The sequence below is a fragment of the Limanda limanda genome, chromosome 9 (genome assembly GCF_963576545.1).
Source record: "Limanda limanda chromosome 9, fLimLim1.1, whole genome shotgun sequence".
Classification (NCBI taxonomy): Eukaryota; Metazoa; Chordata; class Actinopteri; order Pleuronectiformes; family Pleuronectidae; genus Limanda; species Limanda limanda.
This window is the reverse complement of record NC_083644.1, coordinates 17,790,154-17,849,637: the sequence shown is the minus strand read 5'-3', so window position 1 is coordinate 17,849,637 and position 59,484 is coordinate 17,790,154. Positions and strand designations below refer to the sequence as shown.

General features: G+C 39.7%; 2 protein-coding genes across 2 annotated transcripts; one reads left to right on the top strand and one right to left on the bottom strand.

Annotated features, from left to right (window-relative positions):
- Window positions 1-8,364: 8,364 nt before the first annotated feature.
- LOC133010888 (LIM/homeobox protein Lhx8) lies at window positions 8,365-15,308 on the top strand. The gene is made up of 9 exons (XM_061078540.1): window positions 8,365-8,425; window positions 9,030-9,124; window positions 9,747-9,872; window positions 10,080-10,201; window positions 10,872-11,092; window positions 11,872-11,975; window positions 13,122-13,217; window positions 13,987-14,176; window positions 15,232-15,308. The coding sequence occupies exons 1-9, from the start codon at window positions 8,365-8,367 to the stop codon at window positions 15,306-15,308; spliced, it is 1,092 nt and encodes a 363-aa protein (XP_060934523.1).
- Window positions 15,309-20,403: 5,095 nt separating this feature from the next.
- On the bottom strand, window positions 20,404-53,533 carry slc44a5b (solute carrier family 44 member 5b). Its single transcript, XM_061078309.1, has 22 exons — window positions 53,493-53,533; window positions 39,181-39,229; window positions 33,017-33,090; window positions 31,458-31,542; window positions 30,672-30,756; window positions 30,431-30,544; window positions 29,519-29,579; window positions 29,308-29,431; window positions 26,498-26,581; window positions 25,577-25,689; window positions 25,288-25,419; window positions 24,802-24,901; window positions 24,624-24,716; window positions 24,366-24,453; window positions 23,591-23,853; window positions 23,320-23,414; window positions 23,119-23,222; window positions 22,894-22,967; window positions 22,184-22,254; window positions 21,733-21,821; window positions 20,813-20,897; window positions 20,404-20,519 (listed from the first exon to the last, which is right to left on the bottom strand). Exons 1-22 carry the CDS (start codon window positions 53,527-53,529, stop codon window positions 20,404-20,406), a joined length of 2,136 nt encoding a protein of 711 aa, XP_060934292.1. The 5' UTR covers window positions 53,530-53,533.
- Window positions 53,534-59,484: the final 5,951 nt, after the last annotated feature.

Here is a 59,484-nt window from a genome sequence, read left to right as displayed (position 1 = left end):
TTAAATTTAATTTAAAAACAAAACAAGAAACTGCACATCCTGCGCAGAAGCCCATTGCGCACATCCTGCGCAGAAGCCCACTGCCCATTAAATTAAATTAAATCCTTAATTAAATTTAATTAATTAATTATTTTTTAAATTTTAATTTAATATTTTTAATTAATTAATTAATTTTAGTTTTTAAATTTGAATAGTGTAAAATATTGTCCAATTAATGGGTGGTTGAAGTCCTGCCAATTTTAGGGGTTCAGTATCTTGCCAGAGTGGGGATTGAACCCCCAGCCTTCTTGATGGAGAAAATAATTAATTTAAAATAACCCTTATGATGTTTTCACAAGTGTGTTTTATCTATATTGTACAAATTGTTGTTTTCTTTAACCTAGAATGGGCCCTTTATATTTATATCGAGAGTGGGTGATCTTTACGGAGGCCGCCAGATTTTTTACAGTAGCACAAACTAGACAAACTATCACCTTGACAGTTTTATGACAACTGAAGGCTGCCACAGGTTATCCTTCATGTTTGGAAGTGGAGGGTGAGGTGAGGGGTGTTCAGCTGCAACATGCACCTTCACCACTGATGTCACTCTGCTCGGCTCTGATCTGTCAAATTAAATTAGGCCACAGCATTTTAAATGACACTTCTCCATTAAAAAATACATGAATATGCATTGTTAACATAACAAGTTAAGAGTAATGGACAAAAGATGTCTGATACTTCAACTGACTGTACTTGTAAATGTTTGATATTGGACCACGATTGACTTCCAAACGACTTCTGATGTCTGGAAGCTATGCACATTTTACAATCACATCACTGATTTCTCTTCTGTTTTTATACATATATAAAAGACGTGAGTCTTGGTTCATCCAGCACAATCAAAGTATCCGTGATGAAGAGGTTTTACTCTCAGCTTCCTCCGTGTACAGTCTGTGCTTCCTCCTCCTCCTCCTCCTCCTCCTCCTTACAACACACATTTACAGCTTGAGTCGAGGCTGCAGGTCCTCTGTTGCCCTCTTGTGGGCAAAAATTTAACCACATTGTTTTTGCCTGGACATTTTGTTTTACATCTAGGACACTATTACACAAGCCACCTCTTATGTCAAACTACCTGGAGCCATGTTAACACCATCATATAATTTTTTTATTCTATATTTATGATACATATAATGGGGTAGTAATGCAGACAGTTGAATCCCTTCCAGTGTCTCATTGCTTTGATGCCATGTTGAGGTTTCACACAATGTGTCAGTCATGATTCCTTTGAATTTGAATCCATTGATTTGGCTTTCTCAGAACCCTGTATCAGTGTTGACCAGTGGGGAGCGATGTTTCCCTCTCAACATGAGACAGCATTTTTTTTTGCGAGGGTAAAAACATGAAGATTAAATATTTGTTATGTGTTTTTTGTTTTGTAAACCAACAGACAGAGAGAAAAACAACAGGGAAACTAATTATAAATTTCAAATGATACATATTGTGCACTACTAAGTGTTCGACCTAGATACGCATAATATATTCATACATGATCCTGGTGGGCAGGCAGTGTTTTTTTAAAGACATAAACCCACAATATTGAACCCAGGGTTTAAATGTAACCTTTAACATTGACCTTTAATGTTTCGGGGCTCAATCTGGGACTTACAGTTAATTTCTACAAAACGTGGAGCCCACCTCCACAATTAAATACACTTACTTTTCGTGTTCACAAATCAAATGCCCTTAAAGCGGATCGTTTACATAAATACAAGTGAGATTTATTACCGCTCTCCAAAGTGGTGAATATCTGTACAACATAAATGATGTGTGTACAATAAAGATTACATCACAGATAAAAAAGCTCCTTGAAAAAATACCTTTCAATAAGAAAGCATCAAATATGAATAATAATAAGTGCAACAATCAAATAAATTGCAGTGTTTGTGTGTAACATTTTGATAGATTTATGCATTTGTTTAAAAAAGTTTTAGCCCTGAGGCTTTGGTCCTCCCACTTGGGAAAGTATCTTAAACATGTTGTCATTATGTAGGAATTTATCTTTTAAGTGATGACAAGCAGTAACTGAACAGATCCTCGGAAATCAACTTAAACCTTCTTTCACTCAAAACACAAGAGACGACAGATTAGTTGCAGTTCACTCTGAACTAATGAAGTGACATTCAACCTGAATAAATCGTTGTTAAATCCTGATTGTCCCAAAGGAGAAAAAGTCAAATTCATTTTTATCGTGACAATTAACGTTGATTTTTCATGGACAACCAGCAGAGCTGATCAAACAATAACACATCAAAGCTTAGATTACAACCAAGTTCAGTTTTTACCTCGCAAATCTGAAAGAACAATCAAATATAAAAAGTTAAAGTTAGATAAGGTAAGAGACCTTAATCGATTGTATCATGTCTTTGTTCTCTTTGTGTTTTAGACGATGGACTCACCCACCAGGAGCCAACACACACCTGTGGACGTTTGAGACAACAAGGCTGAACAACTCTGAAGAAAGGTAATGAAAAGGGGGAAGGTGAAGGAGAGATGATCAGACAGCAGAAAATAAATTTATTTTACCAATATCCATATCTTTTTATTATGTTTCTATGTTCTAGTAGTAATACTGAGGCTGCCAGTAACCCCCTGTTCATTCATTGTCTTCCTGGACGTGAGTTCAATAAATATCTGAGTCAATCTTAATGTTGTACACAATAAGTAACAAAGGTCAAGTATAAAATGGGAAGTAGGAAAAATATATATAAAACTTTATCCAGAAACAGACTAAATGATAAATATCCTTAATATTGCTGTGTGATAAATGATCTTAGTATTAATGGGGAAAAGCAGCGTCACAGCAGGTTGATTATAGTAATGTTTTTGTCAAATCAAGATGACACTTTTTTTTATCCTATGGAAAAGTGTCCGTTAGGCCTCTTATTAGGCAGAGACTGATTATCAGTGCATGTCATTAATAATCAGGGCTGCGGAGTTTCATTTAAAACCTTGAAATGTGGACCTATGCACTGCATTTTTCTGCATTCTTATTCAAAAAGATATGAATTCTTGAATAGTCCATCATAATGGTTATTTTTATTATTGTTATTACTATTAATAGCATTGTTGATGTTATGATGTGTTGTTGGATATGGCAACAGTTTCTTTTTTTTGTTTGATTATGAGAAGCTCTGTAGCTTTGCATACTTCAAGATTCAAAGCTAAAAACTGGAATACTGTTCTTTTTTCCTGCCTTATTAATATTCTAATAAATGGAACCTGAAACCTGCAGCAGGTGTCCGACGTGGATGAAATCCAGAGATACCTGTTCAAACATCCATCTCCTGTCAAAGCTGCTGAGCCGAGGCAGATATGTCTTCGATAAACACAGTAATCAAGGCAGACTAAACGCTTAACACACAATGAAAGTCTTAAAATAACAATTAGCATAGAAATAGATGATGGCTGATTATAAATTCCATTCAGGAAAGGGTCTTGGCTGTAAGCTGGGAGGTGGTGGGGAGATCTCTGGTGGAGTCATGCAGTTCTGAGTTGGGGAAGGGGAGGCGGTGGTGGGGCGACAGTTTTTGCAATCAGCGTTAAATAGAGCAGTTTTGTGCCTGTGTGATTGTCAAGTGGGCCATTACTAGCTGATAAGAGCACTCTTTCCCTTATGTGGCTCTGATTGGGCTGAGCATGCTGCTCCCTCTCGCACGCCGTCCCAATGCAATCAGGCCCCTCTTTCACCGCACTGCCATTTCCACTGCTGTGATTTCCAACCGACCCCCCCACCCCCCACCCCATCGGCCCCCAGCCAACGCAACCCACCTTCACTCCCTCCCAGCCTCTCACCCCACCATCCCTCCTCCGTGCACCCCACCTCTCCCCTTCAGTTTCAACGAGTACCCATTTGCAGCAAGGAGAAAAGGTCACGCCAAACTCGTTGAGTCAATTGTAAACCACCCGGACTCGGGCTGATTTCAATGAAAGAAATGAGCAGTTGCAGCCCCAAAGAAAAGCAAAGGTCCGAGTGGAAAAAGCAAATTAGGAGGTTTTTCTCTCAGAGGTTAACAGAGGCCAAACGGTTGTCGCTGCCCAGAAGTCTCCCACATTCTTTCTTTCAAATGTATCTTTTATGTGTATTTGTTCTGTGTGTATTCATAAAGAAACGTGTGCAGGACGTAAAAGATGATGGAAGATATCAAATTCCTTATGGAATCGTTTGATAGTCTAAGAACTAAGAGTTTCAATATTAGTTTGATTATATATAGACATTGAAATAGAGGCTTTATGAGATAGTGAGGGAGTTTTTGTTTGTGTGTATGACACTGAACAAACACTTTTTAAATATGATTGTGTAGTTTTATTCATCTCTGTCTTAATCTTGTTTAAGCAGTTGTGTAGCTATGTTAACATTAATACACATGAACACAATAGCAGATGTTTTACCTTGATATATATTTTTTTCTAAAAAGTAGACACCTTTAAAAGTGATGTAAATACAATAAATTAGGAAAAGACATGTTTAGAATTGTGCAGGTACTTATCCTTCACAATGGTTCTACTCGTGTTTGGGATGAATTTGATTTACAAGAGTCGCACTCCATGTTTGACCTTTGATTAACAAGCTAACATGCATATCATGAATCTAAGTGGAGCCAGAATTCTACATTAGAAATTCAGTTTCAATCAAGATACAGAGCATATTAAAACAACTTCAATTTGTTTTACAGCTGTATGCTAAAAAGTATTGAGACATATCCTGTCACAGAATCTGTGACAGGATATGTCTCAATACTGTCACAGATTTCTGTGACAGGATATTTGCAATTCAACATAAAAATAGGAAAAGTAGTACAAGTATCAAACTGATCAGACAATGGCAAGTTTTTTAACCTGCCTGGATTGAATTTTAGATTTTATTCGAAAAGACGAAATTCTCGAATCACAATTTGCCTCACAGGACTTAACAAGGAGCAACATCCTCTCCCCCTCAACCCTCAAGTAGAGTGAGGCAAATAAGAAACTCTTCAACAAATGAACAACAACAACAAAAATCCCTCATCCAGGACAGACATTAGTGCAGAAGTGCATTGGATGTCACGAGTAACACAGCATGTCAACAAAATAACTATATTAACTACATTCATGAGAAAAGACAGGGTCTAACATAAATGGACTTATAGGGCAATATTTGCATTTCCATATTATTATTATTATTACATTGACTAATATATCTTAAGGGGGTTTTCCATATTCAAAATAAAAGGTGCATAAATGGCAATAAGGGAATATTACTGATCAATTTTACACTTAATGACACTTAAACGTAAAATTTAAGATACTTTAAGTGTCTTAAATTCTTTATAAACTCTGCACACGCATCAGTGCAGCTTTTCAAAAAGAGAGATATTGTTTTCATAAGGCTCAGGAGCTGTGTGAACTAATTCTAACCAATAACCCACTTTGTCTTTCAAGGTGTCATTATTACAGACCTACTTTCTCGCTCTGGCATGTAACGAGGAAGTATTCCTACACTGTAAACACCACAGCAGCGGCAGAGCAGCAGAACGAGTCTGTGAGTGTGATGACAGATGAGACTTTGTTTTTGTCTGGTCCACATCAGCAGAAAAACATTTTGGAACTCAGCCGTGCAGCTCAAACTGTTACACACTCAGATACAGATCTTTCCCAACATGTGAGCTCACATCACAGACTCCACAGATGGAGAAGAAGCCGTTTGTCTTTTGATGATAAAATTCTCGACACGTTCCCTCTCGTGACTTCAGATCCGTATTTGTTTGTTTTTATTTTATATCACAAACCGTCTTCCTGCCTGGTGTGGTGTCAAGGTTCTCCTCTGACCTCTGACCTCCTCCACGTGAAATCATCACTGGGAGCACAGCCAAGCCGTTTTTCAGGACTCCCCCCCCCCCCCCCTACCAGTGTTCAGAGACCCCACCAGTCTTTAAACACTGGTGGTCATATCCAAACAGAATCCCACGCTGCAGCAGTGAAACGTCTGTGCCGCAGTGGGCTATGTAAGAGATGTGTTATCTGATAAAGGGCATTCATGTCCACCAGGTGGAACAGGACACATCTCGATGGAGGCACGCTAACTCCTTTATCCCTCTGCGATGGTGCGATATGGACACAGACTCATGCCAGTGCAGGTCGGACTGTTATCTCTCAGCTCAGGACAGAAAATAGTCTTTCTGCAATGTGTGTGTGTGTGTGTGTTAGAGTGTGTGGGGGTTAAGGTGATGGGTGGGATTGCCAGATCGCCTGGGTGCAACGAGTCGGTGAAAGAATAAAATAACAAAAGAAAATACAGATTTGGTTCTTTAAGTGGACCGAGCAGTTTGTTTACGGAACTCCTGTCATCTGGTCCTTGTAATCCCTCTGAATCACCACTTCACAGAACAGAGTCTCCGCCTGTCGCTGCCTGGATGCAGAGTGGAAGCTGACAGGATTCACATCCAGCAGGCAGGTGGTCTGCTGAGTGAGACACTGAGACGCAGCTCAAGGTGCAAAAACCATGGAAGAAATAGATTTACTTAAGGGCTGTACTGACGTCTCACTTTATGCCACTACACAATTCTATTACCTTTATACAGGGAGGCACTGATGTATCTGAGTGACAGGTACATTCATTTGTCAGCTTCAGGTGGAACAGAGGGAGAAATTATTTTGTCTCCACTGTCATCAAACTATTAAGGATGAGTCAACGGATGATTAGTGTTTGATGATGTGATCTTGTTTTTACCACAGACATGAATGTACTCGAGGTTTTTTGTTACAAAAGCACAAAACATCCAGGCTCAGGGAGTAGAGCAGGTTTTCCTCTAACTAGAATGTCGGCGGTTCTATCCCAGTCCGACCCATATACAATTAGCCAAGATAATGTGAGGGTGAATGGCAAACTGTATTGTAAAAAGCTTTGAGAGGTCATCAAGACTAGAATATATAGATAAACAGTATATATTAATATAAATACAGACCATTTCACTGGCTGCAAGTCAATAAAGTTCACCACTTTACCAGTGGTTGTTTACCTAACATCCATTCAAAAAAACATTGTGTCAGATTGAAGCTGTATGTAAATCAGCAGTCACACAAAACAAAAGTAATGACAATATTACAATGACAATAAAAGAAAACATTATTACATGTTAGGGTTGCTGATAGAAATGTATAACTAAATTCATTATGCGGGAAATCTGTCTTAAACTATATATGTGTACAGCATAGTATACATTAACAGTAAATTAATATTATAAGCACTAAAATAAGGCTGATACCAAGATGACATTGTTAATTTTATTCCCTGCAACTTTATAGGGTGTTATTCAAGTGATGCATAATCCTAAACAATGTTTGAATTATCACACAGTCTGGTTTATGTCTATTAATTTAAAAGGACAATACACATTGGTTTTCAAGCGTTCACTTCAATACACAACATGTAAAGGCAGGCTACAGTTGAATTTACAGGTTGAATTTAATGGGAGCTTGGAGGCAACAGGGTGCAGAGACAATGCACAGAAGGTATCAGTCGGCGCTCAAATAATTGCTCATAGACCCACTAAGAGTCAAACGAAAAATAAAAAAATACTTGTAGAGCACGTTACTTATATTTATATAATTTATGTTTACTTATTTATTTTGATCTCTTCATGACTCTAAAATGGAACCAGTTTGGATAAACAAGGAAATAAAATCCCTTGAACCAGTCACAGCCACTGGACACTTCTGCCCTGAAGGTTTAACGTTTACCCAAATCACACACTGCTGTTATTGCTATTCATAAAAATCCTTAAATGCAACTAAATATCCCGCTGGCTGAGGTTATTTTTAAAGCTTCTGTTATGTATTTCAATCTGTTCATTAGATATGTGTATGCTCTTGATGTGAAAAACTTCACCTTTATCAGACTAATGTAGGGGAGTGAACAGTGCAGTATTGCCCTGAGAAAGGTAAGTATTGGGTTAAGTGAATAGGTTTACAGTATACTGCCTATCAAGGTATGCCATCGCCCATTAAAATGCATGCTGATGTTTGTGACTCACATTATTTTAAGTAGTTGCATGATGTGTAAGAATATCTTTTGTTTTCCCCTCTCAGATCTCACACGAAATACCACACAGCGGTGTTATGGTAGGCGCGGCCACAGAGGAGAGCAAAATATGAATTATGATCCGCCCTCTAACACAGCTCACACACACACGCACGTACACACACACACACACACACACACACACACACACACACACACACACACACACACACACACACACACACACACACACACACTGAGGCAGACTTTTTCTGTGAAACCCTGCAGCTCCAGCTCTCTCTCCTCTCTCTCTGCTCCGGGACTCAGACATGCGCTGGAAAAGTGAGGTGCAGGTGGAGTGTTGCGCGGTGGGACGAAGCGATGAGGTGAGTGATGGACGACATGACGACGCACAGACGCGTGGTGTTGTTTTTTTTTGAGGTGCACAGGAGTCGGACGAGATATCAGATATTGGTCGAAGTTGCTTTGCCAATTAAACAAGAGTGTGGCGGCTGACAGCTCACTATTTTCACATTCTGCCGAGATGTGGGGGGAGATTATCCCTCCCTGAAAGTCTGCAATTAAAACTCAAGCAGTTAATGAGACCTCTTCACCTTTTGGTTACCCAGGGCAGACGTTTGTGGTGAACTTAGCCTTTTTTAATTACTGTTATTAAATAAATCAGTCCCCCTTTTCCCCTCGGAGACCTGCTTCTTTTTGATTGACGTGCGTAATTGGTGCGCTTGGGGTGGTCTCTGCGTGGCGAGTGCGCACGCATCACCATCGCAGATCTCAAGCACATAATGCACATAAGGATTAGTGCTGTGGGTATTAGTTCAAGTGTTGTCTGTTTTTCTAAGTGATGACTATCCCTCTCTCTTAAAAAATGTCACTTCGGTTAATCGGCGGCGTTGTCATGGCGAACAGGCGACAGGCGTGATGATATTTATGGGGAAGGGGCCTCGGGGGGCATTTAATGCTGCTGCGGTGTGAGGGAGCGACCACCACAGTCTGTGCGTCATGTGTGAGGACTGCAAGGGAGACGAGGAGCTGCTGGGCAGATGCTCTGAGGACAGGAGGGACATCATGGTAGGAGGCGAGCGCTGAGGATGAAACTTTCTTTATCTCCACGAACTGGCTGGGAATGAAACAGAGGTCAATTCCCGGGATGAAGCTTTCAATAGTTATTATTGAGGAAAGAAAATTGGTTAAAAATTGGGCATAAATATCACGAATCGTCTCGTCAAATTAACTTTTAAAAATACATCCAGCCTGGAGACAACTCTTCAACCTTAACTTTTGCTGAAAGGTTTTGTGGAATTTGCAAGAAAAAAAATCTAATGTTTAAAAGAAAATCTAATGTTTAAAAGATATATAGAAGATATATATATATATATATATATATATATATATATATATATATATATATTATTCTGTTACTAACAACGGCTGCAAATTGTATGATGTGAACGGATTTTAGTGTCATGTTTTAGATATTGACGCAATAAAAACCTCAGCGCAAGAGAAGCCAAGTTAAGAGCCAGAGAGTTCAGTATTTATTATGAATTTATTGTTTACGCGTCACCCTTATGGCTGATGGTGTTGACAGGTGCCTGCTCAGGTATTTACAGCCCTGCTCGGTTTGTTCTATCGGTGCGGGATGGATTTGCTCCCCTGTGTAACCTTCTAACCGCAGGTCTGATCCCTCCAGGGCGCGCCGGTGGAGGCTTTGGATGAAGACGCGTCGCCGCTGCAGGCGATGGCCTCCGCGCCGCTGCTGGGCAGAACCGTGTGTGCGAGCTGCAACGAGGAAATCGTGGATAAATATTTATTAAAGGTAAAAAAAAAAAAAAGGAATGAAAGCACCGCCGAGTCTTTTCACTTCTCCCCCTGTCTTCCATTCAGCTTTGGATCGGGCGGTGTTTTTGTTTTTCTCTTTTCGCGTGCTGCATTTCTGTGGTTTCGAAGGCTGAGCGCATCCGTCAGGCCTCTTGTCTCCCAACCTGAGTGACTCTACGTAATTTATCCTCTGTCTCTGCTTCAGGTGAACGACCTGTGCTGGCATGTGCGCTGTCTGTCGTGCAGCGTGTGCCAGACTTCACTTGGCAGCCACAGCAGCTGTTACATCAAAGAGAAGGAGGTTTTCTGTAAAGTGGATTACTTTCGGTATGTGCAGCGATTTTGTTTTATTAGTGCTGATGCAAATTGCTAACGAAAATCTAAAGCTACAGAAACGAAAGGCAGGAACAAAACAAAATCTGTAAATTGAGGAATTACAATGATTAATAAGAGTAATGATTCTAGTTATAATAGCTAATATGGCGACAGGGTTTAACACCTGTCACTGCTTTTGCTTTTAGTCATTTATGTATTTAAATGTGAATTATTTACTGGCCAATAAATCCTTTAATAATCAATCCAAACAAAAGCGGTTTTGCCCTCAACACAAAGTATTCGCTGCATTTCTCAGGTCTCCATTGTCACAATTAAAACACAGACCGATGGATAAATGGATCCGCAGCTAGTGTTTTCGAAATATTTGGTAAAGTATTGTACAAGGGAAAAACTGGGAGTCGTAGATTAGGCTCTCATTTATTTAATATAAAAGGACCTATTGCAATATATAAAGTCAGCTACATATCTGAGGGTTTTTCTGTTTTGGTAAAAGCTAAATTGTTTCATTTTGGGCCTTAAAAAAAATCAGTCAAAAAGAAAGAGGAGGTGAGTTGAAACCCTTTAAAACGCAGAGAAGCCTTCACAGTGATGCGTTAGAAGCGCTGGTATGGATGTGCAGGTTGTGGATGCGTGATGTGCTCACCCTGACCTCCACCTGCAGGAGGTACGGGAGCTGGTGTGCGTGCTGCGGGAGGAACATCCACTCCACAGACTGGGTCCGCCGGGCCAAGGGGAACGTGTACCACCTGGCCTGCTTCGCCTGCTTCTCCTGCAAGAGACAGCTGTCCACCGGGGAGGAGTTCGCCCTGGTGGAGGAGAAGGTGCTCTGCAGGGTGCACTACGACTGCATGCTGGACAACCTCAAGCGGGCCGTGGAGAAAGGTGCGTGATCCCGTGACCAGTGCTGTCAGAAATATCATTAAACCGTTTTATTTTATTCTTTAAACAGGTTACTAAATGAACGAATGCTTCAAATGTTTCCCACAGCTTTGTTACATTTTTACATAGAAATCACAATATGTGCTTTTTTATCAAATTGATTGATTTTTTTCTTCACTTCAAACTACTGAAAGAAAGGTGAAATTAGCTGTTTGCCGTCATTATTTATTACATAGTTAGCTCAAAAGAATGGAAAAAACCTGAATACCTACAAAATAAAACATCCATGAAATGTCCTGAGAATAACAATTTAAATTTCAAGCCTAATATTCACATATTCCCTTTAAAAAAAGAAGAAGAAATAGTTTTATTTATTGATTTTAATATGTTTATTAAATTGTGTTTAAATTACCACAAGTACAAAATATATAAATATGTATTTCAGCAAGTGTGGTTTATGTTTATTTATCTCAAAGGACAAGGCACATTGATAATTTTCCGTACCTCACTTCACTCTAAAACATGTTAATGCAGGTTATAGTTGAACTTAATGGGAACTCTGAGGCAACAGGGTACAGACCCCACTAAGAGTCAAACAATAAAGACAAATTATTATTTAAAAAAAGAGCATGCATGTTCCTAATAACATTCTTTTGCTGTTCTATTATACTGTTTAAAATGTGCAGTGTATTTTGAAATGATGTATAACATCTGTTGTGTTCCTGATACAATGTGATATTACACCAGGAGGTTTTAATAAGAGGACTTGCTCTTTGTTGCAGGAAGCAGTGTTAACATGGAGGGGGCCGTGCCCACCGAGCAGGAGATTAACCAGCCCAAACCCTCCAAGAGAGCTCGGACCAGCTTCACTGCCGACCAGCTGCAGGTTAATCCCCATCATCGCAAATTACACAGGCTATTGCATCATAAATGGGATAAATACAGGGTGAACATATGTGGTCGGTAGAAAGGCAAATAGTAAACCTCATAATTTACTTTAATCATAAATATGCAATAAAAAAGGCAAGTGATAAATAAACAACTGCAGATAATTCCCACAATGGTCTTGCTTGATCTGCAAGGAACCAAACTCTGCTTGGTAAACAATATTTATCTTGTGGAAGAAGGAAATTGAAATGCAAAGATTTTGGACCAGTGGCCTCTGCCTTTAAAATTATACTAGAACACAAACTATGGAATTAAAAATTAGGGCAGGTTGAAACAGCAACACGAGAGAAAAGACAGAAAAATAAAATAACGCTTAAGAGCTGCAGCCAAGAGAACTATTCTTAAAAAAAAATAAAAAAATTTTTTACTGGGAGCTAAATTATCATACTTCATCTAAAGAAAAGTAAAATCAATTGTTGAATTTTAGTTAGTAAGTAAGTTTAGTGCCACATTTATTTGAATGAAACAGATGTTATGCAGGTAACAGGGATGCTCGTTCCCAAATAATATGATTTTACTCTTCCCTCCGTCATTTCTGTGGATCATGATCGTGGACTATGATTGACTGCATGTTAAACAATACGTCTACTCACATATTACTGGCAATATTTCTTCATTTTCTATTGTCATTGCATTAACACACCTTCCATTAGGATAAAATCAGTTTTTTCGAATCAATGTTGTAAATACTGTAATTTTGTTGATGTATTCAGTTACACTATTACACTTCTCTTCCTCCTTTTTCTGGTAGTTTTTCCTTACTCTTCTCGAGGGTTAAGAACAGAGAATGTCACACCCTGTTAAGTCCTATGAGACAAATTGTGATTTCTGTATATGGGCTATACAATTAAAATTGGATTGATTGATGATTCATAATCACTTTTTCCTAAACATATTGATTCTTATTGTTAACACCTACATTATCCAAAAAGACGTTTTGTTGACAGCAATGAATTTGCCACAGTAAAAACCTGTCCACGTCACCTCACAGCAGGGTTCTTAAGATAATCCTTTAAATCCTCACAGGACGACAAAGGAAATCTTCCGATACTGAACAGATTTTCTTTTACCTGTGTACATGCAGGTGATGCAGGGCCAGTTTGCTCAGGACAACAACCCAGACGCACAAACGCTGCAGAAGCTGGCGGAGCAGACGGGTCTCAGTCGAAGAGTCATACAGGTCAGTGAGGGACCAGTGCATGAGAGAAATACACATGTTCACATAACTCCATAGACTTACTGAGAGAGAAGCAAGAGATAACTCACAACCTACTAACAAGGTATATTTGCCCAGTTAAATATACAAGTTTAATTTATAAGCATGTATTTATAAGCATGTATTGTATCATATTAGCTGATAATTTTGACTGGATCTCAAATATCATTATGTAATAACTAAAAGGAGTACAAAGTAAAGTATTTTTCTGTATATAAAAACAATGTACCATAGTATGAAAATACAGTAAATACAAACACCGCCAAATGATATGTTCTATTAATGCCAGTCTTAAATAGGTTGCGTATAATTCAACCACAAAGAAGAAGTGTGTTGAAAGCAATAAGCATTAATGTATAGTTAAATATATTGAGTTATCTAAATTTCCTGAGCAGTGGTTATAGTCACAGATTTAATGGTCGTGAGATTAAAACTAAACTTTTCCACTGCTAACGTCAAGCACACTGAGTTCTTGTATTACTCTAATAATAAAGGCATCACTAAATGAACATGGACCGGGAACACTGAGTTGTAAGATTAATACAAATCACAGGGCTGTAACAACATAATAATGGTTACACTCACCAGGAAATATGACTCTGTACCTCCATTCAAATTGAAATTAGAGTTTTGTGTTTTTGACTCAAAAAAACTGCAATAACTATTGATATTTTTTGGACACTGTTCCTTCATTGCATGTTCCTTTCAAAGGCTGTTTGTCCTGTTAACTCAGGTCTGGTTCCAGAACTGTCGAGCTCGCCACAAGAAGCACGTGAGCCCCAACCACGGCTCCAGCACCCCCATGACCTCACTGCAGCCGAGCCGCCTGTCGCAGCCCACCCCGACGCCCGAGGAGCTGCAGTACACAGTCTACGGAGGCCCCGAGGGGTCAATGCTCTCTGCACTACACTCCTTCATAGACAGTGAGAACCAGACTTTTTATGATTTTTTACACGAGGGATTTTCATAGATTTCCTTCTGTGTTCAGCAAATTTTACAACCTTGTGTCAGAAGACAATTGATTATGTTAACAGGGATTACCACAATAATTAGAGGAATAATATTTTCACATTTTGAAGATTGTTTCTTTTTTACATGTCAATGATGGAAAACCTACATATGTGCGCAATTTATCACAGAAGAAATGTTGTTATGTGTGTTATACGAAAGAAAATGAACAAAAGAAGCGCAGGTTAATGGATGTCTTACATTGTGCTGACTTACATTTGACATGTGAATTATCTGAAGAGCAAATTTATCCTGTGACATGTGTTCCAATGATTAATTGCTGCTGAGAAATTATACTCAACACTGACTCAAAACTCAATATATCTAGCTGGAATTATCTGAAACAATATTCACTATGATAAACATCACTTGTTTATTTAAATAGAATGTTATCTTAAGGATTCAAACTAACAAGGGGCATTAAGAAAGGTTGCTCATTTCTCCTAATTTATGGCTCAGAAAAAGTGAGAAAAGTACAAGTTAGTTTATATGCAGATGTATCATCAAGTCATCTGCATATAAACTAACTTATATTGTATAAAAAAACATACTGAGGGCCTCATTGAGGGATTCTCTGAAATATTTTCTGAACAAATAAATGGACAGACTTGCCCACAATCTTAATTGGGAGAAAACTCTAATACAATTTATATGGTTATCCACATAGTTTTGATAGCAAATAGAAGTTTTTCAACGATACATTTCTTCTGTAGTTCTCGTATTAATTTCTAATGAAGTAATGTTTTAGAAATATAACATTTCATACTTTGTTTCTTCATGGAAAGTCGTAGATACTATTGGAGAAAAATAATCTGGATTTTCACATTGTTGAGGATGATCTATATTAATATTTACCAAAGACTAAAGGAGTTAAAAATATAAGAAAGTTTTACAAATCAAAGTGTGAGTTGATTTATGAGTTAATGTTTGAATCAGTTTAATGACTCTGGTGCTCTGTGTGTGCCCGCAGTACACCCCCCTCCATCCATGTTTCAGCCGCTGCTGCCAGCCCATGCCATGACCTCCCTGCCTGTGTCGCACGCCTGAGCAGCTGACACACACACACACACACACAAACACACACACAAACACAGACACACACTCCACCAGCGATCATTCGTCATTAGCAGCCGCAGTATTCAAACCTCTATGGTAAATATTATTTCAGTTTCAGGGTCATGAAGCCCTCTTTTATGAAACTACCAGCAGCTCATCTCATTTTTATATTAAATGAAAACACTTCAGTCACTGCTGTGCATCATCATGGACGAGTGTACTCCACCGTTTTAATGTATAATATGGAGATGGGAAGGTTTCAGTGTACCTCATGGGACTATGGCACATGACATTATGGATTCATATCTGTTTGTGTAGTTGATGACATAGTTTAACCGTGCTACTCATGAGTGAAAGCCACCGGATCACAAATGTCAACTCATTACCAAGAGGAACTTGAAATTGTTTGTTTAGCAGTGTTTTAAATATTGCAATTTAATTTATTTATTGTATGTGAAGTCTGTTTTGAGAATAAATGTCTAATTTCACAAAACCTGTGAGATGTGTGAGTGACTGGAAACACATTTGACACACGAGCAGCTCAGTGAGTGAATGAAGAAATTAGAAGGAGTAGTAGAAAAACAGTTTATTGATAAAAACACAAAGTAACAAAACAGATATATATATCATGATTAATATGGCCACATGCAATATATTCTTAAAAAAAAAAAAAAGAATCGCACATTTCACTGTATAAATAAATACACAACAGAGGGCATAATAAATAAAACAGTTTGGCGTGAGGCTGTTAGAGAGCTGCATCTTTTAAGAGTTTGCAGTTAGAAAACTGACGCCCATTCTAACAAAGAGAGACGCTTTACTTGTGTGTACTTGTTGACTGTGGTTGACCAAAGAATCTAATTTTCCAGACATGGGAGGGAGGGGGAAGCATATAAAAACTGTTTTTACTTCACTTATCAGATCTTAGGTATTCACCTTCGTGGGAGGGAAACAACACCTGAGCTGCGCACACACACACACACACACACAAACAGTTAGTTAATTCACCTGGTAGGAAAGTCGTTATCCAGTATGTATGAAAGGCATGACGACGTGTTATGTGTCAGATGCCAAACTGAGCATTACATGCATCGTTTCTCTGCTTTCAGTTACACAAGTTGTTTTGCTTTCACTGAATGGTTAACGTCGTACCTGTTTCAGCTTGTTCGGCACCAACGGGGGAGGAAGGTGTGCACGTATGGCGGTGCTGTCACTCGGAGGCACCATGAGGGCAGGAGGTCTGACACGATAAACCCTCACAAACAGGGGTCACATCTCAAAGATCTAGTGCTCAGTGTCATACAGAGGGATGCTGGAATCCCCAAAATAGTCTAATATTATAATAATAATAATTAAATCTTATTCCGATCTTCACCATCAGCTGTGTCACAAAGCATATATGCATATAAACTGAATCCGGACATGAGCATATATTTCAAGGAGCAACCAATGCAATGTTTACAGTAAGTTTTTTTTAAACCTTTTAAATGAGTTCGATAAATAAGTTATGCTGTACGATTTAGGTGAAATGGGTCTATTGGCAAAAATTGAATATAAAATAATCCTAGTGATGTTTTCACTCATGTATTTACATCTGGAGCAGGTCCTCTCTATGGAGGACACCATGGTTTTTAAAGTAGCTCAGACTGGACATACAAAATCTTTTGAGTTTTTATGACATCTGAAGGTTACCACAGGTTCTCCTTCATGTTTGGAAGTGGAGGGTGAGGGGAGGGCTATTCAGCTGCAACACGCAACTTTACCACTAGATGTCACTAGATTCTAAACATTGAACCTTTAATAAGAGGAGACAGAGAAACATTTCAACTAATAGGAAGCAACTCTAAAACTTATGTGATCAATTTATGGAGAGTACCTCTTTAAGAGCAGCCAATCAACCCATGTATGACCCTCTGAGTTGCACACAGATTCGCCCATAGGGTGAAAAGATAAGAAACAGAACGTGTCACAGGTTCAGGTTCTGTGTTTTTTTTGCTGCTTGGACTCACACTAGAGGCGTCTGAATCAAGCCTATGATTTTCACAGCCGCGTTATGTGATAGCAGACTGGTGTTTTTGTAATCAGTGGTGTCTGTCTGCCTGTTCATGTCTGCAGGGATAACTGCAGTTTATGTCGAATTTGGTAAATTGGCTAGTGGTTGGGTCATGACCTGCTGTTTATATTTCAAATCTGTCAAAAGGTTAAGTCTTAGTGTAAAGCTAACACCAAGATGAATAAAACCTTTTGGATTTGGACCAAATTGGGTAAACAGCCTTTGGGGCCTGTGATACACGTTTCTGTTAGAAATGAGCAGGATCGGTCACAAAACATAGCGGCTGTCATCTCTGCAAAGAGAGGGGCTCAGCCAATCTTGGCTCCAAAAGCATGTTAAATCCAACCATTAGGGGGCACCAGATATGACAAATATATGTGCCTGAAAACCAGGTCAACAAAGTCGAACTAAATTAGCTGTGCATGGTCTGGAGGCCAGTGGGCGTAGCCTATAACATTGCTCTCTTATTTGATATATGCTGACTGAGCTGCTTCTTTAAGCAACTATTTGCTATTTTTTGTGCATAGGGTTTTAATCAAGCTGCCAGCACAGGCATTGTAAAGTTGGATCTTATAGTTAACTTCCTCCTGCCTGTTTCCAGACGAGGGTGGGATGGTCTGGGTTGGCTCCTGCTGATGGAAGAGGCTGTATAAGCAGTTGCCTTTTAACTTTCAGGGAAGTTTTTGTTGAAATTGATGGGGTTAGGACGCGCGTATTGCTGTATGTGATAATAATTAACACGGCAGTATTGATATTGATTGTTGCACTTAGTACTCCAAGGGCATTTCTATTTGGTTATGTGTTGTTTCTCAAAACTGGGTAAGACAATTCCACCTGACTTCTCATTATTACTACAATTATCTGGAAAAGACAAAAACCTCCACAGTTGGCAACTGACTGTCCCTTTAAAATAATTCTGTGAGAAAAACATCTGCGAGTATAAAAAACATGTATCTGCAAGATGCAATTAGACAATAAATGCACATAGGAATTAAAAACTGAACTTATATACCATCCTTGACAGTTGAAAATAAAATCAGTGGACGTTTTTTCTCAATGTGAGACATTTTAGGTCAGAGACTGTGATAACAATCCACAGATAAGTTCAGCAAACAATAGACCATCATGGACTAAAAAGTGAGGTCTGGTGATAACTGGCACAACCAAGTGGTGAAAACTGGTAATTACAAGAGATCAAGAACAAAGAGCTGAGGTTCAACCACAACCTCAATAAACAAAGACATTACTTGTTCCAATAGGAACTTACTATGCACTGTGACTGTGGCTGTGTATAGACTTAAGTGACTGTAAGAATTATGCCACAAACCAAATTTTAGTTATAACATTATAAAAACAGCGTACACCATCAATACAAAGATTCCTGGAGTGAGCTATAAGTACAGACGACCTATCCAATAAATAAATTATGATTGTGTATGTGACTGAAATTTTGAAAGGAGCATAACTACACTTAGTCCATTATAATGAACAAGTGGAATTTATGCAAACTTAAAATACATTTGGTAAAAATGCTTATTTCCACAGAGACGTGTCCCATGCTCTGGTAAATGACCTCCAGTCCTTTTCCTTCCCTCACCTCTCTTCTTATTTCTATTTCCTGACGTTCTTCTTGTTCAGGATGCTCTTCAAGGATTTGTTCATGTAGAAGGGCCGAGCAGCAGAGCCGTCATTCACCTCCAGGTCCCACACTATGAGGCAGCAGCAGCAAAATGTTAAAACACACAGTTTTGAAACTCACTTTGTGAATCAAAGTTAAACCCTGAACCTTCAAAACGTCTCCCACTGTTAAAATAAAACTAAAATCAAGGTTCTAGAAAATGCACTGGACGAAACTTCAACCATTTATGTTTATTCAAAAAAATGATTCACATTTTCATTGGATTTCATTGATAAAAAAAATTGTCCTGTACAAAAAGAACACTGAATAACCTCCAGACAGATGCGTGTATTATACTTAGTATTAAAACAGCACTATATCGGAACCATCCAATAAAAAATTTACCAAAAATGGCTTTGACATCCTTTTATAAACAGTATCACAAAAAGTTCCTGGTGTTAGGTCTAAAACCACAGAGTAAGAGGAACGTTTTTTCTTTTTTTTTCTTCACAACTAGGCACATAAACTAGTGGCTGCATTCAGTAGTTTTCCTGAAATCTGTCAGGTTCAGTTCCAATTTTAAGCAAAGACCATAAAATGTCGTTTGAAGTCTTGACCTCCCACAAAGTCTCTGTCTGGTTTACAGTACATCTATGAGCATGATGGAATCTTTGAAATGATTGTAAGACAGGAAGAGAAAAAAAAGAGAAACCTGTTTTTCCAAGTGCAGTATACACACCATTTTTTGGATTTGTGTGTGTTGTGTTAGTATAAATACAGGGAATCAGAGAAACCTATAAAACCAATGGTAAACATCAACAGCCAGCAAAAGAATCATGCCCGGCAGAAGAAATAACTCACATGGTGCTTTTCCCATATGTGAAAGTGCATACAAAACATGATTTTACACTAGAAGACCAAAGTGCGACAAGAGGGTGCCCAATAGTCCACCACTTTTTTTGTTTTTGTTTAAATGGTGATTTTGTTTGCCGTAGTCCGTCAGTGGCATCTGTACATTATAAGGTCCTCATGTTTGTTTGGATAAAAATGCTTTTATTTCAGTCTGTGCATCCGTCCTGCGAGTTGACAATTACCCTCTCAGTAAGGCAGAGGTCAGCAGAAAATACAGAAAGGAAAAAGTAAAAGCGTGAAGGAAAAAAAGGCAAGTGTCTGAGTTGGCTCAAGAGAGGAAGTGAACAGAGGTCTCTCTCTAGTCCCCTGTGCCTTTTTTCCTGGGAGGGACTGAAGTAAAATCATGTCTTTTCATGTCCAGGTCATCCAGGACCAGGCATCAAGGATGCATCCAGTTAATGTTTAGCCCTACAAATACTTGCTCTCAGACATCCAGACGCATAAAGTAGATATGGAGAAGTGAGCGAGAGAGTCAGCGGATTAGTGACGTGGCTGCAGGTCGCTCAGGAGGCAGTGCGGGATTTGGCACCCTCCTCTCCTTTGCGCAGGATCTTGTGCAGGCCAGGAGACATGTAGTAGGGCCTGGAGGAAGAACCATCGTTCCTCTCCAGGTCTTCACCTGAGACCAGGTCCCAGCACAGGAGAGGAGGAGCAGGAAAAGCAGGCAGAATGATAGGAGGAGAGAGAAGGCAAAGGCTTAGCAAAGATAGATAAACACAGACATGCAGGAATTACAGAGAGGAGAATCTGTGAGACAGTAGGAATCAGTTAAGATTTACAGCCAGATCTAAAGAGGGATATTATTATATTCAACTTAGAGACTGGACATCTCATCTTTAACCACCCGAACAGTACAACAGACTGTATCCTCACACTGTGTCATGTCACGTACTGATTAATGGGTATACTTACAAAAGCACAGGAACAATGTGTCCACGCACATGGCGTAGACATTAAAAAAGCCGTGTGCAATCATGTAGGATCCAAATATCACCGTCTGAAAGAATCAACAGTTCAAGGTGAGTAAGCAGCATAATGTCAGAATCTGTCTTACCTTTACTGTTTTATTATCAGTCAACAAAAATCTGCATTCACCCCAACACAAAAGGATCAGAAAGAATAAAAGCCACTGAGTCATAAATCCATCGACAAAACTAATGAGTGTGTTCAACGCTGTTAAAACTGATTTAACAACTTTCCACAACTGAAATATGATATTTTGGTGTGAACTTGACAAATATTAAGATAATAAAATGAGAAAACAGCTGACAGCTTGACGGATGGCATCTGGATAGAAGACTTTTTCTAAATACTCAAAACAATTGCTCAATGTTGGTGGGTGAGAATTGTCCCCCTTTTCAGCACCATAACCCATAAAATTTATTAAAACAACCTTATTTGTTTGTTTCAATCATATCACCTTTAAGTTGCAGTAGGTAAACACACACTATCCTGGGTTTGTTTTTTGTTTTGTATAATGTTCGGGAACAATTCACATACATATCATAATTTAATAAAAACGGACAAGAATAGTTTTATTTCGTTGCTGTGAATTGTTCAGTTTTCCATTAGTTTATCTGAATTTCTCTGATACCCTTTCCCATCAGCAGGAACAAAAGAACGGGATGTCTCAACACTTCCTTTATTTATACCTTTGGGCACAGCGTGCAACCATGTGTGAGGGGAGGTGTAAAAGTTTTGTAATTATTATTTGCTACTTTTTATGCATAGGGTTTTAATGCCAAATGGAAGCTTGGTGACAAGTGCCAGCAAAGTCATTTATTAAGTTAGAAACAATTACCTATTAAATACTACATATTTTCATTTCTTACCAGAACAGGAACCCAGTAGTAATTTAAGGATGGCACCTCTTCTTGAATAGCTGGTATCTTATGTGTGAAGAAGAAAAATGCGAGAACACCTGGAAAACATGATAAAACCACTAAATAACAAGCAGATATACGTATATAAATACGTTTACTGTAAAAACATACAGGGATTTTTAAAGAAATCAAGTATGAGGGGCTCAGTTGACAAAACACATTTAATTCTCCTGATTCTTTTTAATTTGTTGAAACTCATAATTACTTTTAATTTAACAAATGCAACAATAAACCTCAACTTCAGTGACACAAACTGAGTGGAAATGTTGTCAAAACAACTGGGAGTGAAATGATTTATCATCCACTTTATATTCAGAGATATCACATCCTGTCTCTTCTGCAGTTTTTCCATCCGTGTCACTGTTTATATCACTTCAGCTGCAGGTGACAAGAAACTCACCAACACCTCCTGTAATGAGCAGCTTTCCCAAGAAGAGCAAGAAGTCTGTCACCTTATCCAGGACAGCCACCCTGCAGAGGAGAGAGAGACGAACCGGAGATGGGGAGAGACACAGTCAAGGTCAGTGGAAGTGCAAACTAAGTTTAAAACATGATGGGGAATTAGGAAAAATGTGCAACTGCTTTAAAAACACATTTCTGAATGGTGTCACCAATACTAAATTCTGAACCATTTTCAATGGCTCACCAACATTGTATTTGTTACTTGGGCATCATCCTGAAAATTGGGTCTGAGATTTAGTTTGTATTGAAGATAGTATCAGGAAAATGTTCTTAACATTTTGGTGGCTATCACCATATGCATTTGAATTGTGTTATTTTCTAGGTTGACTTCCTCAGCATCTTTTACATGTGTTGCTCCTTATTTTCATCCCGAGATATTTATTTTCTTTTTGTGTCCGCCAAGTCTTCGAAAAGATCCCTCGGTCGCTATGAATTGTCTGGATATTTTCCAGCTGTATTCTCATGTGGATTCACTCTCATATTTTCAGAATACTTTACATGGGGGCTGGCAGGAAACGTTGTGGAAAATGTTCATTTGCTTCCTCACAACCAGCCCCTCTGGAAAACTTCAGGAAAATACCTCAGCCTGAAATCATCTGCACTCAGAAGCATTTGTGGAGCTGACAGAGATATAACAAATGCTCTTACCGAATAACATTCCTCATCAAAAGGAAGAAAGCGTCCTTGGACGAGGTGCAGAAGTTCTTTCCATATATTGCCATCTGTTGGGGAAAAAAACACAGGGAGACAGGGCTTAGTCGAGGGTTATTAGGCACTGAGGTACGAGCCAAGCAAATTAAAAACTGAACTGCTAAATGATACATGCAACACATCAGTGCAAACTACTGGCCAAGCAGATGCTCCACAACTCACCATAATGTACGCGTTTCTGTTTATAAACTTTATGAAATGTTCCAGGCACCAGAAGCAGCATTTGAGGCAGCAGAGCAGGTAACGAGCGCAGGCGTTTTGAGAACCTGGGAAAATCATCATGAATCACAAACATTGCTCTAAAAATATCCATTACATTGTGTACGAGTGGGAATATCAGGGCCTTCAAGAGTCACAGCATACCTTTCAGTTTGTTATCCAGATACTCGAGGACCACTCGGATCATCTGCACCACGGCAACAATCAGGGAACCAAAAGCGAGGGAACCTGTGTGATAACTGTGACACGAGATGGAATAATGTAGATGGGAACATTTGGAGGAGAGTGTATTTAACTCAACTTGATTTTTAAAAAATAATACAAGCAATAGTTAAAATAATCATAATTCTAAAAAAAACATAAATGTAAATCTGGCACATTGTAAAGTACAACATCTGTCTCTGCTGCTCGGTACCGTATGGCTCTGCTAAATGAGGAGTAGAGGGGGCAGGCAGGGATGTCATTAGGCTTCTTCAGGGCCCAGTAATAGGAAGCGAAGGCCCCAGCCAGGGTGCACTGTCCCAGGGCGATGGTAAAGTTGACGAGCCAGAGGAAAACAAACAGGTTGCACAGATGGAGAACTAAGATGTAGCGGTGGTACACGCTCTCCCCACCATAGAAGGCGAACATGCACTGTGACCCGGGGCAAACTTTGGTGATGTTGGTCTGATCGAAGGTCTGAAAGAAAAGCAAGAACGTTAATCTCTACGTGTTGTAGGATGATGAGCAGAGCACACTGACACATATACCTGACCATTCATTTCTATAAACAGATTTTGAACGTCAATATTTAGATTCTGTAGACGATGGATATGATTTTGGAACCAGAAGCCCTCTGGTTTCCATTTCTAGTTTGTGATCACGTGAGCAGGCTTTGGTTAATCACAGATAAACAGCAAAAGAGTCGGAATACAACATTGACACCGATATGCATCATCAATCAGCTTTTTAGTTCATCTGCATTGACATACAGATAGGCGTAAATAGAGATGATCCAAAATGTCGTCTGGACAAAAAGCACCTTTTAAATATTTATTACAAACAAAAATGAGCCAAAATTGAATTCTCAGTTTCGTCAAAATTGAACACAGAATCAGTGACACTTTTTCTGAAAACAAAACAAACACGCAGACAGGAAAAGTATTTGTTCAGCAAAAGATCTTCAGCGTGTAGGAGAGTGTGGGGCTAACCTTTGGACTGCACGTGAGGTTGGCATACATGCATTTATCGTCAGCAGGTGCAACCTTATAGACGGCATGACCAGATGATGACAAGAAGCTGAGGGCAGATGAGTTAAGGGAAACACAAAGGGAAACTTCCTACACACAACTTCAGTCTATGATTCACTGAGCTTTTAGAGTCAAAGCATCATAAGCAACAATAAAGTAGCAGAACTCCTTTACTTCTTCAGATAAAACAGTTGGCTCGTGTCTCAGTCAGAAGGATACACTGCTGTGACGGCCCAGTACGCGATGCAGATGGCCAGAAGGAAAAAGGTGATAATAGGGTAGAAGAGAGTGGACATGATGTAGCCAATCGCCCTGGAAACAGTAAAGATCAATTACTGTGTGTACGTAAAAAGAGTTAAACTCAGTACACTCATTATAAGGAGTGAGCTGAACTTACTTGCTGCCCTCCTTTAGCAGTGCAACAGCGATCCGCAGCCTCGTCCTCAGAAATATCAGCATAATCACAACGATGGCCTCAATCACTGCCAGAGCGATCACTACAAAGCAAAGGTTAAATATTATACTATAACTTATGCAATTATGAAATAGTAAGTATAAGTAGCAATGGGAACACAACAAATTTGGTATGTTCTTCGCTTCAGAATTTATAAAGTTAATACGTTTTTACCTGAATTAGTAAAAAAATTATAGTTTAATAATACCATTTGCCTAATAGCACAAAGTTAAAGTATACATATCTTTTTCTAACTGGTTTCCTGCAAAGTGGGACAGTCATTTGGGTTTGGAGATTAATTGCTGATAGAATAACCAATGCTTTTCATTTTTGGAGTGGAAGCAACCAAATGTAAAATGTATTTTGTCACTTGAATCTCACATAATATCACAGAATCACAAGGTAAAGGTGTGGTGGCAGACAACGTACTGAAGACGAGCCACGTCTGGCTGAGATGAAGGTAAACGCTGAAGTCTGTGTGAAAGCCGATGTCAGAGATGGTGACGTTAGCTCCCGGCTTCCCACTCAGAAAACTGTACTCCCAGTAGCAGTGCCAGATACCTGATCAACAGAGAGAAAGACAATTTGTCATGACAACAGCAGTACTCACATCAAGAGAAGTCAAGTGTAAAAAAAAAGTGGGCAACATCTCCAACATGTGTGCTAAGTTTAGAATAGCCACTGGCAATGTGGGTGACCATCTATGGTGCATACTCACCGTAGCCGACAGCAGTGATGACACCTAACACAATGAGCCACAGGAGCACACAAGCAGTGTAGCGCAGCAGCAGGATAAAGAGCAGACTGACTGCCATGGTTATCACCAGACCACTGCAACAACACAAACACATTCAAACACATGCATAATGCAAAATGACCAGTGTTCTTCAAATAACTGCACGATTAAGATAATATAACATGAGTGGGGTTTTTCCATAAATGGATTCAGGCAGACTTTAATAATCTGTTAAATTAGATGTTCTGTAAATGGCTATTTATTTAGTGATATATGAATTTCCCACTTGAGCCATAAATTGTATATAAAGATGGACGATGCATCTCCACTTCCTCCCACGATCCAGAAATGAAGCCAAAATATACAGCTATGGAATCGAGGTCCCGTTGATACACGCACAGGATACAATAATCGTGAGTCAGTCTCAGCTGTCAATCATAACGTTTCATCTTGTTTTATATTATTAAAGCATTTAACTATTTAATTCAAACTAATAACTATCAAAACTTGGACGTAAACCAATGTAATACAAACTCTAATCTAAAATGACAGGAACTATCTTTGCGAAGAACGTATAGTTTGACTTATTAATTTGGTTCATGACTCATCTGCTAACAGGAGGTGGGATATAAGACCTATACTGCAGCCAGCCACCAGGGGGGCGATTGAGTTGCTGTGGCTTCACTTTTGAGAAGCAGTCATGTCATCCATCTTTGTATACAATCTTTGATTTGAGCGGGTTATACAATAGGAAATATTTGCATTTAAAAGTTTCTAAAAGGGTTCATCATTACTCTTACGGATGGATCAGGGTCTGAGATATTTCTTTACCCAGAAAGGAACAAGTAACCCATACAGAGAAAAGAAAAGATGAGAATCAGCAGAAGACAGAGCTTTTCTTACATGAGGATCCAGTACCAGGAATTTGCATAATCCTCAACGATCTTCATGCCAACTTCTTTGGCACTGAGCAGATTGGCGATACCTCTGTGACACAGTCACAAGGTGAGATGGAGGGAAAAGAGAGAAAGAAAAGGGATTTATTAAAACAGAGAGAGGGATGGTGACAGGTTTGTGTTACTGCCCCTCAGAGTCTGGTTTACGATAGGTATCTCAAAAACATTTTGACGTTTGCTTTATCTTTAAAAGCTCTCACTGCAAAAAACAAAGATGAAAGCGGTTTCAAAATGCTTTTGAAAATCTTAGTTCTATGAGCCCATTATTAGGTTGTTATCATATCAAAGAGGCACATAACGGTGTTAGTGTTGTTGGAGTACTTTTGAGCAGTAGTTCCTATAGTATGGTTGAAAATGGTGTTACAATACAGCTGCTTCCAGACATGCACTGAACTACGGACATTTTCCAGAACCTTTCCTAACAGGCCCTAGTAAAATGTCCAGAAAAGCTTAGCAGGAAAATGTCAGAAAAGTTGATGAACACATTTCTAACACATTACGGATGAAAAAGTAAAGTAATATTTAAAATATCTCAGGATGTAAAAAAAGGTGCCATACATGTAGAAGACACTCAGATGAACAAATGGAAAGACAAATAGATTCAAAAGCTTTTGGTTTTAAGGTCCATCGCCAGAATCATTATGCTTTAAATAAAAACATGTGAATTCTGCTGTCGAATTTATACGTCATCTCCTTCCTTCAGCACGCTCTACCTACAGGCCATCTCTGGAGAATGTCCAGACCTAGTTTTCATGACATTTTCCAGAGTTCATGTCTGAAAACAGCTTTTGTGATACAGGGTAGTGCCAAGTGGAGAAGCACAGTAGTGGTTTTAATATTAGATCTTTAATTCCTGTTCACAGTACAGGTAAGTGTACAAAAGATCTTAGGATCACTCAGTCTATCTATAAATCTTAACTTGTATTTTCCCTGGTGGTGAGCAAAGACTACATTTCAACCAAAGACAAATGATTCTGCATTAACCAAAACATATCTCCTGCCATATTCTATCAGACTAAAGAGTTCTAGCAAAATATATTGTAAAAAGCCTCTGATGCAGAGATCTCTAAGAAATCACAAACTATAAACTTGTGTGGAATAAACTGTGAGTCAATGAGGTCCCATTAAGTTCAAGTGCAGCTTCTCACCTCAGCATAAAAAGCTTTATTTTCTCAACACCAATAGAAGGGAAACTACACGACAGGTAACAGAGTCAGTACGTGACCACAGCGAGGTTTGACAGCAGACACACTGGTGTATGACTCAGAGGGTTAGAGGACACGCTCACATTTCTATGGGCCTGACACAGCACAGACAGGAGCACTGAAAACTACCTTATGATGAAGAGCTCTAATTCAGCTAAAGCTAAAGGTCACTGATGCCCTGTCCATATCCAAGAGCCTGGTTCATGTCCAGCACTGTTATGCAAACTTGCTATAGCAATGACCACCAGGAGGCACTGCACTCTTCTGTTTTATTCAACAAAGGCTGTGCAGGCATTCAGTAAGTGACTTCTTGTTGTTACCAGGTAGATTTATGTCACAAACAGTTTGATTAATCTGTCCTGATTCCTCTGTGCTGCTGCAGGAGGAGGGATGCAGGAGCAGATTTATCATAATGAACAGAACATGTGGAGGTGTTAGTCTACTTGCTGATACCGTCTGCGGCCTAAGCAAAGTTAAGAAGCTAGAATAAAGGATTTTTGAGACCTTTCCTCTCCTTGCTGCATGGCGGTTACTTGGCTACAAAAGGAAAAGCATTAAAGCACATTATATATCCAGGTCATGGAGAGCAAAGACAGAATCATGTATATTTATGTTCCCAGTTCACTTGTTCAGATACATGATTGCTCTGCTAAACCTTTGTCATCTCAGCCCATTAACATGTTAACACAGCTGCTATAAGAAGCGCGGAGGTACTGCTGAGGTTCTACTGGTGAACTTGTATTTATGCTGCAGTTTCATGCAGTAAACATGCAAATCCCTTTGAATGTGGCTGGACACATTCCTAGGCATCAGCGACATGCCCACTCATCCTACCCTGTAATATTTGTCCCAAACTCTTTTGGTGCAGAGTCGGCAGCCCTATTGACAGTGTAACAGTTATAAAACACTTCATTTTACAGCATTAATTATTTTGCACAGTTTTTTTCAAAAGCAAATGTGGCAATTCTCAATGGAATATACAGTGCGTGTCTTTTCTACTTGTTTTAAGTTAAAGCAACACTATGTAACTCTTATGGTAAAACAGCGCCCTCTGCAGACACACATTTTTATTAATTCGGGTGAGCTCAGTGCTTGAACAATTAAGTAGTTTTCATTTAATAAAAATAACAAACAATGAAATAAAGATGGAACTGAACTTAACCATTATTAAACATTGGCTTTTTTCATGATCCCAGCAGATCAGCAGCTGTGACATATACACTCAACTCTGATTAGAAATTTGATATTTAAAAGTTTCCACACCAAACATGTCGGAGATGAATGCTGGCTTTTAACGACTAAAGCATTTTTAACTGATCTACCATTCTGCTTTACTCTTGAACTTGCTGTACCTGATTCCAACAGTTGAAGTTCCACAGGAGATTGCACCTGCTCACCAAAGTTACATAGAGCAAGAACAGGCGCTGAGTGTGAGGAGTGTGAATAAAAGCAGAACCATGCTGCTATTTTGAGGTAAAAAAGTTGTATCGTGTTGCTTTAAATGGTACAAGTACAAGCACAGAAATCCATGTTTCAGGGAAGAGGAACTTACTTGGCAGCATCTTTGAGGTCATTGACACTTCTCTTGTTATTGTCGCCGTCTTTGAAGATGGTCTGGTTGGCTACAGTTAAAATTCCATTTCTTGTAATGAAATCTGGGAAGCACCGCTGAAGGACTGAAATAAGAGAAAAAGAAGGTCTTATCTTCTTGAGAAGGACCTATAGTGTGTTACTGTGTTTACAGGGTCATCAGATTCACTTACAAGGTCTGCTTGGCACAATCATAGATGGACAGTCTTCATCTCGTATGACCTGTATAGTGGACTGAAAGGGAAATAAAGGTAAAAATGACTCCAACAAATGAAAACAAATTATTAATCACTAACCATTTTTATCATAGTCAGATTGGAGGGTCTTTTCCATCAGTTAACTGATTTTAACCTTCACCAGCATGTTTAAGAACAATAGTGAAAGCTGTGATTATAATGATAATAGTCCTTCTTCAGCAACATTACATTTTTTGGTGATTATAGTTTTGTTATTACTTAAAAGACTGCTTCCTGAACAAGACTCAGAAATCAGATGTGACCGAGTTGGACTTCATCCTGTCTGATGTAACACTGCCATACATGAGTTGTTGTGGGAAGGGGAATTGATGATTCAGTTTTAACAGTATGACTGAGCTGTTTGGTGCTCCCACGCACCACCTCAATTTCTGATCATTACAGACCGTCATGTTAACGTCACCGTCACTGAAACGCTGCCAAACGGCACAACAGGTCTCTGATGTGCATCAGTGGCTGCTCGCTCATATCCGCCATTATCTCAGAGCACATTCAAATGAGCTCTTCATTATTAAAAGTGTGCAGATAAAAGAGATCTGAGGATTGGATAATTTTTTGTTTGTTTTTTTGATAAAATGATGTTGAATCCCAAAAAAATTCTATGACAGATGAAAAGGACCTAAGTGCTGTCTCTCAAATTCTGGGGACAATTATGCAAAAAATGTAAAGTCCCTTGATATAATGTATGTTGTGATTTGGTGCTATACAATTAAAAGGGAGCGAAAATGGAAAAATAAGTACCTGTCATGCAGTTTGTGAGTGCTCGAAGGAAGAGACAAACTGGAACACATGAAAAAAAGACAAAATGGACCACTAACCACTGTCTCTCACCTTACTGCCAATCTTGAAGCCCGGCTTGCAGAATTGCTTGTAATATTCCCAGTTTTTGGTATTCCACGCATCCAGGAGAGTGGCAAATCTGTCAGGGCACTTGGAGACACAGAGCTGGAGGAGACAACACATCATCTTAATGAGAAAGCCCATCAATCTTGCATAATCAAGCGTGGAGGAAAAAGGCAGAGAGCAGCATTATTCAGAGAGCTGCTCGAAGGAGCTCAATTCAGTGTCTTACCTGGGTTGTAGGGCACTGGAGGTTAATTAAAACTGCAGGATTGGCACATCTTAACATGTTGAAGTAGAATAATATGGCTTTGTTTCTGTGGAGAAGAGGCAGAATAGAGCAATGAGAAATATCAATTAATTGAAGCACACACATTCACACACACTGAGGATATTGACATAATGCATTCCCCCAGCCCCAACCATCACAACTTAATGTCTAACGCTATTACTTAAGCCTTATTTTAACCACTGGTGCAGTGCCTGTTTAGAATCGGCAATGAAGCTTGACTAAGTACATGCCCGTCATCATGAACACACCCGTCCTCATGAATGCCGTGTTGCTGTGATCAACAATGTCCGTGACTGTTACAAAGCTGTTAATGCAAAGTTTACTAATATTGAACATAATTGGAATCCAAATCACACCAAAATTGTCACCGCTCTTCATTGGGCCCTTAATATCACACCTGAAAAATGTGAAGGTGATAGGATGAATGGTTCTCGAGATATGCAAGCTACATACATACAGACGTAGATTAGATTCTCGGATAGATGAGCGTTAAACCAAGTATAAACCAAGAGTGAGACAATGAGGACTGCCCAACATGTGCAAACACACAAGCACACACACTCGCACACTGGGCAAAAAAGCCATAATTAATCACAAATCATCTCCCTGTATTGTTGTGGCCAAAGCCTTTTCCAGAGCAGAGATAAGGATGGAAAGCTTGGCAATTTAAAGAACATAATTACTCGTCTGTACAATCATTCAGGAAGCAGACATTTTTCCACTTACGTATTGGGTGAGTTCTTCTGGCCACAGAACTGACCGTGGCTGTCAGTTGGATAGACGACCTTCCTGGGGTCCCCATGGATCCAGGCTGAAAATAAAAAACAGGCTTCTTTTAATTGCATAGACTATAACATTTGAAGCCATACGAGACACATGTGTCCTAACTACTGAAATACATTCGGCCACAGGTCAACTGATTATCCTCCTTCTCAGACTCTCCCTTGTTCTAAATTACCCATGCTATGAGTCTTGAAGTATGTTAATCAGACAGGTTGTCTAGTTTTTTTCATGTTATATATAGAAAATGACCTGCTACCTAAGGAAAGGCAGGGCAATAGTATTAAAGAAGATCTGGGTCAAAGAGGGTTCTGTTTAAGTCAGTCACTTTCCAAGACGCAATTTGCACGACAACAAGGGGAAATTATTTGGACTATTGCATGAATGGATGTTAATTGACAAGACAAATTTGCACAGAACAAAACAAGCAAAAAACAAAACAAAAAAATCCTGTTGAAATTGTTCTGAGCCGTTCCTCTAGATAGGAGCAGCAGTAACCCTGAAATTGTACAAGTCACTGACACGACTAATATGGTAAAACTGAAAAACTACACAGAAAACCCCCACCAAGTTCTTCAACTGATTGCAGACATGTCAGGGTTTATTTGAAGCCCAATCCATTGTCATAGCTCCAGCTCTTTTTAAATGATTGCAAAAAAGTCTTTCGCTTGCTTGGATTGAGACGTGACTCCAATGACAACAAGCTGGCAAGGGACAGCACTTTGAGGACAGTGCTGCGCCCTTATTTCACCCTTATTTGTGATGTGTGCAATACATATATATATGTATATATGGGGGAGATTGAAAAAAGAGATGTGCGGTCAGGCTTGCTGGATATAAATAAGGTTTTGTGTTTTATGAGGAAGAGGTCAAGAAAAGAGCAAAATAAAAAAACCAAGAGAAGAATGAGAAACAGGAAAAAAAAAAAAAACAAGGAAGAAAGGAAAGGAGAGCTGAGGGGGGAGAACCTAACAACTGCATGGCCTCAGTGAGTTGCAGACAAAGAGGAGTCTCAGTGACAGTTTAACAAACTAAATCGCTTTGGGATATGTTGAATTAAACAAGAGTTGGAAGGAATCACTATTAATCAAGTCAAAAGCTCGACTGGGACGCAAAACAGCTCGGACAACACAATCACCTCGAGTCAAGGAGACTAGAGTGAGCCTCCTCGCCTGTGTTCTGGAGAGAGCTGCAATTCTCAACTCCCCCACGCTTTTAACAATCGTCCATTTTGTTGAATAACCCACAATGAAATAATGTCCAATTTAATAGTGTTGAATAAACATGTTCAAAAATGCAGAGAAATTCAGAGCACAAACTTTCCATTCATTCCACACACTAGATTGTTTCTTTGAATCGCACACCAAGGCCGAACATGGTATGTGAGCAATTCACACTTCCACACCATGAACATGTCATCACAGTTGCGCATGTCCACGTTTGTGTGTGTGTGTGGTCGTGTGTGTCATTATGAAACTTAGCATGAGCAACGTGCCAAAACTCACCCACGGTACCCAGAGCCATGTAGCCGAGGATGACAATGACGAAGATAACACAGCAAACCACATCAGTGCAGCTCCTGTGGAAAAAAAAGTAATGATGAGAAGTGTGGGGGAAATCAAGATTACAAGAGACGACCAGAATTACCTTCCTGCGGTTGTATGCTTCTGCCAATCAGTTCACTTTCAGTCTCCATACATTTTATTCCAGATTCATCTGAGGTCAGCATGACCTTTGACCACTGAAGTCTCATCAGTTCATCTTTGAGACCAAGTGACCACTCGAAGATTTTGAGATATAATGTTCAAGAGGCCTAAACATGTTTTGTGAGGCAACTGTGACCAAATTTGGAGGCGTACTTAAGAAAACACATTCAAGAGGTAAAAAAAAGGGTTAAGTGAGGTACAGTGACCTTGACCTTTGATCTCCCAAGTTCATCCTTGAATCCAAGTAAATGTTTGTATGAAATTTGAAGATATACCCTCTCGACTTTCTTGAGATACCATGGGACAGACGGACAACCTGAAAACACAATTCTTCTGGCCACCAAAATATGCTTTTAGATTAATTTGTCCAAATCTGAATCATGAGCAAGTTCATTTTGCAAAGCATCCACAGTGAGAATTGGGAATTTGCTTCAGATGAATGAGGAAAAAATATTGTGATTCTTGTGTTCAACCGTTTCATTGTTGGTAATTATGACATAGCTGCTGTATGATAAGTAAGTCTAAGATCTATATCTGGGTGCAGTGCTTGCCACCAGCCATGACATGTTGTCATCTGGATACAGTTTTTCAGCGACTGTTGAAGAGCTCTGGTGACTTTCTAATGAGACTCTGAATCCCCCCCCCCCCCCAAGAATAAACTGTCCCACAGGCACAGTGACAGCTTTTTGAACATTGCCTCCCTCTCAACAGTAGCCCCAGTCTGCTAGTTTAAAGCACTCTCTCAGATTCTCTCTCTCTCTCTGGGCGCTTCTTCACTTTCTCTCCCATAACAAGCTTTCTTCCCCTCCTCTCCACACTGAGAGAGGCTGTCAGTCCAGCCCCCTCTTAGCCCTCTTTCCAAACTATTCAGACTGTGAGTACGGAGCCCAGTCTTGAATAAAGCAAAGTTCAATCCACTGCACAATGTGTATGAGGGACGCACGTAGCCTCCTCCTAACACAATATGCTACACAAATGCACTTGACACCTTTGGTTCCTTCCGCTTTCAACCTCTCTCCTCTTTCATCCACAGGAGCAAAGCCAAGGTCAAGAGGAGACCTGAGCTCAGAGATGTGACAGTGTTTCCTTTGTGTCGTTCTTTGAGGAGATGCTTGTACTTGTTTTTTATGCAGCATGGTTGACACATGGTTTTTAAGGACCCTTCATATGTGAGCAGCTCTTCTGCATCAGAACGCGTTCTCATGATAAACCAGCAGACAATCATTAGAGCACTGATGCACACATACATTCAAGAGGTAGAAAAGGGTTTTGGTATCAGGGTACTGTCGAGCCCGGTCCCATCCGGACCAGACAGCGTGTTCGCTGATTCGAGGTTCAAGTGGAAAAGGTTAATAATTAGACAAGTTCAATGTTCAAAAGTTTCACAGTAATACGTTTATTGTATAAGAACAATACTTACAGAGAATCTCTGGGGTTCTGCGGGACACGTCACCAGGTCACTGGATCATGTCGAGAAGAAGCCCCCACTTATCCCCAAAAAAAAAGACACAGCGTGCAACACAGAGGCGGTTCTTTTCTTGAGGGAACTCAGCAATTGGCCAGATGTATAATGTCTCTCAAAGTGCAGTTTTTTGCAAGCATATCATTGTGAGAGAAGGTCCACTCCACCAGGTGTCTCCCACCATTGTGCCCTTATCAAGCAGGGAGTCTTTCACAGTGGAGAGACACAGCAGATTAGACTTAGAGGAGGATTCCATATCTTTTTCTCATAATAATTAATGAAATGGTTCATTGTGTTAGTCCTGGCACATCCTCTCTCCTTCCTGAGAATCCGGGCTTTCATTATCTCAAATCTCAAGATGAATTTCCTTCTCACACTTCTCCCCAAGTTGTACTTTGCAGTCAGATTGACACTCAGATGGTTGCACTCTGTGTCTGACCCTGTATCTGAGTCCAGAAGTTATATATCACTCCAATTAAAAGAGACAGTTGTAATATTGTTAATTCTATAGACTACACAGCTAATATTGATTCACAGGATATAAATGTAGGTAAATTATAGTAAAATATATTCACAAGATAGAGAACAAAACATAGATATCTCAACAGTACCGGGTATCAGTGGAAGGATCAAGCAGTACTTAAGGAATGCAAACACAAGTTCCACCTGAAGACTCATTTTTGCAAGATGGCCTACAATTCAAATTAATACATTTATAGTGTTTTTAATTAATTTCATCTATTTTAGTTGCTGTTTGTATGAACCTGAATAGTACTTGTTTTCTCAACATTGCTGTATTTATATGAGCATTCATATAACTTTATATTAGTACAGTACATATTAACTTCATCTGAGATTATATAAGTATTAGCTATGTATTTCTTATATTTGACCTAACCTATATTGAGTGATAATTTTTACCCTAGTAACATTTGTTCATACTTTTAACTGTAATTTCATTTAAACAATATTATGCTTGCTTACATCCATCTATCAATGTATGTGGGGAGGGCTATATAACTCACATTTATTATATAATGCTATCATTAAATGTACTTTTATTAACAAATTGACTTTATTTTAACTGCACCCTTAGTGTAGCTAGCCTCGAGTCAGCTGTAACTTAAGCTTGCACTGTGAATGATCTTATATTGTCTGCAAGTGCAGCTCCAGTTAAGAGGTGACCCTGCATTAATAACTGCAGTAAAACCTGCAATCTATGTTAATGGGTAGACAGGGAGCCTTTCCTGTCCCAGCAGGACGGGTTACACCCTTCATTTCTCATTTCAGAGTGAGTTGATCTCACTATCATTACTCTTATCTGAATTTCATTAAGACCTTACCTACGTGCAAATGTAAAATGTGATATCTTCGCTCAATAGCTGGGCCACATGTTTGGAGCTGATACTAACTGACCCACAGGTCGTCTATATCTTCAGGCAAAGATTCCAGCATCAGGTAAAACCTCAAATCTGATGAGAATAAAAGAGTTGGTTGTGAAAAGACTTGGGGTCTATATTTTAAGTTTTTTACTATATTTTGTAGGCAATCAAAGGCAGTTAAAAGTGGCCCACAGCTCTGCCTGGTGATCACAGTAAGGTAAATGGACTGTATTTGTACAGCGCTTTGTCCAGTCTAATTGATCACTCAAATCATTTTACAGCACAAGTAACATTCCCTCTTTAACCTTATCGCACAGTCAGCACATTGTGGGGTTTAGTGTTTTTCCCAAGGACTTTTCAGAATAAAAACTGGGGGATCCAGGGATCAAACCACACAGCTTCTTGTTAGTTTATTTCCCTCTCTACCTCCTGAGCCACAGCCGCCAAATATGAGAAGTGTACAGACAACCTGCCACACCACCAACCAAGCTGTAGCTGATATTGTGCATGTTATTATTAACAAAGGGAGACAAGGGAGTACAATCTCATTTCATTCAAAAAGAGCAAGGGGAAGAGCTGTCTAGGTTGCCATGGTGACAGGTGCATTCTTTGTCTTTCGTATTCCTCTCAATCCTCGATGGAGGATAAGTTAGCCAACACTCAGCCTCACATACATGGTGATTAGAGGAGAAGATGTGAGGGCTGGCAGTGTAAAGCACAGCTGGTCACTCCTCCACTGTTAGTAGAGAACTGTCTCGTTACCCAGATCCTTCATATAGACATGACATCATTATTTGGATAAAGTGCAAACACAACACCACAGGGCTTATATAACATTTGAAGAATGTAAAGGAAAAGAAAGATAAGGGCAGTGAAAATTATTATTTTTCATTCTCTTATCTCGTGAGAGCAGGCCCCATGGACAACAAGTCAACCTGCAAATCTATTCTGACTCCCACCTGGCCTCAGAACTCTTCAGCAGTCACTTGCACATACACTACATACACAGGGACCAAAGCACCGCCCTGCTTGTGTACCACGCTGGCAGGCAGTGATGCTTTGAAAGAAAGAGAATTGCACTGGTAGCTCCGTCTGTGCATGGAGAAACCTTTGTGTCAGTGTTATATTTGCAAGGTTGACACTCCGCAGGAGCCAAGGTGACACAGATGGCAGCAATGGCGCTGGAAAGCGTGTTCGCCATTGAATCTGAGATTCTGCCAGACTGCCCTTGCTTTGTCACAGACATTAGCAGCAGGAAGAGATATTTAAAGGGCCAGATTTGCGCACAAAGGAGATATTTCGCACGGTTACAGGAGCTCGAGTGAGAAGCTTTTCTAACAAACACAAGCCTTTTTAAGGTAAGCTGCCACATATGCTGTGAATGGACAGAGAACCTGATTTATACTTACATTTACAGTTACTGGTTGCACCTTTTTTTCGGAAACTGTAAAACCTGCAGTAATTGAGCCGTGACAAGTATAGAATGGCTGCGGCACTAAGTCCACAGAACCCCGACGCTGGGCCACCGCTGCTGCACAAAGAGCTGTTTCTCTATTTATTTGAGGGCAGGTGAAGCTCAACTCAGAATGCAGAACCCTGAACTGGAGAATAAGCTTTCAATGCCATGAACATAGTGTTTACTAGATCAAGTCCAACATGCTGTGGCAAGTCGCTATACTATAATGCACTGGTCGCCTGTTTATTCAAGGTATGTTAATATTGAACGTATCACATGTCCAAATTGCACTAAAATAGACAATACACATTATAGACAACTGTGAAACCAATAAGATGACAGATTCCACATACAGACAGACTGACAGAGATTTCTGAAATTATTAGATAGATTAACTGCTATAAATTTGACACAGATTGCAACTAAATATTTATTTTTATAGCTGGAACCAGTTTGAATTAACACTCTGTCTGCACTTGTGTCTGGTCCACTTCTGCGCGCAGTGCTCAGCAGCAGATACAGTAACTTCATTTAGGCGTTGAGCTCAGATGAAAACAAGACGACCACGGAGTCAGTTCACTCCCAGTTCTCATTAAAAAAAGCCTTAGAGCCACAGCAACATCAAAGTATCCTCGGTGCCTTCATCCAGCCAGAGCAGTGAAATGGGCTGGAGAGGTTGGGATAAAGAGACACAGGAGGACTGAAACATGCCTTCCCGACACTAACACTGCACATAAAAGAGATAAGAGCCTACATTAGCCCAGAAAATGACTAAATCATAAAAAAAGCCCTGTGGTGACACCCTTGAAGGTTTTTGCTTTATTGCAAAAATCTGCTATTCTTTGTAATAAATCATGGCAGTTTAAAAATGTAGACTTGAGTTCAAAAACAACATATATATTAAACTATACTATATATAAAAAATTTTTTAAGGGAAAATCTCCAACCTGAAGTTTGTCGTTCTGTGCTTCTAACAGTTGAGTATCACACCTTACGCACCATTATCTTTTCATATTTGTATTAATGTTAGTTTAATAATAAAACAGTTTTTTTTAAATGATTAAAATCCACAAATTTAGTCCCAGCCTTTACCATCAATGTCAACAATGTAATGTTAATTAAAATATATAATCTGTTAATGATGATACAGTTTTTAAACAACTATATAAACAAATGTTAGAGCACTTCATTTATGACATGTGCTGCTAATTGATAAATGGGGGTTATTTCATTTCCTCCCTGTAATAACCGCCCTGATGTGCTGACAGCATCTGCTTCGGGTTTATCTGGCTGGTAATGTGTGTTATTGTGCCACGTCCAGCCACCGGCTTGACTTACGGCCATTGATCTGTGTGGTGGAGTGGAGAGAGCTGCCAACAACTCTAACTTTATTAATGCAACATGACAAACGATCAATCCGTCAATTGCGTCACGGCCATGTGTGCCAGAAAGATTATACAATGGGTAAAAATCAATTCCCATATAAGAATCAGACGTCAGAAGATAATGACTAGTAGTCAAGGGTCAGCTCTTTCAAATTACAAAAAAACATTAAAGTGGATAAAATTCTTTCCCGACTGGGTGATGACAAAAATGTGTTGTATAAATGTATTTGTCAACATATCTGTAATGCAAGAGGCGAATTGTTTAGCTTCTGTCATACCTTTTATGAACCGGCCCTCTGAAGTTCGGGTCAAACTTGCGTGGCTCACCTGAAAGACAAACAAGATATGTACAGATTAGTTGACAAAAAAAGCAAAGAATTGTTACAAGAAAATTAATGAAGGTTCACTGATAGAGCATATAGATGAAAAAACACAAAACTGTACAAATATCTATATTTCACCAAATACGGTAAAAGATCCTTTTCATTACATTGTTGCTCTGACTGTAATTTAGAGCGAGAGGAAACGGATCCGACACAGAGAACAACATATCTAATCATTTATGACAGTCATTTTATTACACTGACACCGCACACAAGTTTGAGTCCCAAGTTAACCTGCTGTTCGACTGGCCAGGACAAACTAGGTCATTTCCCAGTGCAGGTTGCCTCACAGGACTGAGAGGAAGAGGGATGATCAGACTAAGCCAGAGCAGTAACGACCAAAACAATGTACCCAATATGGAAATATAATAAATCATTTTTGCGACTCTTAAGCCAAACAGCTTATCTGGGTCACAGTGAGGACTTCCCAATTTGACCCAGCAGAGTATACACCGAACCACAGTTGCGAGCGCCATCAGTCACCTGAGGGGCTAACTCTGACTGCGATGGCTTGTAGGTGTGACGGAGCGCACGCATTTGCATTCATCATCAGCTACTTCTTGGGTGCCTGAGTAGTCTCTACCCCAGTGGAAACTAAGCACGACATGTTCCTCAGGACCTATTAATCATCACACATGGACCGTAATATCTCCAAGCTGCTGGGGGAGACTTAGGGGCAGCATAAGTGGGCCTATCTTCCATCTCCCCATATCCCAAACAGATCCAATCGAGAGACATACATGCCAAGTTTGGTTCTAAATGTGTTGGGAGTTGACTACAGACTATAGATTTGACGCAAACAAGCAAATATAGTAGTCCTGTTTAAATTAACTATAACATGTTTTAACTTCTGAATTTAAAGGAACACTATGTTGCTTTTGGTGAACAGTAGCAACAGCAGCCTCTGTAGCAATGAGTGGTAAATAAATGATCTTGGTGCAATGAATTTGGTTGGATTCGGAGGCCTGTTGGTTAAGAGGACAGTGAAGCAACGCCTAAAATCCCTCAGGCAACAGACAAAAGGGTGATTATCTCAGTACAGACCAGCAATAACAATGTACAATCTTCAAGTCAGACTTCGAACCAACGGCTGCTGTCGACAAAAATGTGAATGCTAGGAACTAGTATCTTTGCCTATGCCATGTTATCAGTGCCATACTGACAATATTGAGTGAGCTTCAGATCCATATTTGCTGGTGTGTGACATTAATAACAACCAACACTGTACCATACAGAACTTATTGTATAGTATTATACTGATAATGACATTGTGAAAGGAAAAAAGAGCGGGATAAATATTAAAAATCGTGACAGAGCAAAATAACCACAACATTTTGTCCCTTATGTCTTCTGTGGACCAGAAATCTGTCAGTTGAGATAAAAGACTATAACAAGAACAAATATATTAATAGCTTGACAATCTTATATACTGCCTGGACACAGTAACAGCAGTTAAGACATGTAAATTGGTAGCAGCTGCAAAATCAGAAACCCTGTAGTATAACAAAAAAACGTCCCACTATTTTTGTAAATATAACAGATTCGGCACAGTAAAGACAACAGCTGCTTCCTACACCCAGCCAGCTATGCATCCGAGTGAGATCGAGTGAGCGAGTAAATCACAGCAACCGGCAATTGTCTGGCTGGTGTGAAATTCCAACATGCTGTGGCAAATAAAGGTTTCCAGAGCCACCAATTCTGCGTGAAGAAAACGTGTTAAAAAGGCAGAATGTGAACACGTAAACACATTCCACTTGTAAATGTATATAAAGAGGTTGTTTTTCTGAAAAAGGGACTTCAGAGTACTTTAACAAGGTCCACACGCCCTGGCAGCTTTACTGTACTAACAAATGTAAAAACAAAACCTGTAAAGTCGGTTTTATATTTCCATTCTTGCTCTTCATGTGCTTTCCCAATTTCCATCTTCATCTTCAATGTGCTCTGAACCATTTCCCTGCTGTTGTTTCTCTGCCGCAGCAGCTTCCGTGTGAAGGATAGAGATGCCAACAGCAAAATAATGTCTGGGAAAGTAGCAAGCCCAGGAGGTGTCCTTAAGCTGCACAGTCAGCAGCAAAAACTGCCAGGACCACAAACTGTGCTTGTATTTATCTGAGTTGGTATAGTCACATTGCTGCTTTGGTCCATTGTTACATGCTGTCTATTGCAGATGGTCGACAGCTTTGGCAGATGAAGGGCTGCAGGTATCAGACCTTACCTCTTTGAACCACTGGCTGATCTCATGACTATACATGGGACACCTGCTGAATAATGAGGACATTCCTGACATGAAACTGAAATGACAGCATGATCACTTCCTTTTCTTTTACACTGAAGCAGAGTGAGCATTTAACTTTATTTTAAAAAAGGTATTGAGAGGTCCACTTCCTTTTTGCTACTGTCGTATGACCTTCGATATCTGTTGGTTGTCACTGAAAGTCATTCACTTGCATTTGTGTTTCAGGTCTGAAACTGGGGGATGTTCAGAGTAAATTACTGAACCAAGGACAAAGTGTCACCAGACCAGGTGCTCACTGCAGCATTTGCAGGGCACTGACATTGAATATATGAGGATGAGGATAAGAGGACCTTGTATTATACCTGTCTGGAAGGTTGAGAACACAACTATAATGCAAACGCACAAGATAATATACACACAATCCAGTTCAATAATACAGCTTGAGTTACTTAACTATTTGTTCCCTATACACAAAGGTGAAATGAAAGATGCTGCTAAATTAACAACTTTGACAAGAAAGCTGAAATGAGTCAAAAGCCAAGGCTACATGAATATATTAATACATTTTCATTTTTTAAACGGTGTTTGAAAACACAAAGGATGTCTTACTATAAGCGCTTCAGCTCTGCATCAATAATAATATAATATATTACACTGGGCATGCCGATGCTGGTGTAGCTGCTAAATTTAGCCGCAGGGATCAGCTTTAAAACTAAAACATAGTAGTGTAGACATTGCCCAAGAACCAGGGTTTGTCATTTAAATGGTTTAGTTTAAACATGTGACTTGATGGCAACTCCATATCACTTTCAAAGCCAGCAACTGTGCACCATACACTGTTATTCCTTTGGTTGAAGTTAGCTTCAATTACTTGTATATCTCAGTGGTTGTTGCCAATGCATCATAGAAGGAAGGGCTAGATCACATCAGAGCTAATTAGAAGTACCACTCCTGGGGGTGAGCAAGATACTTAGATAGCTACTAGACTGTGTCCAATGCAGAATGTATATATAGTAAAAAAAAACACATGCATTGATCATCCAAGGTTTGTGTGGATATTCAACACATGCAGGTCTCCATAGGGCAGGTACCAAGCGGTAAAAACAGGTTGCTCCATATGGCGAGTGCAAGCTGAATCCCACGGATATCATGGAGTGTGGTGAGAGGACAGATTGTGGTGCGGATCAGGTGGTGAGTATCAGGGAGTGAGCCTTCTAAGGAACAGATCAGTGGTTTCTTGAACAGCCTACTGTTTGGAGCTGTGACAGGAAGCCAGGAGAATCCCATGTGAGAACACGCATCAGTCGCAAATATAAAAGAAAACAAATATCTACGGATGAAAAAGCGGTGAAGCAGACATAGAAGACACCGCCGAAGAGGTCTAGAGAGTTTGTGGCGACACCGGTGTCTGTTTGTTGCAAACAACATCACGTGACCTTGGCAGCGGAATGAATACGTTACTTTTTGCCTCTGTCTGCTGCCCCAAACTGCACCACCTCTGTGGAGGATTTGGTGCTGTTGTGAAAGAATCTGTGCATAAAACCAAATGCTCTGTTGTGCACGTTTGAAAGTCAAACTGCGGGGGAAGTTTGTACCCATTCTCCGGACTTTACCCGTAGGTCATGTCTGAAAATGGATGGACACCCACACACACACACACACACACACACACACACACACTAGAGTATTGTGTTAGATTGAAGAGGATTACAATCCTCTTCAGTCTCACACAATAACTTTCAGGTGGCAGAGCATTTGCTTATTCGGCAAAGCTAAATTTAGCTTTAGCTGATGTTACTCCTCACTACATCAGCCTGACTATTTCCAAGGCTGTAATAGTTTCTTCTGGCCCATAGAGCAGATTTTAGTGAAGGGGTAAGACAGAGTGGTGAAGATCTTTTAGCGATGCCAGGCCACCAGCAGGCTCTGCATTAGATGGTGGCTGTTTGGGCAGCACTGCGGTCTGGCAGGGTGAGAGATGAGGCTGGTGGACAGGATGTGTACTGCTGGCTGAAGTCAGGTTGAATGAGGGTCTGTTGTCAACAACAGTTGGAAAAAGCCTGGCAGGCATGCTACACAGGGACAGCTAGGGTCGCTCTTAACTCCACTAACTGCTTCTCTACTCTATTGACATAGTGTTGGATAATGCAACCGTGTCCCGACTGTGACTGAAAGATTTATGCAAAACAAAACAATCGTGGTGGTAATCAAAAGCTTGAAGGCAATAAGGCTAGATGGGGTGAGGAGTTACACATCATGATTATACAAACTCTTTGGAAATAATCTTCACTCCCTAGTATCATTTGCATTTGTATCTAGTGTACAAGATCAACAAGCTCTATGGATACATTTACAGTTAACTAACTGTGACACACATTAAAATTGTTTGTTAAAATCCCTTCTTCTAATGACTCCAGCCCCCTGTGGCCTTAAAGGATTAGTTGTATAGATAATGGATATTATTCCTAAAAAAGAAAGCACTCATCGAAAGATTGAAAAGTATTATGACAATGCCTCAATTTGAAGTCCATATAGATTTGATATTTAAGTATAGCTGATATTGGCTATTAAGAATCATCTTAAGCCTGCCTGTGCTAGAAGAGAGCCAGTTTTAATGACCTGGCTTGAGGTGATAAAACCTCAAGGCTAAGTCACGGAAAGCAGTTTATCATCTTATTTCACAATTTAAAAAAGGGACTAAATGGTGCACTTATCTCCTGTGGTATCACAAGGTTAGACTGCTCTGGGATTATGAGCATATTCTTGTAAAGCTTGCAAAGAGTGTCTCCGGCAGCGTAGGGTCATATCAGGTCTAACGGAATATCTCTGCGTATGGATTGGATGTCAATGAATCCTATTGGGACACATCACCAAAAGTGGTTGAGAACAACAGAGCTACGGCCCTGTGATATTTGAAGTTCCACACTGAAAAGCAGCTGTTTGCTACCCAACCACACATATATAAGAACAGAGGAGAGGGGTTTTTATAGATGTGGCAATCCCAACTGACAGCAACATCAGAGAGAAGAAGCATGATCAAGAAGTACTAGGGGCTGAAGGAATATCTGGAACAGATGTGGAGGGTTACGTCTAAACAACAACTGAGGTCTTTGAGAGCAGTTTGCTAATGAAATTACATCAGTCAACAGAAAATATGGATGTACAAGCAATCAAGAAATGATCATACAGTACAGTGCACCATCCATCGTTAAACTTATCCTTACACCCTACCCAACTTTCGTAGCTCGTCTCTGTACATCCACTTCACTGACACATCAACATGGGCAGACACTGGCACCAGTGTCCCTGGACTCCACTGTCCAACACAGGCCTCTTTCATACTGTGGTCAGGCAAACAGCTCGAACACTGCAGGTGCTTCACATGGGTTGGGTCAGAGGGGCCATTTGTTGTTTTTACTCTGATTCATAAATGTTTCCAAGACCTGGAGGGGAATGTGCCGTTAGACTGCACTTTTGAAAAAGCTACAGTTGGGGTCAGAGACTTGGAGTATTCAGCTAAGAATAAGCAAAAAAGGAGAAAGCAAATGTTAAAAATTCTGAATATTGATGTTGCTCAGCAGGGTAGGCACAGTCTCAATGCTGTGTACAGTATATTCATTCATATTTGATGAAAGTGCCGGCTTCTGTCAATCCAAGGAGGGAAACAACATCAGTAACATAGCTGTGGGCCTCTGAGTGTTCCTCGACTCTGTATTTAAAAACTAGCAGTGTTCCGGCTTCTGCTGCAATGCTGGTTACAGGGTGTCAGTAAGAAAGCTAGCCATAAAGATAAAAGGGGCCAGTGAGTCTGTGATAAGATAAAAGAGAAGAAGGAGGTCATGGGGTAGTCTATGGGGCTGAAATTCTTTATCAAGGTTTCACAGCTGAATCACAAAGACATTCACAAACTCAGCGGACTTGAGAGCGTCATGTTGGGCAGTGATTTACTGGCAAGACTTCACTTAAGTCAGGAAGCACTCTCACATCCCACTAACCCCAACACATCATGCCCACACACATACAAAACGCACGTATTCACACACAGATGAATCGGGAACAGCATCGTGATCACGCAAGTCTCCCACACTCCCTATCCGAAAGAATCAAAGCAATTTAAAAACCTCTAGAAGGCTCGCTTTCTTCGTTATTTGAAATTTGTGAAGAGATAATTCTCGCAATCACGCTCCGTGTTACACCAACACGCTCCCTTTCTCTTGCCCTCCTGAATCATCTTTTCGGTCTTGCTCTTATTTCCCTCCCTGGAGAAAAGCACAACCTTTAAAGTACTCGACTCCTTATTGAAACAAGACAACAACATCCACATCTCTGGTTTAGGTTCACTCAGCACAGTCCCTTTGGGATCCTCATAACTCATAACAGATGTTTGAGGACTGTATATGTATTTGGCATAACTGGCTTCATAGCCCACTGTGTTATCTCCCATCAGTGAACGAACGGTGCTTAGTAATTATATTTTCAGAGGCAAGGAATGCTATCTGACATCCCCTAAAATGCTGAGAACAGTGAGATCTACGCTGGGATTTGAGCCCCAAGAGGAGAGTTAGCATCTGAGAGTGTCAGCCGCTGACAGCTGGCCTGCTGCTCCAAGTGGAGAGGCAGTACTGTGGCTGGTGCTTTGTGACCTTGGTTACTTCTGTGGGAGCCTCCAGGCATGTCAGTGGCAGCCCTGTGTAAGACTCACAACTTTGGATCAGTGACAGGCTCAACCATCTTTGGCCTGGATTTATAAAGACTTAGAAATAAGTGGGGCCACTTTTTCATATCCAACTATGCAATACACACAACAATGTGTAGAAAGACACATAGTTATACCTATTTTACACCAACCAATTTAGCAAGTATACGCTGGGGATTTTTAAATGTGTACTGTCTGTCTGTGTCTACTGCTGAATCAATCCTCCAAGGTGTGAATATTGATTGTATCAATTCCCACTAATTCCAGATGTTAGTGCGTATTAGTACGTTTTTTGGCCAATTAAAAAGAGGCTATTGTTTACACACCTCTACCGGTACATGTGTAATTTCCTTCAAGGCTTGTTTAATTTCATGTTTCCACCAATACAGCCGCCTCCTATTCAGGGTTTGTTTTAGTAATTAGCGTTGGTATCTTGAAAAACCCAGACAAAATGTAACAGATTCCATTACTTTCACAACAGTATGAACAGAAAATGAATCAGCACTGGAAATAGGTTACAGTAAATAATCTCACCCTGCAGGCAGACTTTTCACATGTCTCAGGAAAATAAGGATTAAGACCCTGTAACAGATTAAATGATCTTGGTTTGCACATCAGAGTATACATTTTACATAAAGCTAGAAAGATGAACAAGCTTATACTCACGACCACAACTCTGTCTTAGAATCAACTGTATATTTTTCTGATATTTTCTGATGAAGAAGCTAGTAAATAGTTGAAGGTCATGTGGATGTTACACCCCACAAAAACTAAAGTGCCATGTGTATGTGTCCCATTGCATAAGAGAATCTTTATTCTCTTGTTGCTAGAAGTAGAAGAAATGTTCAGTGTGCTCAGGTTTTAATGCCTCTAGTGTGCAACTTGTGAGACACTAGGTGAAGGTTAAGTATGTAACATTTGAAAAGCCTTGTTATTAATGACAAGGGTGGCCGTCAAGTGAATTGCAGTCGGTATCCTTTGGTTTGTACATGTGCGTGAATGGCATAATAAACAGGCAAGCATATCTGAGCATTAACCAGAAAGTGAACTGATACTCGGACACGAGAACAACAGAAATCAGTACTTTGAATAAATCTGCATACATGAAATTTAGATCAGCTAAAACCCTAAAATATCTAAGCAAACTGGGAAGGTGCACCTGAGCAACAAAGCTTCAACAAAATCAGAGTACTTATCTCATTTGTTCTAATTTGTTTAGATAAAAATAGCTACATCATTTAGCACATTAGACCTAAAGAAAAGTCACCTCAATTCTCACTGAGCACCTGAGACTCAAAACCTATATGTCTTGCATGAATGTAGCTGCATCTCTCATCCATTATCCTCTCTATCTTTGGATTGTGTTTCATCAGTCACTGTCAACGTCACTTAGCCTTTTAGTCATAAACAAACTGACTGTATTTGTGCTGCAAATTGGAAATTTAAAGTCTCCTTGCTGTCACCTAGAGAGCCTCTCCACAGAAACATTTGGACCCAATTTTGCAGACTCGAACAAATAACTGTCTGTTGCTTACCTTCTGTGCAAAAGTGTATTTCTGAAATGATTTATAGACTCACCCTATCATTAGAGCTAATAACATACTTCAAACTTCCAGGCTAAAACACAGCTACCTCTTGAGAAAAGACATGTGAAATTAGTAGCAAAAGAAAATAACCTTGTTAAAAATAATGAGCAGATACACACCAATAGTCTGCCATACATACAAATAAAATGTGTAGCAAATAGTGAGCATTGGTCTTCATTTAAAACGAATATTTGCGGAGAGGACTATGACACTTACATATCCCTGAATAGCCCTTAGTCTTGGGTGCAAAATGGGCCTTTAGAGCCACAGCCATCTCTGACTGCAATTTCACAGGAGGAGGCTGTGAATGTTGAATGTTTGATTCTGAAACACAGTCCTCAGCTCTCTGCCAGGGCTCTGCATTGACTCGGCATAAAAATGCAGCATTTAAGGGAGCTGCCCATGCGAGAAATTTGTTAATTAACTGTGTGCCGGACAAAACATTTTCTGTGGTGAAAGAAACCCATATCTAAATTGTTCCTTACAAACTGGTCACATAATGACTAAACGCAATTTTTCTACTTTTCTGACTGACTGAACATTTCAGCTAATTATGCACACATAGAAATGTTATATAATACACAAGCCTCAAGTGTACACTTGAATCTAGAATGTAGAGCAACTGTGTTTGATGTGAATGACGAGATGGCAGCTAGTTCGACAACATGAGTCAGTGATCTTCTTTTATGTTTGTTTCCCTTCATGTGCCAATTATATTCATTAAAAGAAGAATTCAACTTTATATAAGCCCTCGTCAACTTTTACAGGAACTGCATCTTAACATGTTCTTATACCATTTTCCAAATTAGATATAGATTCCAATACCTGGTCTTTGCTTATCAGCGAATACAACACACCGATCTGATACCAGTGCATTTGGAAAATACCAACTTATGAAACATATTTCAATCGCTTGGATTGATCATTGCTATCTTTTATGACAAGTTAAAATAGTAATAACAAAACAGAAGGAAATTTGTCATAACAGTTTCGAGTTACTTCCTTGAAAATAGCTTTAAAAGTATTACAGAACACATCCCTGTTATACCTATTGGACAATCCAGTGAAAGATATTGCCAACTTGCTGTCATTTTAGCTAGCTCTGGCTAAAGCTACTGACTTCGCTGCGATAAAAATAGTAATTAGAGTGGCAGTACAGTGAAATTGCTGTGTTGAAGAATCAAAGAAGAAGTAATTTCTGGGAAAAGACCACTGCAGTTTTATTGGGGTGAAACTATTATACTTGGTAGACGTGGTATTGGATAAGTTCATGGATTCAAACCATCGCGAATGCCGACCCGGGATTTTCAGCTGTATCAGAGACATTTCCAATGCTGGTAACGGAACATCCTTATTTACATTATTTAATTTACTCGTATTCGTCAATCCCTCATCATCCTGCCTTCTTTACCACTGCTACACTGGTTGTCCACGTTTCTCATAAATGTATGGTGATAACATTTATGTGAGTTGGAGAAAATAAATTGAGAAGACTAACACAGAACAGGCCTTGTAGTCATAAGCAGGTGTGTCACCTCTACCTATTCCTGTGTAACAGTTGAGTGTCGCTACAATGTGGGAAGTTCAGAAAGAACCCTTTCTTTAGGCTTAGGTACTGACATTAATCAGACAGCTGGACAGGAAATAATCGGTTGGACAGTATCATCTACACTATCTTTTGGAAAAAATCATTAAAGAGAATGAGACAGCCAGACATCCACAGTTTATTATCAGCAACTACAAAAAGCTGATTTTCTTTACTGTGCAGTGCACGCTTAGTCTGCATTTAAACAAATGCAGAGTGTGAAACATTTGCGGCCAACGTAATTTGACAACACTACTGGGTGGGGGATGCTGAAGTGAAATTGGTGTTTTTGTTCTCTGGGACCAAAATGCTCCTTTGCCAAGTTAGCTGATGGAAATGAAGCAGCAGGGAGCCAATAACGTAAAGGAGCTGACCTAAACACAGGGAAGCACCATAAGTCTATCCCGTGCTGCACTATCTCAGTCACTGGACACTGCTAGGGAAAAATTATGTTCCCTCATTAAATTGTCTCTATGTATTCTGTGTGATTCTTTGGAGAGCACCACCAGAGTGGAAACTCGAGAAGATAATGCAAGCATACAAATATAAATATAAACCTGTATAATTATGCACAAAGACTGCATCTAAATTAAGGCTGAAAACCAAAAACCAATCAGACATCGGTTTTACACGGCTGGTACCTACCAGACCGAATCACAACTCAGATTTGCAATATCTAATGTCAGTGTCTGATGTATGTACTGAAGTAGTTACCCTGCTTCCAGGCAACGCAGTATCACAGCATGTGCCTGGTTAACATTACATTTAAATCTGGTGATAAGACACTCCCTATGTGGCTCTGGCAGCTTGTAGCGTTAGCCTACACTTAGCTAGTATCTACCTAAAACTATAGTCGACAGGACAAAAAAATGCCTTAAGGTAAATGGCTTAAAGTGTGAATTTAAAGTAAAATGATTCCGAAGTTAAATATACTTTAAACTGTATAGAGGAAACATAAAATTGTAACTTCCAATTAGCCTTAGCTTAAAAGTTCATCAAACACAAACCATATCAAAAACATATTTATCTTTTTTAAATGTATTTTAGGTTATGGCACCTCTTAGGCACCGTCACTGTTTCAAAAGTATTGATTTAGCACCGGAATCAGAAAAAAACAAAACATTACCCAACTCTAATATAAATGGTGTTTATCAACACACTGTATTTCACTGCCCACTGAGCTCCTTAATTCCTACACTTTACACGTAATCTGTAACGCCAGGTTTATGGTTCATTTTAACTCAACAGCATGAACTTGTAAACATGGAGTGAAAGAACGTTTGAAGGCCCCTAAGGTGGGCTGCACGTCTGCAGGGAGCAGTGAGAATCGACTACAGCTGACAGGCTGCGGTTGTGATTGGCGCAGTGCTGGAGTCATGAGGTCTGGGGGACACACGAGGTCAGCGTGTGGGGAAATAACAGGGAGACATAGTAGCTCTCCCCTATCAAGAGCTGTCAGGAGCAGAGTCGACGATGCCTGTGTCACCATGAGACGGTGCAGCCGCTGAATCTCACGATCAAGCTTGCTGATTGACGCCTCATACGAATTTATCACAACTTTAACAGATATGATGCATTTCATGAGGCAGACCCTTCTGAGACTGACAAGTGTGATAGGAGAAAGTTAATAATCATATAAAATTATTCCTTGACTACAGCCCCATGAGAACAACTCTTAAATAAAACCTGAAATTACGTCTTATTTTATGTTAAACATAATCCTTTGTAAAGATGAGGATGCACTGAGTTCATCACAATAGTCTTGTGGTAGCCTGTTAATATTTCAAATAATACAATTGTGAAAGCAAGCATTGAATAGTTATTTTAAATGGAAGATAAGTAAATAAAGACAAATATTGGCTGAGTATTAATGGCCTCAAATCTCAATAATCCACCACTAACACCAGCAGTCATGGTGAAAATCACCAGTGTAAGTGAGTCTTGGTTTCAGACAAAGGCCTGCTGACTGCATGGCATCTGGTGGCGATAAAGGATTATATTGCTTTTGTAAACAACATGATAACAAAGGAAGGCTAATGGACACCAAATCCGCTCACAGATTAAATATGTCTATACACCGGATATGCCACAAGACACTAAATTATTTTATATTAAAACTGTTAATGGAGGAAATTGCTTCCTTCATTACAAACCGCAATGCTGGTGCAGCAGCTGCTGCATTCTGAGACTTTATAAAGATGGACGATGCGTTTTCCCTTTCTCCCACTATCCAAAAATAAAGCCAAAATATCTTAAATATCAATGCTGTCATCTTGCACATCTGGAGACAAAGATGGAGCAGCAGTAGCGATGTCACGTCAATTCATGTGTACCACAGTCTTAGCTGCCAATCATGATGTTTCACTGTGATTTTATATCATCATATAACTAATTCAACCCAAACATAACTTAGACTTGAAAATACATCAGTTTGATAATAACTATAGCTAAAATGACAGAAATGATCTAAAAGACACTCACTTTTAATTCTGGTCCTTGTCCCATCCCTTAACATGGATGAGACAGGATTTAAGTCCTATGCTGCAGACGGACACCAGGTGGCGATCAAGACATTAAAGCTCTTTCGTTACAGCAACAACCCATCACAACACACAAGAAACTGTGCCAACTACCATCCTCCTCCACATTAAGAGCCTGGTTAATTAAGAATCAAAATTGTGAGCACTAAAATAGTTTTTCTATTTGTGTTATCTGTTTTCTCGCATGTCATCCTTGTGCTCAGGTTGGCAGCTTCTCTCGCTGCCGTTTGTGTCTCTATATTTTTCAATGCCTTTATATTTGTCGGTATTTTCATTGCATTTTATTCTTAAAGACTACAGATGAAAATTAGCCACTGAGGCTAACTCAGATAAAACTCACATAATATGTAGTGTCACTGTCAAATAAAGTAACAAAGTAAAGTATATTGTGCACAGCATGAAAACTCTGACTTTTCTGTGACTTGCTCACTAACTTCTGGTTATCATCTCTGCTTCAGTGGTTAAGTGTCTCCGGCTGAAGACTCCGGTCATGCGCAGTGAAAACATGGAAAGGATGGGCATTTCATTTTCTCCGAATGAAGATGGTTCTTTTTTTTCTCGTTCAGACACCTTCCCTTATTCATTTCGATAAAAATAAGGTAAAAAGTGTTTCAGACACAAACTACCAGACCAACCTTTAACAAAGGATGTGGATCATTGTGAGCCAGTTCAGGGTTAAAAAAAAAAAGAAGAGACGTTCAAGGAAAAAAAAAAATACACTGAATTGGATATTGCTTGATTAAATAATTCATAATACCAAAACTCTAGCATTAGGGCATATTTGACGTCAATTAGACAAAATAGAGTAATTCACAGCAAGGGGTCCAACATCTTTTAGGATTAAGAGGATTAGTTGGAGCATTCCTAGACAATTTACTATCAACCAAGTTATTTTGATTGTGTATCATTGCGGATTGTTGTCAGCAAAAATGTCAACAATTGCCAAATGTCACCTTCTCACTAGTGGAGGTGCTTCTCTTTGTCTGGTGTGATGACAACATCTCGAGTTGCTCGTCTGGTATTGGACTTAAACAAAGGAATTCGGTGGCATCAGGTTTTGGCTATTCTCTGGACATGTCCCAGCCTGGTCGAACGATCATTGGAGCAAAAAATAATCGATAATCCTGATCATTTGCAGATGTGTGATGCTGAAGCTGTCTCTCGCCACAAAGACGAAGCAGTGGAGGAGGAAAGTCGAGATGGTTCCAGCAGGTAAACAACACAGCCCAAACAACACAGGGCACAAATCAGAGCAACAAAACACTCCACAGTGTTGACATGGGTCATCCGGGCACGAACACACGGAGGTGACAAAAAAGCGAAAGGTCACTTCGGACATTAACAACCATTTAAATCGTTATAACCCCGTCGCTACTGCGTATTTGGTGGCAACCTTTAAAACAGCCTCGTTAGCGGCTGACAGCTGGAAGCTAGCTACACGTCCCCGTAAACCGCAGCGTCATTCGGGCTAAAACAAGAGAATGCCAACGATATACTGTGGAAGACGAACAACAACACAAAAAAAGCCCCTCCGCGAATTTACAACAAAGAAGAAGCGACTCACCGTAGTACGAGGAGGGGACGTCCGTCTTTCTAGCCATGGCACCGGGTAGGAGAGATGCACCGCCGTCGCCTGGGTCCTGGAGACCGCATAGAGAGTCGAGGTGGCCTGCGGGGCTGTCGGTGCTGAAACCCGGGGAACCTGGAGAGGTCTTCTCGGGGCTCCGGGTCTGAGAGGATGCTGCTGTGACCACGCAGCCCAGCGTCAGTGGTGTTTACAGCCCGACGTCATTAATTATTCCTAAACGGGCTTAAAGGGGCCGGCACCCCTTTGCTCCCCCCCACCGCCCCCTGGTCCTGGCTCCCCCCTTTGTTGGGATGAGATCCAGTAAAACTCTCCCCCGTCACTGTGGGTTCAGGGGTCGTGAACATCAGAGGGATTCGAACCCCCGACCACAGGTGGACCGTGTTTCCTCCACGTGCGCCGCAACAACAAGAGGGTTTTCTTATTGTTGATCAGAGGCACAAAGAACATGCGAGCCTGTGCACTGTGGAGAAACACTGACCTCGTCTGGTGGTTCCGAGGTACTGCAGCCCTTCCTCACTGTGTCAGTTAGTTTGAGGAGATGTCTGCTTCGTCCATTTATATGCTGCTGCAGTAGAGCCTGCATTACCAGGGAGGTGTGAGACAGACAGTAAAGAGAACAGTACAACATTCATTGTGTATTTATTGAGTGTTTGTTCTTTCCTTTTTGGTTTCTGGGTTTTGTCCAGTGCTGTTTTGTCCAATATTGCAATGTCATTCTCGTGCAGACGTGGACTTATAGAAGGTGAAGTTATAGGAGCGGCACCTCCCTCTCATAATTGAATAATTACTTTATGCATCTGCTCTACATTTGTGTTGTATTTTACAATATATGCTGTAAATGTACATTGCATTTAATGGAAGACCACCTAAAAACTAGGTGTTCATTTTTACATATACAGAAATATTGTTGTACAAAACATTGTTATGCAATTCAATAAATCTATCCATCTGTCTATCTATCTACTAACCTATAATATTGTAAATATAGAGAACTGTAGGTGAGAAAAAAAATTCCATTTGCAAAAGTGTTGAGTCTCAGGGAGCAAATTACTCAAGACACTAAATTGAGCTTTGGAACCATTATGAGATTTTTGAGGGTCAATTATAGTGACGGGAAGTGGCAGCAGAGAAATAAGAAGCGTGTTTTATCTGCGACAGCAGCATTTACAGGGACTCAACATGGATGTTTCCTGAATAGTAAGTGCACACATTGCCAAACCTCATCCCTTTTTAATGACAGAATATCTAAAAAGTGAATACCTTGTGTCTTTGATGCACGATTGGATTATAAATGGGGCATTTCATTTACATTAAACACTGAGATCTAAAAAGTATTGTCTAGTTATCTAGATGAAAGCAATGAGAGCTCAGGTTTCCAAAGGCCGGTCATTAACAGGGGACGGACTTCACTGGGAGATAATATATGTTGATGTGGCAGCTTAAGGCCAGTAGCACACCAGGAGCATAGAATCACGTTATTATCTCTGCCAAGGCGGTTATGTTCTCATCTGTGTTTGTTTTTGTGTAGTACTATGCATAAACTACTGGACGGATGGGTCATGGACGAAGCCAATACATTTTGGTGCAGATCCGGATCAGAGGGTGGATCCAGAAATGTCCTTCCTTTTCCATAACATTGTGAGATATAGCGTTTTTCAACATTTTCATTATTTTATTAATATCATTTGTTGTATCAATGGATTTACATACTGATATCTCTGAGTGTGTACAATTTGGTGATGCTTTATTGAATTTAAGGGACAGTTAAGGCCTTGATGGAGGGATGTAATCTTCTGACTGCTACACGAGTAAAATACGTTAAATATGGAACAATCTATCATGATGACGCTAGCACTGTGGTCCTCAACCAAATTTGGACCAATAGTGCTTAAAACAGAGAAGTGTGATGCCAGCCCATCTGCTTGTCATTCAGCAATAAATGATGGAAGTCAACAGCTTGCTAATTACATAATCGAGAGGGTACACAACAGATGCAGGCCTATTTTGTGCAGGTTTTGGTTTTGCAGCCTTTTTCCACTATTTCCAAAAGTCAATTTCTTTCTCTGTGGCAGTTCTATTTGAGATTTTTCTTTAATAAGAAAACAGAAGAGGATTCTCATACAATCACCTTTCAACACTCTTGCTGCAGTTACAATCAACCCTGCTGACCCCAAAAAACATTGTTCAGCAGTGGACATTGCTTCATTAATGTGTAACAGAGACACAGAGTCCACCGGGTGTTCTTTTTTTCCAATTAGTTGGATAAACACAGTAATTCTGCACATTGGGCAACAGGAAATTGCATCAGTGATTGGTGGGAATGTCACTCGATGAGTCAATGATCTTTCTGTTAGTGGAGACGATTCGCAAAAGGAATGAAGATGTTTTTTGTCTTGGGGCTGAAGATGCGGGACATAATGACTTCAGCTGCCTTCAGTTGCTCTGTTTTCTTCAACCTGTGACAAAGCAAGCAGTGATATCTGGCCTGGAGAACACAATAGCATTTCAACCTCCTCACTACACTTGTTCTCTGTACTACAACTTTACATTCATATTATTTTTACAAATATGACCCAATAGGAAGAAACTGCAGCACAGCGCAATAATATGACCTTAATAGCAAGAAATTATCCTTTGTTAATGTTCCTTTGGTAATGTAAATTTAAGAATAAAATAACACTGTATATATAACTATATATGTAAATATATACATACATACATAGTTGTATTGTCAATGCTGTCTCTTGCTCAAATTAAGATTCTCTCAAATCTGTTTGGTGTTATTTGCCATAAATGGCTCATAAGCCCCTTGAAACACTTTTATATTCTAAGTGTGAGTCAGACAGTCGTGTAATTGCTATTCTTTTTTAGATTTCTACCATGCCAAAATAATTATTTTGTATCTTTTGCTGTTAAACTGCTGAAAAAAAACATTAACAGGAAGTTGGGACTTAGACTTTTTTTTCACCAAGGAGGTAAAGACTCTTCAGGTTGGGGACAATAAAATAGGGAAAAAAAACCCCGCTTGAGGCACCGCAGGCAGATGCAAACGGAACAGATAATTTCACACTTGTATCGTGTTTGGTTAAGCACAGGCCATCACACAGCCGTCTGGCACCTCCCTGGATACAAGGTTGGAGTTAATTAAAAAAAAGGTTCTGTTCCACATTCACAGCCTCGCTCCTGACGGTGTGGGTGTGTTTGTGTGTGTGTTCCCCAGAGATGTGTTTTTTGATGCATTTGAGACCTCAGGGACGGCTCTAATCAAAAGGCACATGCTCTGAATTCACACTGATGAGCTGCATTATGAGGCTCTGCTCCTCAGTGATACAGTTAATTTGATGATTAAGGGGAATCTACCAATGATTTGAACATACGGCGTCAAGGAAAACAGACAAGAACCTGCAAGGATTTGTTGTATCATATTTTCAGATGGCACTAATCAAAACATTATTATTTCAGATAGCCTACTACACTACAACTCAGGATGCTGCAACTTCACTTTTACTTTAACAATTTACAGATGAACTGAAAATATTATTTTATAATAATGTTATCCGCCTCACACAGGCATAAATATAGGATTGACTTACAAATCGTATTGATTGCTGTCTAACCAAAAAATAAGTAGGATCCATTTGTTTCTTTCAGAGCTGTTGTCCTCAGAAGGTTAAATTAAAAACACTTACACTTGATCAAGTTATAAGCCTGTCTTTTATAGTAAGAGTCATTTTGGTCTAGCAGTGAATTGAAATTTTGCTATATGTTTGGATGTGTTGGTTTATTACACTGTCTCACATTCTCTTATTAGGGCCCGAGCACCCACTGTGGGTGGCCCTATTGTATTTCGAAGGATTTGTATTTCCCTTTTGGGCTTTTTCAGGGCCTAGACATGCTAAAATTCTTACCAAAGTTTGCAGAAAATTCAAAACCCCAAAAAGTAATTGTTTTCTGGAGTAATTTGAAATGGGGGTTACAAAATGGCTCAACAGCCCCATTTATGGAAAAGCCCCTCAGTTAGCTTTCAACGATCTTCACAAAAATCGTAGCCCAGGTGTATCATGACTAGGCACCAGTGACCTATGACCTTTCATAACCAAACACAGCCTGCATATTGTCTCTGAGCTGTGTCAGTCTCCATTATGATTAATCCATGATTCGGATAAAAAAATCACCATAATTTTGTGTGAGAATGATCTCTTATTTCATGCTTTGCTTTGACATATAAATGATAAATCTGATTCAGCATTATTCATATCCCCTTGGTGACTATTTTGTGCAATCTTGTCATATTTCACATGGTGTAATGTCATATTGCATCACATTTCATTGCTCTTTTTGTTTTTTTTAGATCTTGCATCACGTTTTCTATGTACAGTATCTGGCTTTCAAATTGAAAGCTAATTAGTGTAACAAGGTATTTGTTGGAACCTTAATGAATCTGGGCCAGAAACATGAAAAAGGAAGACGTGCTGTTCCCACTGAAGCTTTTATGTAGGCTAACCCGATTTCTCTTTCAGCATCTGGTCTGACTGCCTTAATCTCAGTTGTTTTTTTGGATAAATTACTTATCAGTTCCAACAAAGCCAACAGATATATTTCGGTTTTGTGATTTGGACATGAAAGTGACGTTCAAAAACAAACTCTGTGACGGCAGAGCAGAGGGCGTCTATAAAAAGACCTGTTCCCCTTTTCCCAGTATACCTTATGACAGCTTCCAGTAAATCTGTGTCCCATGAGGAGCTTTAGCTGCTCAGCTTGCAGTGACTAAGAAAAAAAATGTGTCCCGTTCTCAAATGGGATGTCCCAATACTTTGATGGCAGAAAAAAAAGGATGCATTGTCAGTTTGCGCTGAAGAGTATATAACTTTAAGCAGTACCAAACAGAAAAGGTAATGTGACAGCATAAAAGGTTTTCACGGTATCTTAGGCACATCTCGTGAAACACTCTCAATTGTAGAATAATTTTACTCTGTGCAGCACAAGACTGCAGCTGACATATAAAAGGCCATCACTGACTGAAAATAACTAATTTATGTCGACATTTAAAAAAAGATTTATCCAGTGAGTCACCGCCACAAAGAGGAGAGCCCCCTTTTACCACTGACATAATTAACTCATGTAAAGAAAAGTTTGGATAACAGAAAGTGCAGTTCATTTCTTATTCATCAAATATTCCATGTACAGGCATGAGAATGACGTAAAGTATGACCTTGGATTGTTTTGTACAATAGGCTAAATGGTAAAAACCCTGTTTTAGTTTGATCTTTGTATAATCCGAAGAAATTTCTAACACATCCAATTGTTGATGTGCACCTGCTCAACACCTGGGATAATAGTCTCCTGGTGGTATGGTTGTGTCAATGTGTAAATATGTGTCTTCTGCCTAACTGTGGTAACATGCTTTCTAGTTTTCATCATCTGGGTGAGTGCAGAGCATGTCGATTTTTGATAAGAAGAAGCCCCAGAACGGAGCCTTGAGGAACCCCACATGTATGTCCAATCAGATGTGTAATTTCATATAGATACAAATTAAACCCTGTCCTTTGAGTAGGATTCAAATCAAGCCAAAAATGTTTTTCTCACCATGAATCGAAGCGACAGACCATGTGATGTGAGGTGTATGAAATTCTTTCACACCAAGCCCTTGGATATCACAATAGTCATAATTACATTTTTTGTTATTTTACAAATTTGCATTTAGGTACAATATGCTAAAGTCATTGAAAGGAAGACATTAAAATAATTAAAACTATTTTAAAAAAATAACTTTACACTCCTAGTCTGTGATGCTTGGTGAGAAAACCCATCTGCAAGAAATCATACACGTTTTATTCATAAAAACACACAATTGACCACATGCTGGAGTATTGCAGAGTACTGTTGGATTATCACATGTGCTTGATTACCATGTAATTACCATAACATGAACTCACAGGAAACCCTGACAATGAGAATGTGAGCTGGT

Coding starts and splice junctions, on each gene's coding strand:
- LOC133010888 (XM_061078540.1), top strand. CDS start 8,365: ATGCGCTGGAAAAGTGAGGTGCAGGTGGAGTGTTGCGCGGTGGGACGA. Junction 10,202..10,871: donor TGTAAAGTGGATTACTTTCG/GTATGTGCAGCG, acceptor CTCCACCTGCAG/GAGGTACGGGAGCTGGTGTG. Junction 11,093..11,871: donor CAAGCGGGCCGTGGAGAAAG/GTGCGTGATCCC, acceptor TCTTTGTTGCAG/GAAGCAGTGTTAACATGGAG.
- slc44a5b (XM_061078309.1), bottom strand. CDS start 53,529: ATGGCTAGAAAGACGGACGTCCCCTCCTCGTACTACG. Junction 23,415..23,590: donor TCATTTAGCAGAGCCATACG/GTACCGAGCAGC, acceptor CTCGTGTCACAG/TTATCACACAGGTTCCCTCG. Junction 22,968..23,118: donor ACAGAAACGCGTACATTATG/GTGAGTTGTGGA, acceptor TTTCCCCAACAG/ATGGCAATATATGGAAAGAA.